General features: G+C 41.3%; 4 long non-coding RNA genes and 1 pseudogene across 5 annotated transcripts; 4 read left to right on the forward strand and 1 right to left on the reverse strand.

Moving 5' to 3' along the window:
* The first annotated feature begins 6,063 nt into the window (after positions 1–6,063).
* Positions 6,064–8,236, forward strand: LOC120438530. Its single transcript, XR_005611981.1, has 4 exons — positions 6,064–6,138; positions 7,392–7,459; positions 7,565–7,667; positions 7,746–8,236. It is a non-coding gene; the product is annotated as an uncharacterized LOC120438530 (long non-coding RNA).
* Positions 8,237–8,889: 653 nt separating this feature from the next.
* On the forward strand, positions 8,890–9,516 carry LOC120438529. Its single transcript, XR_005611980.1, has 3 exons — positions 8,890–8,905; positions 9,105–9,315; positions 9,484–9,516. It is a non-coding gene; the product is annotated as an uncharacterized LOC120438529 (long non-coding RNA).
* A 3,971-nt stretch (positions 9,517–13,487) lies between these two features.
* Positions 13,488–15,320, reverse strand: LOC120438526. The gene is made up of 4 exons (XR_005611977.1): positions 15,021–15,320; positions 14,138–14,186; positions 13,907–13,969; positions 13,488–13,520 (listed from the first exon to the last, which is right to left on the reverse strand). It is a non-coding gene; the product is annotated as an uncharacterized LOC120438526 (long non-coding RNA).
* A 16,982-nt stretch (positions 15,321–32,302) lies between these two features.
* On the forward strand, positions 32,303–35,138 carry LOC120438522. 2 transcript variants are annotated; one of them, XR_005611972.1, is made up of 5 exons: positions 32,303–32,408; positions 33,460–33,558; positions 33,752–33,869; positions 33,953–34,029; positions 34,295–35,138. It is a non-coding gene; the product is annotated as an uncharacterized LOC120438522 (long non-coding RNA). The 2 variants fall into 2 exon arrangements; XR_005611973.1 differs by lacking the exons at positions 32,303–32,408; positions 33,460–33,558 and adding an exon at positions 33,623–33,639.
* A 12,949-nt stretch (positions 35,139–48,087) lies between these two features.
* LOC116324650 lies at positions 48,088–57,644 on the forward strand (annotated as a pseudogene).
* The last annotated feature ends 14,445 nt before the right edge of the window (positions 57,645–72,089 follow it).

Consider the following 72,089-nt stretch of genomic DNA (forward strand, 5'->3'; position numbering starts at 1 on the left):
CTTTGTGTTTGTGATCATGAATAATAGAAGTGTGCCTGTTGAAGATCATGTTTGCTACATGATTATATGTCCTGTTATTGTTCTGTATTATATTCAGCTTTCAGCATCCTTTCCCAGCCCCTGTTACACCATCCATACAAAGCCAATCTGACTGTGAGCCAATGTGTTTGATAGTTTGTGTTGGATCAATAGATTTGACAGACTTGGTTCTCATCCAGAGGGAAACAGTCCAAATTCAGATCTAATGAAATGATGGAGGCTGTTTCCTACCACGGTGCTAATGTGTGACTAACAAGGCTCATGGTCTCCAGCAGACAAGCGCCTGGAATGAGGTGAGCTGAGTCTTGCTTTGGTGGGTCTGTGCCCACCAGGGGCGGATCTAGAAGGGTGGCATGGGGTGGCAAGTGCCACACTAAAATGACCCCTTGCCACCCCAAGTGCCACCCCAGTTTTGCATATGACAGTGTTGTTTATTAAAATAAGATAGCATTAACAGTTTGAGCGTAGTTACAGTCAACAGTGAATATAAATGCTAAAACTGAATATATTGCATAGTGTTCCCCCCTCCACCATTAACAAATGGTTCAGCCCATAGCAGGACGGCTTTTTTCTTGTTTTCAGTAGCAAGCGATGCTTATGATTGTGCCAGAGCACATTTTGAACAACACCATGGGAATTTCGGATTTTACACAGGTGGTTGGATGTTACACTCTGGAAATGGAAGGAAGGTGAGTGTTATTAACCCTCTGTGGTCCACGGACACGCTGCACCTACAAATCACATGACTGATGTAAGCTGACACACACTCTAAAAAGTAATTCAGAGGCTTAGTAAATATCACTATAAATATAAGTTAGATGAGCCTGATAAAATCTATGAATATCCTTTTAGTAATTATTTGAGTTTGATAAATTGAAATAAATGTCTAAAATGTTAACTTATGTGTTTGTGTTAAATTAAGGTATTTGTTTACATTTATCTCAGACAAAAAATTCAGTATATGATTCACAGAATACCTTCTTTGCATGTACTTAATATATTTGTTTAAAATTGAATCAAAATATTTGAGAAATAGGTACCTATACTCATCAGTATCCTGTACTAAAATCATTAATTATCCAAATCAATATTATTTATTGTCAGCAACTAAAACTGAAAAGTGTAAGTAAAACACGATAACGTAGAGTAATTGAGTAGCATGAGCCTTTTTCATTGTTTTGTTCATTTTGTTTTTCAAATACTCTGAGCTTTTGTGTTTGCTCTCCTGGTTTGCCATTCATCCTTCAAGTATGTAAGGCTTTGAGCTATAAGGGAAAAGGCTCTTGTCTATTTAGTGCTTGTTTATTTCGAGGTATTGCCATGTTTATGAAAATAAATTTTTCATTTGGAAAAAAGTTAACATGTGGTCATTTTTCATACATGTATTATGAAACATACATATTAGTTAACTACATATCAGTTTGTTTGTTTTTTTTAGACAAGACTACCAGTGAAATACACTAACATTCATATTTGAATGTTAGGGGGTGATCATGGCTCAAGAGTTGGCAGCTCGTCTTGTAATCGGAAGGTTGCCGGTTCGAGCCCAGGCTCCGACAGTCTTGGTTGTTGTGTCCTTGAGCAAGACACTTCACCCGTTGCCTACTGGTCATGGTCAGAGGGCCCAGTGGTGCCAGTGTCTGGCAGCCTCGCCTCTGTCAGTGCGCCCCAGGGCAGCTGCAGCTGTGGCTGCAATGGAGCTTGCCATCACCAGTGTGTGAATGGGTGGATGACTTTGGGGTCCATAAGGACTAAGTAAAGCACTATACAAATACAGGCCATTTACCATATTTAATATTAAGTACAATTTTGATTACGTTCAGTTTACAATATTAAGTAAATGGAACAAAATTTTGGATTAACTGACCATCTATATTTTAGTTACATTGACCAAGCATGTCAGTGTTATTTACCCCAATTTTTTCATGTTTGTGTAACGACTACAATTATTCATTTCAACTTAATATGTTTAAGCTTTAGTTATTCAGTTGATCAAGTATATTGAACAGCTTTGACTGGTTTCCAATCTACGCAATATTTTTAAGTGTAAAAGTGTTGCCTCAAAAATTTTAAGTAAATGTCAGTTTTAGTTTTTAGAGTGCAGCAACAAGCTGCAGCCACGCTGAGTCTCTGTTTCAGCCCACACTGAAAGTTCGGACTTCAAAGTTTTTACATTTTAATTACAGGCCAGTAAATCCAGAGTTATATGATATATATCAGCCACGCTTTTTTCTAAATACTGTCGTCACGTTTCTGTGTGTGTGTGTTTTAAGCGCGAAAACAGGAAAAAAAGGAAAAAATTCCTCCTCTGGACACCTGCTGTACCTGTGTGCCAGGTTTCAGCCAGATTTACTGTAATATTCCTCAGAAATTACAGGAAACTTGTGTTCAATTTCCCTGTCAAATTAATAAAGCTTCTCCGATTCTGATTCTTCTTTAGAATACGTATATTTTTGGCATAAATAAAATTACACTGAGGTGCAGAATAGCTTTCAAAAAGGTAATTTTGATAGTCTTTAAATACTCATTTTAATCTCAGATCCTTTAATCTGAGTGGCACAGTGGCATGGTGTTTAGCACTGTTGCCCCATAGCAAGAAAGTTCTGAGTTCAATTCCAGCATCAGGCTGGTGTCTTTCTGTCTGGAGTTTGCATGAGTTCTCTCTGGGTACTCTGGCTTCCTCCAGTAGTAGTTAAAAATGTGACTTTGTCTTATCTGTATAAAGCATTTGCATTCTATTTTTATCCTATTGTATATTTTATTCTATTTATTCTACTATATATAGTATTTTATTTTATTCTATTTTGTATATTTGTGTACAGTATTTTATTCTTATTGTATTCCAATTTTGCTCTATAACTTTTGCACTGTCCACTTCCTGCTGTGACAAAACAATTTTCCCACGTGTGGGACTAACAAAGGTTATCTTATCTTATCTCTTTGTCATTGTTTTCTGTTTTTACTGTTGGTTGATTTTACACTGTAATACGAAAATGCACAGCATTGCTGAGGATCAAATTCTTTTAGTTTTACTCATCTTTTTCAATATTTAGCTTTCTAGGAGACATTTTTTTTATTTATTTTCACAATGATGGGGACCAGTTGTCAATGTTTTTCAAAAGTCCTACGCACACTTTCCTGTACTCAACCAATGTGTTATCATCTTCAAAACTACTCCAACAAACCTGGACAATTTTTCCATAACACCAATTAACAAAATCACAAAACAGTTGCTCAAGAGTATTCAGCCATCAGTGAAGTATGAAGGTTATTATACCATAATGCAATTTTACAAAAAAAGACTTTTTAAATTATTTTGTAAAATTCATTTCAAATATCTTTAAATGAAATACATTTAATTATTTTTATGCGTCATAAATATTTTTTCAATGTGACACAAAGTAATTTTACAGTTTTCAGCCGTTGCCTGTAACATTTTTGTGTTGCTTAATTGAACATATAAAGTCAAAGGTCATCTGTAAACACTATTTATGTGTAACTAATAGGAATTATCCAAATTATCAAAATTGAACAGGCAAGTATGAGTTATGAACATTTCTAAACATTACTTTACTTTTCTGAAATGCGTCCGATGATATCCGGTGACCTTTTCATCCGGGACACTGATTAAGGGTGAAGGTGATAGTAGCCTAGAGCCCAATGAGTCAAGTACTTGCGGTGGCGGTGTGATGCGTGCACATGCTTCAACAACTGTAGCAACTACGGAATTACAATTTTACTCGACAGTGTTAAACAAACTACGTTTGTAAACTTGGAAAAGTTACGAGTTCCTGTGGTTCTGCAACAGACAATCATGAGTGACGCAAAACGACAGATAAGGTAAGCATGAAATTAGCTTAAGCCGCAAATCATTACGTTTGCCTTATTGACAAAAACTTTTATGAAGTTTTCCTTATGGCTTTTTGCTTCATATGTTATTTGCTTCCTATTACTTTTTTTACAGTTAAATTTGGTTTTAACGTGTTTTTGAGTTCTATGTATTTAAGTAGGGACACATTACGTAATAGATGTGTTATAACCAGAGATGGGCAGTAACGCGTTACTTGTAACGCGTTACTGTAATCCGATTACTTTTTTCAAGTAACGAGTAATGTAAGGGATTACCATTGCAAAAGCGGTAATTAGATTACCGTTACTTTCCCGTAGGGCGCTGCGTTACTGCGTTACTAAAACCGTGAGTTTTTGCGAGAATGTCTCATGACAGTGACGTAAGCGAGTGCGACGTTCGTGACAACAGCTGTGTGCAGATCATAATATATCGAAAAGGGACAGAGTGTAGCATGCAGCGTTTAAAGCATGGAAGTACTGACCTTATTTTGAGTTTGATTCCATAAAAGTGACAAAACATTAGTGTCCGTTGTGCGTGGAAGAAAACTTCTTTTACAGCGAAAAAAACCCCCTAAACTTCCAAGCAAGCAGCGAGTGCGCTACAATGTAATGGGAAATTCACAGAGAAACTCGCGGATTCTTCCACTGACCGCTGCGGCACACCTGCACCAGGGCACACCTCCGCCTACCCCAGTCCTGCTTTACAGGTGAAAATAGAGCAACTAGTCTTTGACTTTATTTATTTTCTGCTGTGTTTTACTTGCATCTATTTGAAAGAGTGAGTGTAAACACAAAAAAATATTTTATTTTATGTGGTGGAATGTGCAGAAAATAGGTTTAAATGTTAAACAAATTTCTTCCAGTCAGAGAATGTTGCATATAATTTAATTTTTGCTTGATGCATAAAGTTAAAAGATTAAAACTAATAAAACAAGTTTTAAAAAGAGACTTTTTCATTTGATTACATTTTGTATGATGGATTATGCAGAAAAAGTAGAATTGGGCTGAAAGATCTATCGCTTTATCACCTATTCAGGTTGTAAATCGTGTTTTTAAAAAGTAACTAAGTAACTAAGTAATTGATTACTTTTGAAAATAAGTAATCAGTAAAGTAACGGGATTACTTTTTTGGGGAAGTAATCAGTAATTAGTAACTGATTACTTTTTTCAAGTAACTTGACCAACACTGGTTATAACCACGTGATGCTCTCGGTAGCCCCTATAAACAAACAACCACTTTTAAACAAATTTGTTAGAAATAAATTTGATTTTAATACATAATTTAATAACTTTTCCTACGTAGGCTTATTTCCTTGAACCCGAAACACAAATTATAAGACTGTTGCTTTGTCCATATCTTTGACTATAATGGTGCGTTAACAATAATATGATTAGTCTGTTTCCATCCGAGACCATTTCGCTCACCCCAGTGGTTTTAAATATATCATTTCGAGTAATACAGGAAATATGTAAATATAACAAGTGCATGACAAAAACTGAAAATGTTATTGTTTGGCAAATACATTGAAGCCTTTGTTTTTTAATTTCTTATTTGTGTTACAGAACCTCCACATTTCCATCCTTTGGAAAGACAAGTTTTATCCTTCAACAATATTTTGAAGTCATATAGTGTAAAAAAATTAAAATATAATTTTATAGTTCTAGATCTCTCTATTTTATTTAATTGTTTTACTTGCATTTACAGACACGGAAAATTCGTCTGAAACATGAACATATAATAAAATACATTGAGACTTTCTCCGAACCACAAAACAGAAAGAAACACCGTGTTCACCGAGGAGACGCATCCTGGAGTAACGTGTGCAAAGACCTGGGAGGGCCAAATCATTGTACAAATCGTACAAAACTTAATCATGTTGCTCTGCACTACCAAAAGGTAAGCACTCTATGATATCTATGTTTAGAGTCTGAACACTACTCTGGACTTAGTATTTATCAAGGAGAGTGGCAAACATTTATTAAGCTCTGAATGAATTACAGAGCAAAAATTGAGTGAGCAACAGAAGTTTGTTTAGACCTGAAGAACAGTGGATGAATAATAAAAACTGTGCCTTGCACAGGCACACCTAAGTGTAACTAGGTGGAAGGATACTGTTTTACATTACAGATAGATGAAAATGTAATTACTACATGTGTATTAAACAGAGAAGCATGGAAGTCAGACACAAACCCAAAAATATCCATGTTGAAGGTGATAGTGGGACCTCTGGAGAGAACACATCTTCTTTGGTACGTAAAAACAAAATTACAGGATTTCTTTGATGTTACATATATTGTTATGAATTCAAAAGTTACATTTTTTTAATTGTATTAATGTTTAGATTACATGGTTAAACAATCATTTACACATGAATTTATGGTTTTCTATCAATTGTAGTGTAGTGGTAACTCCATAGTGTAGTGGTTAATAATAACACCTAACATGAGACATATTGCATTAATGGATGGAGGCACAAAAAACAGGAACCGTTGTTGTTTGAAGGGCAAACGCATATGGCTCTGGCCACCTACAGTACACCCATTCAAGTCTTTGAGCAGGGTACATTAAGATTGTTATTTTTTTATTTCAATTCTGCTGTTTCACTAAAGGAATTTCTATGTTTTGCTTTTTGGGTGTTACACTTTTTTCCTTCACATTTTCATGCAGATTTTAACGTTTACTCTAAAATGTAAGTTAAATCAACCACCAATACCTTTAGCACTGCCTAGCTTGTGCTTCAATATTGTATCAAACAAATATAAATGATTTATATTTGCTACTGGGTGGCTGTGGGTCAGGTTGTAGAGCAGATATACTCGTCGATTCCTGGCTCAGTCTGCATGCCAAATATCCTTTGGCAGGATACTAACCCCAAGTTGCCCTCTGATGCGCTCATCGGAGTGTGAATGTGTGTAAATGTTTATTAGTTTGCACTTGATTTTAGAAGTGCATGTATGAGGTGTTGTGAATGTGGTATGTTGTACAGAGCGCTTTGAGTACTCGGGAGAGTAGAAAAGCAATATATATAAATCAGTCCATTTATCATCTGTGTGTGTATCAATCAATCAATCTTTATTTATAAAGCACTTTTCATACAAAGATGTAGCACAAAGTGCTTCACATGGTTAAAAGCAGCCCACCCTGCCCTCCAGCTGACTCCCCACACTCTCATTAACATAAAGTAAATTACTTGTATTATGTCCACACTGCAGAAGACAATATTTTCATATAAAAGCCATATAAATATATATAAGGCTTCACAACATTGTGGTGTTCAACAAACATTGCTTTAAACTCTACTAAAGAACTTGCTGTGACACCGTGCAATACAGAGTAGTTGATTTCACATTTCTATTATCCAGTTTCCATTTTGCATAGGTTATATAAACATCTATTATATTTGTAATATAGAGTAAGCTCTATGCTAAACCTTTTAAACTAAAACATGTAGTTCCTGTTTTACCTTACTATACTCATGAGTTAATAATTATTTCACACTCAGGATGAAGGAAACACTGGAGATGTGTCCATCTGCAATGGAAGGAAATGAATCTCTATTTGCTCAAACAGGTTGGAATTATTTATTACATTACTTTGAACTACTTTTACTCGATGAAAACAATGTCTCTATTTAAAAATTATTTCTTTGTTTGACAAATAAACTGATATTCAAAGGATGTTGTGGAGGACAGTGATGACAATGGCATTGTCCTAAACATTTCTCCTGAATTGAAACAAACTGGTGTCTCCATCACAATCGTCTACATCCCTCGAAAAGGTCAAGTATTTTCCACATAACATTTCTGTCATGAAATTACATCACCTATTTTTAATAAATTCTTTTTATGCATTATAGGACTGGAGTAGAAATTCATCAAACAGAAGTGACAGTAGTAATGCTGAAGAGGAATTCTACAAATGCTCTTTGCCACAGCAGCCATGTTTGTTTTCATTGACCAGAAAGACTGGCAAGACCTAAAACCACACAGAAAGGGAGGCTTTTCAAAGGTATGCAGTGGACTAATGTTGTAGCCACTGGCATTAAGTCAGTACACCCATTTTGCAGTTTTGGATTTAAGAGGCAGACCATCAAGACCAGTCAGTCACAGTCTAAGACGGCTGTATTCTCATGTACGGCATACTGCCGTTTTAAGGACTGTCCAGTGAAAGTGGAGGTTAAAGATGAAAAAACCCTGAAGGCTGATGTGCTTTTCCAAGGAGGTGAGGAGTGCCACAACACAAAGGAAATAAAAACAAGACCTGTGCGTGGACAGTCCAGAGATGTAATAGCAGAAAAACTGGAAACCAAAATGCCAAGAAGTCTTTATCTGGATTCTCTAAATCAAATACCAGAGAAAGCTTTCCAAGCAGGGTGTCGGGATGAGGCTCCATCTAAAGATGTCTTGAAAAATATTGCCTTGTCCCACAGAAAAAAACAGAGACCTCATTTAAATGAGACGGCCAGTCTGCAAATGTTAATAGACAAACAGCAAGGACTTCCAAACGAAGTCCTTCAGAGAGTGCTCCTGCATCCAAAAGGTATAATGCTGTGGTACAAAAAAACACCAGCAGTGTTTTACCAGCGGTGCAAAGACGACATAGAATATTTTGATGCAACAGGAAGCATCTAAAGATGATGCTTCTGCTACTCCGTACTATGTGTATGAAGTTATAGTTAGAAATCCCTTCAAGGGATCATCACCTCTACCAACAGCAACTTCTGTAACATGTGACCATACCACTGCTTCTGTTACATATTTTCTACCAGCATTTCAAACAGAGCTTACACAAATGTATGGAAGCAGGGCAAACAAAAGGCCAGTAATGATCATATGTGATGGCTCACTGGTGCTTCAGTCCATTGCTGTAACATTCTGCAGAGCAAGTTTGGAAGACCTTTTGGAGCGATACTTCCAGGTTATCACAGGACAGTTAGACACGGATAACTTCAACATACCCATTCTCCACGGTGTTTGAGTCACATCATGAAGAAGCAAAGGATCTTTGCAAAAAGAGGTATTTGTGCCAGAGTCTGTGAGTACGATTGTTATTGTTCTGTTTTAAGTATTTCTTTGGTGTTAGTGTTCTTGTAGTTATTGTTGACTTGCTAATTCATCTCTATTATAATTATATTTTGTTAATGTTGTTTCTGCTAATGATTAGACTTTGTGTTTAGTATGCATGCTTATTGTTTATATGCTTTTTTCCACTATAGACTACAGAAACACTACAAATTTGGCACGTTTTTGGATTACTGGCCTGTTCTTCCAACTTGAAAGACATGGATGGCATCATTATAAGTGCAACAGTTGTTTTCATGCAGTGGACCAGAAGTGAACAAACACCTGCAGAACCTCAAACTGCTGATCGATCAGACGGGGAATGGGGATGCTGAAGAAACAGACATCCTTCCAGAGGATTATAAGGTCATTTTAAAATTCAGCTTGGATTTCAATGGGTAAGATATTAATTGTGTTCATGATATAGTGTGACACCAATAACATCGTTTGTAGTACATTTCTGTGTTTTTAAAACAGATTAAGACTTTCTTTAAGAATCAAAAACATTATATGATATTTAAATTTTTATTTCAGACGGCAATAGTTCACTCATCACTTAAACAGCACTTTGCGAAGTCATTGCCAGTGCCCACCTTGATGTGACTGGACCACCGAATGTGTACCATGCACCAGCATTCATTTCAAGTATTTCAAAGTACTTTCTACCACATGCTACCTTGTGGTCAGGAATGCTGCTTGGTATGTCTTGTTTTGGTCAATCAACACTTATATGTTGTTATTTATGTGCTTTATTGATTAAAAATTCTGTTTTTCTTTAGGAGACCTTGGACGGCATGGGAAAGGCTCAGCGTATGGCTTTCTCAGTAAACGGTACAATCATGTGTCGCAGTTGAAGAAGCAGGTAGAATAAGTTAATACAGTAAAAGAAACATTATGCTGAATTTGGCCAAAGTGTAAATGATGTAATTACCATTTTCAGAACTACACTGAAGACAATCGAACGCAAGGGATCATGGAAAAAAGTCACTGGGACCTGAAAAGGATTCGCTTTGAACGAAGGCGTCTCGCTAGCCTAGATGACTTTGTGCAGATATATCAGAGGAAACATGATGCTCTTCTCCGAGAATATGGCCATGTAGGCAAAAAAAGGACGAAGGTGAGGTTTGAAGAGGATAATTAACATTTTGGGACAGATTTGGTGCAGTTTTTACACAACGAAAGTCATTCGCACTGCTGTTGTTGAATTTATCCAATCTGTAATGTATATTCCCATTCACATTAGAAATTGTCTGTTTTTGTGCATGCTTTAGTCTAAAATGTCTTTGGTACTGTCGTTGTGACTTTGTGTTATTAAAGAACATTTTACTGCATTACATGTGGTTAGAATGACATTTCTGATGTGATAAATATAGGAGATTATTTGACTAACAACTGTAATTAAACAAAAGACAGGAAGCATTAAGCATTTTACGCTCCAATAAATTTGGGATTACAGTAAATGTCCTTGACGGTTTGCATGTTCGTAATCTTTTGTACATGAAGATCAGATCTAAAAAGTATTGTTAATTATTTCAAAAGTATACTTTTCAGTCTTACCGAGTGGAGACCGAGAAGTGGAAGAAAAACAGTAGAAAACGAAAAGGCTTCTATGTAACTGCTCTGATGGGAAAACGAGTCAAACAGGTATCATCATTTTTTCTTTCATCTATGTCACTAAAACATTTTCTATTTGAAAGGTTGTGTGTTGTAATCAAATTTAAATGTATACTTTGCTTTTTTTACAATTGTTCAATTAGGCATGTAAAAAATACTGTAATCTTACTGTAATTCTCTCCAGAATTCAAATCCAGAATTGAATTCAAAATCCTGCTCCTCACATACAAGGTCTTAAATAATCAGGCCCCATCTTATCTTAATGACCTTGTAGTACCATATCACCCTATTAGAGCACTTCACTCTCACACTGCAGACCTACTTGTTGTTCCTAGAGTATTTAAAAGTAGAATGGGAGGCAGAGCCTTCAGTTTTCAGGCCCCTCTTCTGTGGAACCAGCTTCCAGTTTGGATTCAGGAGACAGACACTATCTCTACTTTCAAGATTAGGCTTAAAACTTTCCTTTTTGCTAAAGCATATAGTTAGGGCTGGACCAGGTGACCCTGAATCCTCCCTTAGTTATGCTGCAATAGACGTAGGCTGCTGGGGATTCCCATGATGCATTGAGTTTTTCCCTTCCAGTCACCTTTCTCACTCACTATGTGTTAATAGACCTCTCTGCATCGAATCATATCTGTTATTAATCTCTGTCTCTCTTCCACAGCATGTCTTTATCCTGTTTTCCTTCTTTCACCCCAACCGGTCGCAGCAGATGGCCCCGCCCCTCCCTGAGCCTGGTTCTGCCGGAGGTTTCTTCCTGTTAAAAGGGAGTTTTTCCTTCCCACTGTCGCCAAAGTGCTTGCTCATAGGGGGTCATATGATTGTTGGGTTTTTCTCTGTATTTATTATTGTGCGATCTACTGTACAATATAAAGCGCCTTGAGGCGACTTTGTTGTGATTTGGCGCTATATAAATAAAATTGAATTGAATTGAATTGAATTCATGCTCCTGTGATTTAATTCATTTTATGCATGTTTATGAAAGTAAATAACGATGTTAACTATACATAACTGTACAGTAATTATAACTCATCTATGTGTTAAAACTGTGTTGTATACATCAGATAACCATGTTATGTGCCATAATACATTTTAGAATTAAAACATCATTAGTCTTTCACAGCTTTTAGGAAAACTTTGGTCATGAAAATCATGATATTGTACACTCCACACATGGCAACAGCTGCCCATAAAATACTTGATGTTAGTGAAATAATGAGCATTATTGTCAGTTATTGCTGTTGTAGAAGACCATTTATATCACTTAACATTTTGTTCTGTAAATGCAGTAACATATAAACACAGACTGTATATTGTCTAAACCTATGTATGTATTATAGATGGAGAATAATTTAAGTTCTGCTAAAGACAAACATGTTCATGTGTGTTCTGTAAGTATTCTGTGTTCTTCCATGTAAAGTTGTAATTTTATTATTTTTATAAGGATCATCAAGAAGAACCACCACACTCAGATGTGCCCACAGAGCAGACTGAAGCTGTCACTAAGCAGGTTTGATCATATATATATATATATATATATATATATATATATATATATATATATATATATATATATATATATGTAGTGTCAGGAGGAGAAATATTTTACTGCTATTATTTGCTGCTTTTATAATCATCATTACCATTTCATTATTAATAGTGATGTTGCATGCAGATGCATTCAGATGTTCAAATATATTGGTATTATATTAGTCTTTATTACAAGTCCAGTAAGAACCACTTCAAATTGTTGAGTTGAATCTATAATTGTAAAGGCTTTTGAATGTTTTTATATTCTTACATATAGTCTTCAGTGGGTGAGAGACTGAGTTGCAGGCTGACAGGAAACATTTCTGCAGGACATGCTTCTGCAGAAGTGAAACCGAAAGCAGAGTGAGTGCAAGTTAAGAGCAGGGTGTTTTATTATGCATTTATGGCGGATTAAGCTTTAAGTACACTGTAAAATCTAATTAGTTCCCAGAACTCAAAAAAATTATGGAAACTCGTTGCCTCAAAAAAATTGAGTAAAGCTTAGCTAAAAATGACTAAGTTAGGACAACGTATTTATTTTGAGTACTCTGTACAAGCTCATTTGTTCCCAGAACTCAAAAAAATTGGATCAAGTTTACGTAAGATGACCACGTTAGGACAACTTACTCATTTTGAGTACACTGTACTCAAAATGTACACAGCCGTGTTAGTTCCCAGAACTCAAAAAAATTATGGAAACTCGTTGCCTCAAAAAAACTAAGTAAAGCTTACTTAGGATGACTGTTAGGACAACTTATACATTGCAAGTCTGCAGTATTAAGAATAACTTGATATTTCTGACTTTCTGACAATACTAATTGTTTACCTACTGACAAACATTTCAAGTTCAACTAAATGAAAAAACAATTTGTGGTACCATGAATATCATTAAAATAATTAACAACACTTTTGTAATGATGTTAAAATGAGCACAACTTTTATTTTCAAACACAACAAAGTACAACAGCCAACATACTGGACACTGTTCTGCTGAATAAAAATGATATTGCCATCACTGTTATAATCTTACAACGAAACAAAGTCTTAGATGTAATTATTCTGAAAATAAGTTTAGGCCTACCACAAGTTTGTTTTGTACTTACATTACTTATATAATCAACATAAAATATTTATTGTTCTGTCACAAGTGCAGTCTCTAATTTAAACAACACATTCGTTTTCATTCCAACACAGGAGCTGGAATGTTGTAATATTTTAAGGATGGCTTGTTTCCAGTCCAGTCATTACTGCCTGAATGACTGTCATGGATCGAGGTGATCCAAATGTAAGTGCAGAAGAAAGTCTTTAACTTCCCTTAAGTACAGTTGCAGTGGATGTGGGTTGGAGATGCAATGAGCTTGAACCTGCAGGTGACCACCTTCACTGACCACACCATCTGTGACGGAGGACTCATCTCTCCTGGTGTCCTGCAAGCAAACAATCATATTTTGGAACATGAACTTAATTGCTTTCTTAAAACATTTTTTCTGCATTTGGTATAAAACAGACTCCAATTTAGACAATCTCAGGCTCCCTCCCGCCGGAGAGGTGACATTCAATGTCCCAATTGTCAGTCTGGATAGCTGTGACCAACACACAATATTGTCATGAAAGAATAACTTAAAAAGTGCTATGCAAACATGGGCAATAACTTTCATTCTAATGATGTGCAAAATGATTTGGGCACAAAACAGATTTTGCTGTTAGAAAACTTGCAGACTTCACTATATACAGTGTAGACCCTCTAAACTAAGTTTGGGGGATGTGATCTTTCAAGAAATGCAGACCAAACTGTTGTTGTTTGTTTACTTACACAGCATGTCTTGTAGAATTAACTGGAGTCGAAGCAACAGCATCGTGCAGTCACATCTCAAGTCTAATAACAGAAGACAGGAAAAGATCAGTAAAGAAACAACTTCCCCAAACCAAAGCACAAATAAAACAATAAGTAAAACAGGCTGATCTAAAGTATGATTAAAGTTCAGCCTGGTTAATATAAATGTCACTGACAGTTACTAATATATTGGAAAACCAAAACACTTACCACTGAGTTGATGTCTTTCTGTCCAACAACAGGAGTGCTGGTCCCGAGCCTCAAAGACAGTAAGAAGCAAGCAGAGGGAGAAAAAACAGAACATTTTCAGAAGCTGATTTGATCCTTAATGGCTGTGCAATCATTGTAACATAGAGTTTGCTTATGTTGTTAAATAAAGGCTAGATTTGACATTAGTAGATGCCACAGATGTTCTAAAGCTGCCACAAAGCATGAAAAAAGACGCGTCTCGAAAAGCGTCGGAGCATTTTGCAAATATGTCATGTCTTGATAAATCGAGCAGATATTTGAACTTTACACAGCTACATTCTCGCCTGAAAATATCTTAAAAGTTTATTTTGTGACCCAGAAAAAGTAATACGTTTTTCAGCGGTGCTCCTCCGCCATTGCGCGCTTACAAGTGCGCACAGGCTCCGACAACCGTGGCCGACAAATGCGATCCTCCTTTTCCCCAGACTACCCTTTCTGGGTCACAAAATAACCTTTAAGATATTTTCAGGCGAGAATGTAGCTGAGTAATGCTCAAATATCTACTTAATTTATCAAAATATCACATATTTGCAAAAAAGTGCTTCACGTTTCGGAGAGCTCCGTTATTCACCCCCACACCCACCCCACCCCTAACGGCTGCACCTCCCAAAGAATTTTGTCTGGGCTCTTATCTCACTTATTTATTTCAAACAATCAACAAAAAATTCACCGACATAGTTTTATGTAAGGTTTTTAAGGCTGTGGTGTTAATTTTTAAGTAACATGAGCACAGCGGCAGCAGCAACGCTTAGGCTAACACTAACTAGCTAGCAAGATTATAAACCTGGTGCTAAACTAAGAGAAGCCACAAAATCAGTTTGAATACGAGTAAACATTTACTCACCAAGTCAGTAAAGATCCACAGCAATGACAACAATAATATCTCCAGGTTTGCTCAATATATTCCATAACAAATGCTGGCGCCATGAACATGCGGACTGATCCGGGAGGGAGGAGGACGGTAGTCACGTGGCATTTTCAAAACACATCTTTCATCCTTCCGCCCTGAGAAGCAAAACTTCCAGCTTACTTAGTTTTTCTAAGTTAGGACAACTCAAATTAATCGAGTTTATCCGCATTTTTGCATAAAAAGTACTGGTAACTTATTTAAATTGAGTTCTAATAACAAATTGATAAAAATTGAGTTCAGCCTATTTAATATTTTTAATTAAACACAATATTACATTTTACAGTGTAGTTGTATTAGATTGAAACAGTTGTTTTATACATTTTACATATAAGTCAAGATCAGTACACACAGGATGGCCTTAGCCTGGTTGCCTAAGTTGAGGTCAACTAAGGTTCAGAGAGCACATGCAGCGTGCACGCACAGACAGAGGAGACATACACACACAGAGTTTCAGTTGTGCTGGCCTTCTGTCTAGTGAAAAGGTTACCAGGTGTAGCTGATGAAGTGAAGGGTGAAACAGAGGGCAGCAGAAGCTGACATATACATACACACCACAGTAGATTCACTTTAGTAGGTAAGAAGTCGGGGTGCGTACGTGTTAGTCTGTTCCAGGACTGATAATGATAATGTGAGATACCTGCTAACATGTATAGATGTATTCTCAAAATACGCGTGGGTTAGATGCCTCACAAACAAGACAGGGCCTGCTGTATCAGCAGCTTTTGAGGATATACTTAGTGAGGGTAGGATCCCTGTGAAACTACAAACAGATGAAGGCAAAGAGTTTTATAATGCAACCTTTAAACAGCTAATGAAGCGATATAATATCAAGCATTTCTCAACAGCTAGCGAGGTAAAATGCAGTATTGTCGAGAGATTCAATCGTAGCTTCAAGGGTAGAATGTGGAAGTACTTAACATCTGCCAACTCCCGGAGATATGTAGATGTCATACCAGATCTCACACTAGCATATAACAATGCTTATCACACATCTATCCAAATGGCTCCGGCAGAGGTGAATAAGGATAATGAGAAGTCGGTCTTTAACACGCTGTACAAAACGAGGCCTCAGAGGGAACTGCGCTTTAAATTTAATATTGGTGACACTGTACGAATATCAAAACTGAGAGGAAAGTTTCGAAAAGGATACGAGCAGACCTACACCGATGAGATTTTCACAGTCAAGGAGCGTATAGGGAGACAGCCCCCAGTGTACAGACTAGTGGATCTAGGCGGAGAGGTATTGAAAGGGACATTTTATGAGCCTGAGATGCAACGTGTAGTTGTCGATGAAAACAAAACATTTAAAATTGAAAACATATTGGCTAGAAAAAAAGTGGGTCGGAAAAAGCAGGTGCTAGTGAAATGGCTAGGGTGGCCCGACAGCTTTAATTCGTGGATTCCAGAAAAAGACATCGTTGAGGCGTGATTAACTCAGATGACGCAGCTCTACACACATTCATTCAACACTGAGCAGAGACTGAGAAAGCATGAATAAAAAGAACAACAATGCAGGCTTCGGCACATGTTTACCCGGGTAATAAGATATCTAATTTTAGAACAAAGCTAGCAAAACCTATTGTTTTGGATCAGCCGTATGAGGTCGCTGTTATAGAGATACAGTACCCACGCATATGGCTGTCTTTTCCACAATCAGATTCTCGAGTGGAAATTTACGACCCTGTCAAAGATGAAACCATAGCCGTAACCATAATAGAACTGTCTGTGGGTCATTATGCATCTGTGGAACAGATAATAAAAGAATTTAATTTTAAATGTCAGCAGCACCAAGCCACTGGAGACATTAAAATGCAATACAACGCAATTAGTAACCATGCCTGTGTTATGGGGCCTAGGGGGACCATACTCACATTTAGAGGGAGACTGGCGGAAATCCTAGGATTCAAAACAGGAGACCCGTTTGTACTTCATTATAAAAACACATCGCCCGCACCCGCAGACATATCACGGGGAAAATATAACATCTTTATTTATGCAGATATCGTTGATTACCAGCTTGTGGGTGACGCCCACGCGAGGCTATTAAGAGTTATAAATATTACAGACGATGACCGTCGGTTGCCTATTCTACAATTTGACAGCCCACACTACACACCTGTGTCAAAGACATTAATCGACGACATAGAAATTGATTTGAAAGACGATCGAAATCAACACATACCCTTTTTATACGGCAAGGTGTTTGTCAAGTTACACTTCCGACCAATAACCCAGCATTTTTGAAAAAAAAAAAAAGATGGCCGTCTACAACACTGATGACTCAAAATATGTGAAATACTACTTATCACAGGCTGGTGGAGAGCTCGGAGGGTATGTTGGGACCAGTACGCAATATGGGTCAGGGCTGGGTGGGTTGTTCCGCAGCTTGTTTAGATTTGCTGTACCGCTGTTTAAAAAAGGAGTTAGCATAGTCAAACCACACCTAAAAACAGCCGCCTCGGGCATAGTGTCTGATGTCATAACCAACATAACCAGACCCTCAACCACTAAACAGGACGGTAATGGCTTGTATGTGTATACGCCCAAGCCATCTATGACCCCACCCACAGGGCAACCGCTGTCTAAAAAGCGTAAAACCACGAAACCTAGCAGGAGAGCCACCAAACGGACACAGCCACGCAGAGTGAAAAGACCCAGATCCAGTCGTTCAAAAACTGCAGCGTTTGACATATTCTAAATGGCGCTGTTACACAGTCATTCTGGAGAATGTGTAAAAACAGAGCTGGACCTGTTTACTGTTCCCTACACACAGACTAGCATTGAGAAAAGTACATTTATCGAAATCCCGCCTGTATCTGCAATCACTGATGGAGGGCCGATCGAGTTTTACATCTCATCGTCCGGCGAAGACTACCTGGATCTAAATGACTCATATATCTACACACGTGTGAGAATCACAAATGCTGATGGTTCAAACCTGGCTAGGGACGCTAATGTAGGATTTATTAATTATCCTGGATGCACATTGTTCTCCCAAGTCGATGTTAATTTGGGAGACCGGCTCATTAGTCAATCATCCAATACATATCCATACAGAGGTGTGATAGAATGTCTTATCAATTATAATAAGGACACTTTAGACACACAGTTCAGCACAGGGTTATTCTGTAAGGATACAGCATCACACATGAATGACACATCCATAGAAGGAGAGAACCAAGGGCTAGTGACCAGAGGTGGCTACACAGCAAATAGTAGTATTGTTGAATTGATTGCACCAGTACATGCAGACCTGTTTTTTCAAGAAAAACTGTTACTTAATGGAATCGACCTGTCGCTGAAATTTGTGCGCTCTAAAGACGAATTTGCTCTCATGACAGCGGATGCCAATGCATACAGAGTTAAAATTGTCTCAGCCAGCCTCTTTGTCAAGAAAGTTAGTATATCACCGAGCGTCAGACTTGCACACAGCAAGGCATTGCACCATGCAAACGCAAAATACACGGTAGACAGAGTGTCTTTAAAGACCTTCTCCATACCTGCAGGGGCTAGAATATCAACAAATGACCATTTATTTATGGGTAGGATACCTAAATTTGTCATCATTGCATTCATTGACAATGAAGCATACACTGGCTCCTACCAGCGTAATCCATTTCATTTTGAAAACTGCGATATAGAATTTATGTCTTTATATGCTGATAGTCAGGCTTATCCTGCTAAACCATTCCAGCCAAATTTCCAGAGAAAACACTATACCAGAGAATTTTACCAGCTGATACAAACCACAGGAAGACATTTAAAGGACAGACCCTTGGCCATAACACGTGACGACTTTGGTAACGGCTATACTTTATTCTGTTTCAATCTGGAAGCTGACGAAGGACATTCAGGGAATGTGTCGTTAATTAAAACGGGGAACGTGAGATTGGAAACCCGTTTCAGAAATCCACTACCCCGCACAGTGAACCTCTTGTGCTATTCTGTATTTGATTCAGTCATTGAAATATCTAACATGAGACAGGTGCTCTTGGACTACTATTGAGACAAAAACATTCATGAACACTATAGAACTATCAGCCGTGATCGGCAGCATTATCAATAAAAACACACATTTCCTAGGCGTGTTAGCCTATGATCAGCTAACCACTGGACGGCTTCAAAGACTCCCTGCTATGGCTATTGTAAAAACCCACCCTTCTACAATGCCCGGGGAACATTGGCTTGCTGTTTATATATCGAGAGACAGATACGGTTATTTTTTTGATAGTTTTGGACACTCGTTAGACAGTTTTCCACCAGCGATAAAGATGTTTCTTCTAAAAAACTGTTCCACTATTTTATATTCAGGAAAACAAGTGCAGAACGACTTCTCCATCACATGCGGTCAACATTGTGTATTTTTTTTATATCATATACAAAATGGTGTATCTTATGCCCACCTGCTTAACATGTATGGGTCTGATTTAATTTGTAATGATGCTATGGTGTGTCGATTTGTCAACAACATACAGCCTGTTGCTGTATGCAGTGATTATGTGTGCGTGCAATGCGGATACTGACATGTGCTAATGAGAATAATAAAAACAATATGAGAGCATGATTTAATCGAGTCAATGGTATTTATTATCAAATCTCGGGTATATATATATATATATATTATAAATTCATAACATACTTTGTTTAAACAGTAATAAAAGAAATCAAAGATTAAACAGTAATAAAAGACATAAAAATGTAACAGTAATTTTAAAAAAAGAAAAACATATATTTAACAGTAATAAAAGAAAAAAACATATATCAACAGTAATAAAAGAAAATGAATCAAAACAAAACAATTTAGCAGCCATAAGTGAAAAAAAAACAAACATTACAGTAGAAAAACACCAAACAGCGAATATTTTTAGCAGAAAAAACAATTTCAGGTGTGATAAGAAAAAGCCTGAATTCAAAAATCCAACCACTCTATTGGACCCCCCTTTAATTTATTTTTTTTATTCTTTATTTTTTTTAGTGTACTATGTCGCAGCGGTCCGCCTGGGGTGTTCCTTTTTGGTGTGTGTTTTAAAAAATCAGAGTCTTCAGCCAGTGTGTGATCGGTTTTATACATGGCTATGGTCTTACGTATGCCCGTGTTAGATATGGCTGATAACGGTACGTTTAAATCTGAGACAGCTTTTAAAAACTCTGTCCAGCCGATAGGTCTTGTCCAGAGGAGAAATATTTTACTGCTATTATTTGCTGCTATTTCTATAATCACCATTACCATTTCATGATTGAGAGTGATGTTGCATGCAGATGCATTCAGATGTTCAAATAGATTGGTATTATATTAGTCTTTATTACAGGTCCAAGAAGAACCACTTTAAACTGTGGAGTTGAATCTATAATTTTAAATGTTTTTCAATGCTCCTATATAATAATCTTAAATGTTTCTGTGTAGACTGGAGGGACAGGAAATACACTCTGTGCCAAAATGAGACAGGAAACACTTCTGCAAGGCTTGCAGAAGTGAAACTGAAAGCAGAGTGAGTGCAAGTTAAGAGCGGGGTGTTTTTATGCATTTATGGCGGATTAAGCTTTGAGTAGTTGTGTTAGATTGAAACAGTTGTTTTATACATTTTACATGTAAGTCAAGATCAGTACACACAGGATGGCCTTAGCCTGGTTGCCTAGGTTGAGGTGAACCAAGGTTCAGAGAGCACATGCAAACTCTGCACGCACAGACAGACGAGACATACACACACAGAGTTTCATTTGTGCTGGCCTTCTGTCTAGTGGAAAGGTGAAGGGTGAAACAGAGGGCAGCAGAAGCTGACACATACATACACATATTACATAGACTCATTTAGTAGGTAAGAGTTTGGTCATGTTTTGCTTATGGCTGCGAAGTCGAGGCGTACGTGTTAGTCTGTTCCAGGAAGTACACCAGATGTCCCAGAGATAAGCGACAGCGAAGACAGCTGAGGGGAAGCACCTGCCTTCGACACGAAGATGATGTTCTGTTTAAAACTATGTCAAAGTTAACTGAACGTTTGTGGTTTAGGCTGACGTATGCTGTATTAAATCTGCCTAGCAACAGAAGAGGGGGCGGTACAATTCTCACCTCTATAAAGGCTTTGTTTTGACTTTTGTAAGACAGTTCAATACTGATTGGGTTGTTGAACTCACACATGTGTTCATTAAAATGCCGTCTAATTGCACCCGGCCGGATCTGTGCTTATTTTTGGATTTCCCCTCAATATTTTGAACCTTAACAGTCTCAAACCATCAGAAGGTGTGTGGGTGGTTGTGACGGCTTTAATTAGATCATAAATGTGTGAACCAGGGATGGTGTGTTTATTAACAACAATTTCGCCTTTGTCATTGTAAGAGATCAAGTCTGGTGAACGGCTCACCGCTGATAGAATAAGTTCTGCATTCCTCCTACTCCTTTTAGGTATGTGTGTTAAAACATTCTCCGCAACAAGATCCCTCACCCCTGTATCACCATGAACATGCGATGGGTCCGTCATCTGGGGTTCCACAACCCTGTTAAGTTGTTCAGGTAGTGATAAAGACAATACATTCTTTTCACGGGCACCTTGTCTCAGCAGGGTAAGGTATCTTTGGAGAATATCGCCTTTTTTTTTAGCCTTCTCATACACATCTATGTCAGAATCTTGTAACACTTGTAACATCTCCTTGTCCAACTCGTTCTGAGCCTGTTGTCTGATGCTGCCTGTGTGCTGCTGCTGCTGCTGTTGCTTTATTAAGTCCAACTGGTGTTGGGGTACCAAAAACATCTTTTGCACATGCTCCATTTTCACCTGTTTGCTATCAGACTGGTGATGAAAGGGATTGCAGCCCCTAATAACGGCAGTAAAAACCCTCCAGATTGATTGGTTGTCTTTCTCTTTTTCAAAGTTTTGATCTTTTTGTCTGCAATCAGTCTGATTAGAGATTTTTTCTTTTTTAGCTGTTTGTACTGCTGATTGGTCAGTGGAATGTTACCATGCAATACGTTAAAGGCTATCTCACACAACGCATTGATGAAATCCATGTTTGAATTACTAATAATAACTCTGCGTAGAGTAGGAGGAGCCCTGTATATCATCTCCAACAGAGACAGATTCCTCCGCATGCGTGATGACATCCTTTCACCTCTTCACAGTTTTTTGTTTTGGGATATAAACAACCGGACGGTCTGACAGTAAATTTGTTCTGAGTCTTAAATAGTCCGGGGTCTTAGCTTTATAGTCTATTAAAAGATACCCGTATGTTGTGGATGTGGCATCATTAAACGATTCTATAAAATATTTAGTATTACCAGGAAAGATTTGCCTACCTAAAAGCATAACCTGATATTTATCTCTCGGATTTTTAAACAATATTAGGTAGTTAGTGTTCAAGGAAATAGTTCTACTGGATTTTCCTTGAATAAACAAATTCTGAACTAGATATATACAACTCAAATTCCTATGATGCACATACTTTGTGAACACATTTTGTACTTCTAAATTGTTAGCGGCATCGTTCATTACATCGTCTATAATTAACAAATTGTTCTTTTCTGTAGGCAGAAGGGTGTCATCAGCAAGAGATTCGGGTATACCGTTAACAAAGTTTATGTCTCTTATCTTAAGAAGCTGGTCATATAGTGGCTGCCAGCATGAGTATATATACACAATGTTATCAATGTTGCATGATATAATCCTGGAAGAGTTTTCAATTATGGTTTTAACAAAAAAAGTCTTGCCGCAGTTACTGGGACCGCTAACCACCATGCTGAACGGGTGCTGCAACCGGGCGTCAAACCCCTGTTCTAATTTAAAATCCATAAGGCAGGGTTGTAAAGTCTGGGAGCACACGGCGCTTATTGTAAACAACTTTCGTTCTTCAAATGAAGTTTCTTTTTATCACGTCTGATGCTATCAGACACGGCAACTAAGTGTGCATGTGATGTCTGATTGGTCACAAACTTGTGGACTAAACCTTTCAAGGAGTCGTGGGTGACAACTTTCGAGTTTAATGCATTCAGTGTCACGCCTTTACATTTGACCTGGGTCTTGCCCAACGATGTGTGATACGCATAGCATTTAGGCCCGCCGGAAACAAATTCCGCTATGTAATCCTCTACACCACCCTCTCCACAATCTAATTCACTTGTGAGATCCCCCAGAAATGGTCCTAGAGGAGGCATCCAGTCGCCAGGGCGTGCCGTGAAAATGACACTGTCCGTGTCACAATACAGCACGCGCTGCTGCAAGTTGTCTAGCAAATCATACAGCATGAGTCTGGCGTGTGCAGTAGTCATGGCCCCGACAAAGACATTAACGTCCTTCACACGGGAAGCTCTACCATCAGCGTGGCGCCACTGCACCATTGCAACGTCGTCAGAGATGAAGCAAAACTGACGCACATCGTACTGGTCGCTAAACATTAGCTGGCTAAATCTGGAAGGGTCTGTGATGAACTCAGATGATGCCATGTTTGACCTCATGCTGAAACGCCCCCATAACGAGTTTAGCAACAGCTTGTTACAGTTACGAACAGCTTTATTTACACAAATCTTGGATGGGTCTAGCATTATTCCCTCCTCCTCATAATACTCGTCTATGTACTTCTGCTGTTCGTCAGGTGTCTTCACGTGTTCAGGATACCCCGAGGCCTCCTGTTTTAGTTTTAGAAAGGCTTTCACATAGTCTTTAAACAATGTGTTGGTCTTATTGGGGAAATGCCACACCTCATCAATAGAAAAAACCCTGTATCCTTTCTCAACAGCTTTTTCAAGCTCAAATGAGACCCAAGTGCCTTTCAACACCCGCTCACTGTCACTGTGCCCGCATGCAGTGTGCTGGTTCTGGTCTTCAGCACACATGCTGCAGAGTGGAAACATCAGTTTGCCGTGGCACCTGTAGGGTAGGACGGGGTGAAAAAGACCCTTAGGTGGGAGCACTGTGCATTTAACAAAGCCGAAATAATTTTCTAGCTTGTCAAAGTTGGTGTAAATGACTTGAGGGTGTCCTACAGGATAGTCTTTTTTAGACTGCACTGTGGGATAGAGACTGGTGAAGTCGTAGTAAAATATTTTTTCATCACCTGCAGTCTTGTGGTACAGCTTTAGAGCATTTGTGCGACTGCCAAAAAGGGCGTCTCGGGGATTCAGGCCTTCTGGCTTTCTGTATGTGTGCATGAAAGCCACAACTGTGGGGTCTGTCTGCTTCAAGGTAGCCCATTCACATTCCCACATCACTATTACGCTCAAACTGTGTTGTGATCTCAGTGCATCCACTTTGTCACAAAACATGCGATGCAGCAGTCCATAGGATGCTTTGCTAACAGGATTAACTTCACTCTCGGGGTAGCATTTAACACAGCCGTGGTGAAAACATCCTGCAAATTCATAAGCTGTATTACTTGTGGGGTCAAAACAGTCCACAAAATACGGCCCAACCCTCTGTTCGCCTCCTCTGAGAGCCTGTTTTACCACTGTGTTGGTGGTGTGGGACACGTATTGAAGCCATTCGATAGAGACCTTAGAAAACGTCTTATTCTGCTCAACGTATGCCCCGTCATACGTGAGAGCGAGCGTGTCTCTAGGCAGAAACAGCGTTTTATACACACCCATACTAAATGCAGCCAAGGTGGTATACGTGAATGGATCAACTTGTGTACAACCCACTAGAGTGTCACGATATATGGTACATGCTTTACGCAGGACATCAACATCGTTAACACAGTAACGCCTGAGTTCAGCCTGAAAATCAAAGGGATTCTGTGAGGCAACCTGGTACCATTCCATGAATCGCACCTTATCGCTTTCAGACATGTGCTCATAGCCGTAGAAGGAGGGGTCTGGGTACGGGCCCACATAATGCTCATTATCCCTCGTATTAAACCTGTGTGGGAAATGACCCTTCTGCAGGTCTTGAAAACCTAAAGCAGAGGGTATTTTGGCAAGGCCCATGGGCAAAAAGCTGAACGAATCAATCCACCGCTGGTCATAGTCCCGGTCATGCATCAAAATCACACGGCTGCCGTTCATTATGACACTAGGTGTTATGCTCTGTCTGACAAAGTACTCCAGGAGTATGTAATTATCAAAGCCAGATGCATTATGTGCTATGAAAGTGTACCCACGAAACCTTAATGAAACCTGTAATGCTGCACAAACGCCTCCACACACTTTAATGTATTAAATGTGAACTTATTGCCCTTCAGATCAGACGCACACACAAAGTTAGCCTCGTGTTTACCGTTGTGGTACCTCGTCTCAAAATCATATAAAATGTATTTATCGCTAGGCTTCTGTTTTTCAACAGGCTGTATGAAACACTGATGGTCGGAGTCTCCTGCTAATTTAGGTTCGCGGCAGTGCTCGCATCTAGGCTGCGCACATTTGTGTGGCGATTTCTTGGATTTTCTATATGTGGTGCCGCAGTGCATGCAATGTTTCATATTATCACAGGGAATCATGTTGTGTTTTAATTCAGGTAATTTGTGTTGTAGGTAACAGTGTTGTGATTTGCAGATGCGATTACAGTCACTGCATTTCACTGTGGGGCCCCTGTGATGTTGACAGAGTGTGTAACATGTGTTACATCTATGTTTACAGCTGTGCTGTAATGGTGTATTATATGTACTGTAGCAGAAATTACACACATAGGACGCCCCCCAAAAAGCGGGCGGGTTTAAAATCAGGTGGTAATGTTGATTATGGAGATACATCATCAACGTGTTTGTGTTTGGCTCTTCATGTGTGAAAAAACATTCCAGGCGTTTACGCCCTCCTGTGTGGTAACAGATTACAATCTTAATGTTGAACTGCTTCTCAAATTTACTGACATCAGAGAATGATACTTGCTGTGTGTCGCATAGACCTACTTCAGCATGCATCTGTTTAGCTGTAGCAAGTTTTTCATGCTCAGAGGATGATGAGTTTAATGAATGTGCTATGCATAGGGAGAAGCACAAATTGTTGTGTGTGTTGTTTGGTGTGTATAAATGTCTGCCTTTCTTTGAGAGAATCTCATCATAAGGTATGTGTGCCAGTCTTAAGCGAGCCCCGCCACTACTGTTCTGAGCTACCGTGACAATAAACTCTAATTCATCATCACCGATAGATTCATCATTACTTTGCATAACTTGTGCAATTTGATCGAGAAACAGCTCCGGATCATACCGATCATCAGCGTTTAAAACAGCCTGAACATCTGAAGCCAGTGAGGGGCCACGCAGGACCACGTTTAGAACGCTGCCCTGTTGAGATCCAGCTACAGCTCTGTCTATCACATTGCCTAAGCACTCGCGCACTCGCGCAGGCACTTGTTCTGGGTGATCGAGACTTATACCTCTAAAATCAATGCGCTCACGCAATTCGCGAGCATTAAAATTGGGTATCTCTCTAATGTCTGGCTGAGAGCGCCTGCCAGACCCTGACTGCACAACGGGCTCAATTACTGCAGTATCTGGTTGTGAGAAATTTGCAATGATTGAGGGGGTGTGTGGTGTTGCACCATCAGCAGCGACGCCCGGACACGCATGTGTAACAGAAGTAATAGTAGATGTGGTAACAGACTCAATAGCAGCAGCAGCAGCAACAGCAATACGGTTAGCATCACTAACAACAGAGGCCCAAGCAACAGCGGGTGTACAATCTGCATTATTAACAACAATAGCCCCAGCAGCAATAGCAGGCGTAGGAACAGTCTGACAAGGATGTGTATCAGATGAGGCTGATGCAGGAACACTATTAAGTCTAGCTTTAATATCGTCTAATTTGTTATCTGTTTCTTCAGCCCACTGCATAAAAGTCTCTAAGTCAAAACATCTAACAGGAGTGGAGGTTCCGTTATTATGTTTAAATAATTTATTTGGAGGGTCCATGATCTGGATTTTAAAAGTCAGGGACTTGAAATTTTGCTGCAGATGGTGTCTAATGTACTACACACTTTGTTTATGAATTTGGTAAACTGTTGCTTTTGTATCTGTGCCTCTTGGTGGTATTGTTTGAGGCTAGCTTCAATCAAACATAATTTATCAACTATTGAAGCTATATGACTCTGTTCAGCAGGCTGGGCGTCTGGAACCTTCATGTAAGCATCATACGCCGCAGATATTTGAGAGTAGGGCTGCCACAAAGGATTATTTTGATAGTCGACTAGTCACAGATTATTTTTGCGACTAGTCGACTAATCAGATCATGCATCCATTGGACGTAAAACGTACAGCTTATTGCACCAGCATGCATCTGCTCTTATATAACTATCATTATCTTACAGCTTTAAGTGTTTAAGGTATGTGCTAACTAAAAATAAAGACAAGATGATAGTTTATCAAATTTAATGAGATTTGCAGATTGTTTCGGTGAAGTTTAATAAACTCCTTGCTATCTAAAATATAACGGGACACCGGACACTCGAACATCTCACACTTCTGATAATCAGTTGTCTGCTTGACGTTTATTCAGCCGTGTATAAACTATAACTTTAATCTCAGCCAAACCGATTTACACAGAAACAAATAAAATACTAAATAAAATCTAAGTGACTTATGTTTAACCTGAGTAGTGAAAGACGGCGGTGGGTTTGAAAACGATTTGCTGGGAGTCCGGTGTTCTCACGGGCTCTAGTGAGCCTTGGCCCCGGCTCGCTATCGAGCTGGTGGGTAACAGACGTCTCCGAAAACGTCGGAGCGCTTTTGAAAATATGTGGTGTCTTGATAGACTGAGCAGATATTTGAAGTTTACACAGCTACATTCTCACCTGAAAATATGTTAAACGTTTATTTTGTGACCCAGAAAGAATAATAAGAGTAATATTAAAACTAACTAGCTGTCGCCATTGTTGAAAACTGAGCAGGGCTACGCTATGAATTCTGGGACAGACCTACTTCTTCTTCTTCGGGGTTTAACGGCAGCTGGCATCCTTGCGCATGCAGTGCTGCCATCTTCTGTTTCAGTCCGTTATTACACTCTTAAATCCTACTACTTATTCCTGCGTCTTTGGGATCTTACAAAGCTTCAAACGACTCGTCGACTATTAAATCAGTCGTCGACGATTTTGATAGTCGACCTAATCGTGACTAGTCGACTAATCGTGGCAGCCCTATTTGAGAGTCTGTTATGCAGTCTTTTTCAAAATCTATGTGTGAATCAACGCTATTTCTGGCACATTCTGGGGTGGTGGGTATATGAACTAGTTCGAAATCTGATATACTATACTCAAAAACATCAGAGAAATCGCGAGGCAGCCACTCACTTGGTGTTGTTGCAGGGCCGCTGATGAAGATCGGTTCTGACTCTCCACTGTTGCACGAAGCTCCGGGTTTTTGTTGTTCTGGAAGGTCGATACTCCTTAAACATTCCAAAAACGTTTGGGATCGTACGGTGTCCTGGTCATTATGTGGAGGGGTACTGTTTTGCAGTCTGTGAAGATAGACATGTGTTAAAACATTTATACATGTACCCATTTCAAACAGAATAAGCGTGTCTCCCTCTCTATCTCTTTTATCTAATTTATATATGCCTATGCTTACCTTGTAGTGTGCGTTATTCCGGACGGCCCTGGTTCTCCACACATACGGTTCTCTGTCATGGCTCTGCATGTGTAAAACGGTCGGTTTTAGAACATTTGTAATTGTTTAAACCCCTTTAAAAAAATTTTTTTAAAAAAAATCCCGTTGTATACACACCTGATGTAAGGTTGGGCTCTGTGGTCAGGGCGTCTGAATGTTTTCCTGCTCAGTTTGTTAATCCTGGAACAAATCAAAGAAAAACGTTGTTATTACATAATTTAAAACAATCGCAACTTTAAAACATACATACGTTTAAAAATCGCGTAATTCTGTACACACCTTGTGCCTGTTAGAGAACTAGTTCCAGCTGTAAAAGCGCCCGTTTCTAAAGAAAAGGGTCCTGTGCCGTTCTCCCGAACTCCTAAAAATTAAGCTTTTGTTTTAGGAAAAAAATGTTTAAATATCCTATAATATGTTAACATAACACCTTTAAAAATACAGTAATAGGTTTTGTTTTACTTACCGTTTACGATGTCCATGTTATGAAGAACGATGTTAGTTTTGATGATCTCAAAGAAAATGGTGTGCTCCGCAGCAATCTTGACGGGGTAAATGGCTAAGGGTTTCGGACTCTGAGCTTGTTTTATATAGGATGGGTGTTTCCAAAAAGAAAGGTATGTCTCCAATCAATTTAAATGAGACCCTTTAGGGCTTTTGTCTTCTCAAGGAATTACAAACGAGCCGATACTTCAGACAATAGGCGGGGTCCCCACCGGACTGCTACACCTGCGGGGCTTTTACCTTTTCCTAAGGAATTACAAAAAGAGCTGATACCGGCCACTTTAAACAATAGGTTGGGCCCTTGTTCACATGGTACTCTCAACAACTAAGTGATACACCTATCTTTTGTCTTCCTAAGGAATCCCAACAATTAAATGATACCCGCAGTGGGCTTTTGCAATCCTCAACAATTAACCGGCTGTTGAAAAGACGGAGCGGGTCTGTGCAACGTGTTTTAGAAGTATCACTGCAGCGTTTATTTTCTAAAGGGCTGAATGTTATTTGCGACCATCTGTTGTGTTAAAAACTACTCTGAAACCATGAAACCCCTTACGGAAGAAATTCCCGTTTGATCCGTTTTTAAAATAACATGCTTGCATCGCTGCATGCTGTGACATAAGAATCACAAAATGAGTGTGATTAAAACACGATTAGTTTGAAAAGAGCGATACTGGCTGCTTTGGGAGAAAAGGTGACATCGTGTGCAACGTGTTTTAGAAGTAGCCCAATAGCTTTTATTTTCTAAAGGGGCTGAATGTTATTTGTGGCCATTTACTGTGTTGCAAAAACTAGCTGGCTCTGTCTCCCTCTTAGTTCAACATTCCGAAATCCCGATTTTTAAATAAAATGATCGCATCAACCCGTGAAAGAAACCCCAGTACATGCATAAAAACTAGTTAGATTAAAACTAGTGGTTTGATTAAATGAAACGCTTGTGAACAGGCTGACATTGTCCATTCAGAAGAAATTCCCGTTTATGCCGTTTTTAAAATAAAATGGTTGCATCGCTGCATGACGAGAAATCAGAATCACAAATTAGTGTGATTAAAACACTATTACCAACACTTTTGACTAGATGTAAAAAAAAAGCATTCGGGCTTTGTTAAGGAGCACTGTGAAGCAAAACAGCTACCACCCCTACATGCCAAAAACAAAGAATTGCTCTTAAGGACACATATGTCTGCATAAATGAATGTTGAGACACGCCAAAGTGACAAAAAATAGTTTAATTAAAAAACCCTATGGTTTGTTTAAATTAAGTTAAAAACACATGAACTCATATAACCTCTCTGACACCCTGTGTGTTTCCACACATGAACTCGCATAACCCCAGGACCTGAACGCGCATGCGCACACGCACGAAACCGGTCAAACCGGTTGTCAAACTGGTTTGGTTGGCCGCCATCTTGGATTGCTGCCATCTTATTACTACTGCTGCGATTCCATCACAAATAAAAGGGAACAACTTTATAGTTCACCACAGCTGAAATCACTGGAACCTCATCGATGGTTAACAGGCGAGGTACCTGGAAAAGACTACAAAATAAATGAAGCTGTATTTTAATTACTGAGTTACAGTAATCCTTTCAAACCCCAAATTTAATTTCCTGCTGTTTGTTTTGCTTTATTGCTATTCATAGAGCAAAAACATCACTGATCCTAATGCTGTTCCCATATCAAACACACATTTTATCATCCACGTTAGACAGATGCAATGTTTTTATAGACACAGCTATTGTTCATACATGCTTTAGTCTTTAATGGATTTGTTACTGTGCTGATGCACTTGAATCTTAAAAGGTTTTATACTGTTGTCAGTCACAACTCCAGATCGCTAACTTTCATGCGTAATGACCAGCATTGCTTTAATTTTAAAAAAAAAAAAAATAGCCGTAAAAAATTAAAAAATATTTATCAAAGATATAAAAAAAAGTGAAATTGTCAAAGACGAACTTTCAGTCTTGAGTCACATTTTGTATCCAAATTTTCCATGAAAACACAACTGAAGGATTTAAGAATGTTCTGTGATGGTAACTGTGGAAGTTATTGGACTATATTGTTTTTTAAATCTGTTTTTATGAAAATGTGAAACGTTTATGAGCACAAAATGTGGCTTCAGTTTGCTGTTCTTGGCTGACAGGAGTCACCCAGAGTGTGGTCTTCGGTTGATAGAAACCTTCTGCCTCCAGATCTGCTTTGTTGTATTTTCATCATTTGTCTTCTGTGTACTTTGGTTTTATATAGTGGTTATTTGAGTTACTGTTATTATCCTGTTAGCTCAATATATTCTTTCCTTTTGTAACGTTTGACATCAACCAGCTATATTCTCATAGAGAAAATCACATAGAAAATCAGCCAATCAATGAAAATGAAAACAGTGTGTTTGAGTGCTTTAGAGAGTAAAATTCTTACATTGATAGCACTACATTATTAATTAATCATGGATTACATATTTTCAAAAATGTAACATAATTAGCAGTTTAAGTTGACCTCTCTTCATTATTCAGTGTTTTTTACAAGATTATAGAGCGTGCCCTGCATGATGTTGGCTGCAAGTTGGATTTGGGCAGTAAGGTATACATACTGAACCACTACACTGCCGGTGTCATCCTGACGGGAAAAGAGAAATGATGAGGAGGCACTCTTTGTCAAAGCTAATAAATACATATACATATTGCAATATAAATATATTTGTATTTTACATTGTATTAATGCTAAAACAAATACAATATTATGGAAAAATGAGGGTTTTGTTTTTCAAATTATGTCCTGTAAGTGCCATAAAATTTCATCCCTGGAAACATTTTTTACTTTCTGAGACATCTGGATTCATCAAACCCAGATTTGTGGTGTCTGTGATGTCCCACTATGAAGTCCTGCACCTCAAATACCAGTATACTGGAATACTAATGGTTTCCTATCAGTTTCCATTAAAAACTGAAATTTAAGGTGTTCGACTGTAGTAAATCGTGTGTGGACAAATAAGATAATAGCAAATGGAATCTGTAAATCAGCTTGACTTATTATAACAGGGATTGATGGGGATTGATGTAATAATATCTTTATAACTGCTTTTCCTGGGCTCATTTTAAAAATCAGCTGTAATAACTGATCAAACAAGTTATAGTCAAACCTCTCAAGCATGATAAAAGACATATTTTTATCTGTAATTACTGGCCAGAGAATTAATTATATGATCTTTTCGGTTACAGTACCTAAGTAAAGCAGACAGCTGTCTTTACCTTGTTGATCCAGCAACACAAGAGAGCTTGAAGAATCCAAAGTGGCAGCACAAAAATCCAGGTAAATTCTATTTTTCAAAAATTAAAGTGAATATATTATCATTTACTTTTATAGTGCTGCAGTGTTTTCCACATTTGTAGGCCAGGCCTTATCGGTGGGCTGGGATGGTAATGTGCCTCAGTAATTACATTTTAGCATGAAAAAGTACAAGTTGGTTGTTAGTTTATTATTTGACTTAATATTGTGTTAAATGACAGTATTAAGTAAACTGTATGTGTCCCAATGGCAGATCCAGGGTCAGTCATTGGCATTAAGAACTTGCTTTAGCAGTTTAGATCCAGCAGCTGATGTTTGTAATGTGTTGGTTGATTTTTGGTTTTTTCTTTCATTATATATGACTTTCCCTGTTTTCCATCCATCCATTTGCTTCCGCTTATCCTTTTCAGGGTCGCGGGGGGCGCTGGAGCCTATCCCAGCTGTCATAGGGCGAGAGGCGGGGTACACCCTGGACAGGTCGCCAGTCTGTCGCAGGGCCAACACACAGGGACAGACAATCATTCACACTCACATTCACTCGCACATTCACACCTAGTGACAATTTCGATTATCCAATTAACCTATCCCCACAAGCTGCATGTCTTTGGACGGTGGGAGGAAGCCGGAGTACCCGGAGGGAACCCACGCAAACTTTCCCTGTTTTTTCAGTTGAATTAAACTTTTTGATTCTGTGTGTTTTTTGGTGGTGCAGCCCTATTGGCTCTGGGACTGTGTAAATTATAGTGAACTGTGATTACTATAGACGCTTTAATACAGTACTCAGAGCCAGTGCTGTTGTAGTTTTTGTCTAAGTGATATCTCTCGACCGTCTTTGTTTCCCACAAATAAAGAATGTGGCATTAAATTAAGCCACATGTTATTCCAAAATGTTTTAGAGTATTTTTCAAATTCTGTGTGCTGACATTGAACATTCAAAATAAGGTAATGACCTGCCTGCCTGCCAGCGTGCCGAGCGGGTTCATTTTGTGTTCTAGTTCAGAACAGTTTTCTGTTTGCCGTCCAGCATTAAAGCTGTACTTAAGTTCACCTTTTGTTTCCGTGACTCTCATTTTAGGTCCTTTTCCTGCCTGCACACGGCCCTCACATGACAGTATGACCCTTGCACAGGGAGTTCTTCAACATGAGGCGTACTGCAGTCAACAAGACTGACTGGGTGGGTATCAAGGTAAAAGCAGGAGTTTTGAAACAGCCAGTACAGAAGGACACAAATAGCTGCGATGTGATTGTCATCTTGGTAAAGTAACAAAGACAAATAATGTTTGTGCTGATGGTGCATTATAAAATTGAGTCTGCTATAGAAAAGCAATATGACTAAATTATTTTTGAATATTTTGCTATTTCCATAGATGGCAAAGGCGTTCATGGAGTCCTTTCCCAAAATACCAGACATGACATTTGAAACAACAATTAAAGCAATGGTACAGCAGCGTGAAGCAACTGCTTTACATATACTGGGAGCCTCAGGTTTGTGAAGTGTTATAGCACAAAGAAATCACTTGTATTTAAATATTCATTGTCAATCACTAATTTTACTATATTTGTAATAGTGTTGGAGGCAGAAAACAATTGGGCCATGTGTTCAACTCCAAAACCACCTTTTCCAGGGCCTTCAATCACCAAATGGGTGAGACAGATTTGTAATTGGGGATATTATTTAACAAAATCTATTGTGTACAGTTGCTTTTGTTATTTGGTTTTTGTTTTGAGGAAGAGGGGAAATATAGCCTTAACTTGCATGTAATTTATTTTGGCTTGGTGTGTTAGTTATTTTGAATATTTGATAAGGAAAAAATATGCAATACATACTAATGGCAGATTAATAAAGATATTCATGTTAAATCACGTGATTAAAGAATTTATTTTATTTTTGGTTTGTTGAACATTCCCAGATCCAGTGTGACAGCTGTTCAAGGTGGTTTCACACACAGTGCCTGCAGATGAACACTGAGCTGTTTCAGAAGGCAGAGGCTGCAGAATGGGAGCGCGCTCTCTGTGAAAAAGAAATACTTTATTTATTTTGTAAAATGTATATAAGGTTGAATAATGTCATGTAAATTCTTATTTGTACTGATAGAAACTAAGGAACAGATGTAAATTGTTCTTATACATTTTGTATGTGTACATATGCAGGTTATGTATTTCAGAAATGTAAGTAGAGCTCGTTCGTTTAGATTTTGTTTTGCATTCTTTTTCATTTTAATACCTTTTGTAGAAAAAATGACACTAAATTTAGAAAATAATGTGATTCTGGCAGTTTGGGTTTGTGACCCTTTTTGCATTGGTTTTGGTATTTGTTGATTCAGATTACTATTGATCAATGTATGTAATTCTTGTTTTTGCTGTTATTAGTTAGTAGTTTTAATTTGGCGATACTTTGTTACGTTCTTCTAATTCTCCCTGACAGCTCATAGTTGCTCAGTCTTTACTGCTTTGTTTACATGGATCCTTTCGTGTCACCATCACGTTCCAATCGCCCTTGTTTGTTAGTGTGAGGTATACGTTCGTCATGTTTCCTGTTTGAAGAGTCTGTTTCCTTTCTCATGTTCAAGTCTTGGGTGTAGCCCTTCATATTTTATCTCATACTGCTGGTCGCCATCATGTTCAGGTCTGTAGTAGTGTTGTCATAGTCACAGTAATATTCATAGCAGTCGTAGTTTAGTCTCGCCCATTTCAGGATTAATTACAGTTATTGTATGTTCAAGTTTCTTCCATCAGCCACAATAAAGGGCTCTCTTTGAGTGCATCACAGTTTTGTTGTCCTCTGTGTCCTGCTTTTAAATTACATCATCTCACCCGCTGTATAGTAAGTAAAACATATTCCATAAACTCTTTGTTGTGGACGTCGGTCCGAGGTCAGCGGTCAGGACCGGTGGAGTGACCGCAGGCCTGGTTGTTCCTGCTGAATCCCGTCCTCGTGCTCAGAGTGTTTCCAGGACCGAGCCTTTGATATGTGAAAGCAGAAACTCGGCCTGCGTCCCCACACCACGCAACAAGCAGCAGCGTGGCACCCACACATTAAATACATTCATTCCCATCTTCAATAAGCATGAAGCAATAATCCTGAGGACAAAGAAACTCCGGAGGACTGATGAGTGCAAATATAAATGAATGCAAAAAGCATGAATTTTAAAGGTGGGCAAACTTTCTGCAGACTTTGGGAGAAGTAGGTTTGGTGATCAGGCAGGCGTGCAGTCCTAACAAAGCTGTCTGCATGGTGCTGCTGAGAGCGGAGGAACTCCTCGCTGAGTCCATATGAGTTTGTTTGAACTGTCGGCCGCTTCGCTCTCACCTTGACTCACGCTGTGAGCTGCAGATTGAGTTTTCACTCTCCGGCTCCTTTCTGCCTGGCGGATCAAGGCCCCCGACGTTCCTCCCATCGATCGCTTCCTCCCGCGTTCAGAGCGGCGGAAGAATTTATCCAAAACATATTAGTAGAGTTTCCAACCGTCCCGTAAAAAACGGAATCGTCTTGTATTCAGAGAAAATATTACGCGTTTCGTGTTGAGCTGAAAAGGAACAGTTTGTCCCGGACTTCAGCTACAATGGAAAAAGACACAAAGCTGGATTTATTCTGTGTCTTTGCTGCACAGCTGCCTCTTCTTCTCTCCCCCTCCCCCTCCTGTTTCTACTTCAATCATTAAACTGATCAATGATCAGCTGATCGGCTTTTCTCTCTTGTTTGTTTATCGCCCACTTTGCGCCAGAAAGAGGAAACCAGCGGATGTCGCGCTAAACAACAGCAGCACGTTTGATCAGCTGTTGTTAGAATGTATTTAATATTAATTTCTAGTATCAGCTGACGTTTGCTGGAGCCACAGCTGTAAAGCTGCTGGTCATGATGTCGGTTTGGATATGTGGTGAGAGGCGTTAACAGGGAGAGGGGGGCACAAAGAAACACTTTTCTTTCTCATTCTCATTTAAAATGTCTCGCTTTTAAAAAATAATTACCTGAATCTTACAACAAACGATTGATAGATTGATACATATTGTCAGGAGTTTTCCTGTATTGCAACTCAGGTCGCAATAAAAACGCCCAGACAGGTTTAACGTGTACACGGGTGAGACTCAGGGAGACTCGCACCCTGCAGTAAAAAGAAACAGTCTTTATTCAGAGAGCACATACAGGAAGAGAGAAAATAGAACTGCAGGCTTCCTGTGTAACTTCCCCATTTAGGAGTCTGCACAGAGTTGCAGAGTTTAAGCTGAATACTGAAAAGAGCAAACACATTTAGATAAAGAAACGTACTTTTAAGCATAACATAATAAAAATCCCAAAATCCTAAAAAAATCTCTTAACATTCCCTCCTGTTGTACATATGTATATGTACAGTTCATAGCTTATTGTATCAGTCTATGGCCACTTGTAAACATTTCAATACCATTCAAACATGGTATGACACATGAAGTGAAAAGACACAATAACAGTATTATAACACCAACAAAAACAAGTCCTTTAATCAGCAGGGACTTCCAAGAGCCGCTTAAAAGCCACGTAAGCCAGTCTTCTGTGTTTGCGGCATAGTCTCGTTGTTGTGCATCCCGAAGTTGTCTGAGTGTTTTCAGAGCATCAGTCATGTTCGGTGAGTGCACATTATCTGGAATGTATGTGCAACATGTGTTGCTAAAGAGAATTCTCCTTTCTCGGCGAGAATCATGTCCAATGCTACCCTGTGTTGCATTACTGCAATGCACAGAGCGTCAATCTCCTGATCCCATTCGTCGTTGAATTTACATGAAGCATTCAGAACCTTTTGTCTTTCAGTCCAAAGTTTCCTCTGGGACATCGGAACCCCATATGGAATCATGCTGCTTGAGGTCTGGGGTGCTTCGTCTTTTCCTTGTTGTTGACGTTGATGTTGACGTGGCGTCCATGGTTATCTTGAAAGTGTGGTCAGATATGAAAATGGGAGCGCACTGACCTGTCCAATTCCCAGGAAGGATATCCCAGGCAATCCCTTGCACCCAGAAGGTGCCATTTGAGATGTTGCTGCTCTTCACAGGCCCTCCAGGAGCGTGTGTCTGTACTGCTTTGCAGTTGGTGGTGGTGTTACCCATTGGCGTGGATCCGTTCTCTTGGCGGTAGCATAGGCTGTGGCTCAAATTCCCATTGTTTCCAAGAAAGACTGGGAATGATTTAGCCTTACTTCTGTGCTTCACTTTCAGGTCAACCCAGAACCATTCGTCACATGTGCCATTTCGTAGTCCTATCTGGGGAGGTTCCTCATGGTTGACCACGATTCCCTGGAATTGATACCCACGGCTGGCGTAGCTTGCGGCACACTTTGCCTGAATTATGTCCATTCTCTTCGCATACAAGGTGGCGTACTGTGTCGTTGGGGGCATATAGGAGCAAACATAGCAGTCTTTTCTGGGTGTGCTGTCATGTATATATCGATACCATGCGTTGTTCATCCATGGGTGAATGTGGTCTTGTGTCATGTCACGAAGATGTGAGTTGTCATGTGTCCATCTTGTCTGCAGGTGGGGTTGTTCATCTTTTTTTCTTTCGGGTGAGTGTTAATAAACTCACCAGGAGTGCAACATTAGCCACTAGGAGGACGAGTGTCTTCATGATGACCAGACACACCTGTGACCTGTGATGAGTAGACTACTGGCAAGAAGAAGAAGGCGGGGTATACCCGATCAGCCCTCCCTCCACCAATAGATCACCAGGAGTTAGGGGTGTCGGCGTCTAAACGTTTAGGTTGTCACTCACTTTTTTGCAGTGGCTTTGATGAATCCAGGACAGTCTTTCTGCTATTTTGCAGGCAGCAGGTGTGATAAGTAGCACTTGATAAGGACCTTCCCACCTTGGTGAACTCCAATTTTTCCTTTGGAGTACTTTGATCAGGATCCAATCACCTGGTTTTTACTAGGCCACATTTTACCACATTTTTACTAGGCCTATACGCTCAGGCCATGGTCTCCCTGTTTCTTCCATGCAGTTTCTCAGTCTCTGTTTTATTGTGCCGTTAGTTCTTTCCACGAGTCCGGCACTTTGCGGTCCACAGGTGTTTGATGCTAAATCCTAGTGCTTCAGAGACCTTACTGATTACTTATCACGTCTATGATCACTAGAGCGTATTCTGAGCCTTGGCATTCATTTAGCTCAATAAAACCCATGTGGATTGTATGAAAAGGATGAGGTGGTGTGCATTATGTGCATCATGTGCATTATGTTTTTGGCAAATCATGCATGTTCCGACACATTTCCGAAATTTTATCTACCACTCCTACCCCCCCTCCTGTTGACAATAATGCTGCTGATATGTGTAGGGACTTTGGTAGTATTGGTTTGCTATTACAGGTCATCAAATCATTTTCTGGCTGTGCTCCACCTTTTAACCACTTCTTTTGTTCTCTAGTTGGTGCGGCTTTGTCACGGTTTGCGGGTGCAAGCCGTGTGGGAATTAATTAGGACCAGGCAGCGGCAGCTCAAGTGCAAGTGGGAATTTATTAACAGTAAGGCAAATAAACAGAAATGACGAGTGACACTAACAGGTAAACCTAAACTGGGAAAAACTAACAAAGCAAACCAGAAAGCGAAGAGGCAGGGAGGTCCGAGGAAACACGCATGGAGAGGCGCAGGGAGATCGAGGGAAACAACACAGACCGTCACAATAAAACAGGAACTACACATACAAGGACACACATGGGCCGAACAGAGAAAACACTAAACAGAAGAAGAACAGAACAAAAATCACACTAAATAGAAAAACACAAAACGCTGGGTCAAACGGACCCAGGATCATGACAGTACCCCCCCCCTCAAAGGCTGGCCCCAGACAGCCCAACAAGAAAACAAAAACAGCCAGAAAAACAGAAAACCCGACCAGGGCGGGCGGTGGGGGCCCAGGACGGAGGGCTCGGGGCAAAACAAAACCAGTGCACAAGAGGGACAAAAACCACAACACGAGCCACCACCAAAAAAACAACAACAAAAAGACGCACACTGGAGCCCCAAAAACAGAGTCCAAAACAGAAGAGTTCAGGGGGCCGGCCAGGGGGCCGACCGCACAGAAGTCCCAACAGTTCCGGGGGCCGACCGTGCGGAAGGCCACGGTGGCGATGTGGACCCAGGTCAGGGGACCGGCCCGGGGGCCGACAACCCAGGAGCCCGGACAGTTCAGGGGGCCGACCGTGAGGACGGCAGCGGCGCCGACGTGGGCACAGTTCAGGGGGTCGGCCGTGAGGACGGCAGCGGCGCCGACGTGGGCACAGTTCAGGGGGTCGGCCGTGAGGACGGCAGCGGCGCCGACGTGGGCACAGTTCAGGGGGCCGGCCGTGCGGGAGGCAACGGCGGTGACTCAGGCGAAGGCGGTCCGGGGGCCGCCCACGACGGCGATGTCGCCTGGCCAGTGGCCTGGAAAGCGGCCAGTCAGCTGCAGACCCCGACGGGATAGGACCAGGCGACGCTGAAGACTCGGAGACTGGACCAGGCGACGCTGAAGAGTCGGAGGCTGGACCTGGCGAGGGTGAAGACTCGGAGGCTGCTGTTGGCGTGGCTGATGAGGCCCCAGGTGACGGCGTGGAAGCCGGAGACGATGAGGCCGCAGGTGACGGCGTGGAAGCCGGAGACGAAGAGGCCGCAGGTGACGGCGTGGAAGCCGGAGACAAAGAGGCCGCAGGTGACGGCGTGGAAGCCGGAGACGAAGAGGCCGCAGGTGACGGCGTGGAAGCCGGAGACGAAGAGGCCGCAGGTGACGGCGTGGAAGCCGGAGACGAAGAGGCCGCAGGTGACGGCGTGGAAGCCGGAGACGGAGGCGCTGCAGCTGGCGTGGATGGTGAAGCTGCAGCTGGCAGCGGCGTGGAAGCCGGAGACGGAGGCGCTGCAGCTGGCGTGGATGGTGAAGCTGCAGCTGGCAGCGGCGTGGAAGCTGGAGACGCTGCAGCTGGTGGCGGCGTGGAAGCCGGAGACGGAGGCGCTGCAGGCGGCGGCGGCGTGGAAGCCGGAGACGGAGGCGCTGCAGGCGGCGGCGTAGAAGCCGGAGGCGGTGGCGCTGCAGCTGGCGTGAATGAAGAGGCTGCAGCTGGCGTGGAAGCCGGAGACGGAGGCGCTGCAGCTGGCGGCGGCGTGGATGCCGGAGACGGAAGCGCTGCAGCTGGCGGCGGCGTGGAAGCCGGAGACGGAAGCGCTGCAGCTGGCGGCGGCGTGGAAGCTGGAGACGGAGGCGCTGCAGCTGGCGTGAATGAAGAGGCTGCAGCTGGCGTGAATGAAGAGGCTGCAGCTGGCGTGAATTAAGAGGCTGCAGCTGGCGTGGAAGCCGGAGACGGAGGCGCTGCAGCTGGCGGCGGCGTGGAAGCTGGAGGCGCTACAGCTGGCGGCGGCGTGGAAGCCGGAGGCGCTGCAGCTGGCGGCGGCGTGGAAGCCGGAGACGGAGGCGCTGCAGGCGGCGGCGTAGAAGCCGGAGACGGAGGCGCTGCAGCTGGTGTGAATGAAGAGGCTGCAGCTGGCGTGGAAGCCGGAGACGGAGGCGCTGCAGCTGGCGGCGGCGTGGATGCGGAGACGGAAGCGCTGCAGCTGGCGGCGGCGTGGAAGCCGAGAGCAGGCGCCGCAGCTGGCGGCGGCGTGGAAGCCGGAGACGGAGGCGCCGCAGCTGGCGGCGGCGTGGAAGCCGGAGGCGCTGCAGCTGGCGGCGTGGAAGCCGGAGACGGAGGCGCTGCAGGCGGCGGCGGCGTGGAAGCCGGAGACGGAGGCGCTGCAGGCGGCGGCGTAGAAGCCGGAGGCGGCGTAGAAGCCGGAGGCGGTGGCGCTGCAGCTGGCGTGAATGAAGAGGCTGCAGCTGGCGTGGAAGCCGGAGACGGAGGCGCTGCAGCTGGTGGCGGCGTGGATGCCGGAGACGGAAGCGCTGCAGCTGGCGGCGGCGTGGAAGCCGGAGACGGAAGCGCTGCAGCTGGCGGCGGCGTGGAAGCCGGAGACGGAGGCGCTGCAGGCTGGACGGATCCCTTGGACCCTCCAGCGACGACAGGAAGCAAAGGCCGGACGGATCCCTTGGACCCTCCAGCGGAGACACGAGGCAAAGGCCGGAGCGGTCCTTCGGACCCTCCAGCGGAGACACGAGGCAAAGAGTCCACTAGCCGACATAAAGGCAGCTGGCAATGCACTGAGCACTGGCTTTGCCCAGGCAATGCTAACACGGAGGAGTTCTCTGAGGGCTGCTTAATCTTCAGGGGTCCAGTAATAGCTGGGGGGTGAAACCTAACTTCTGGGGAGGCCCTGGAGTGCATTACTTCGCCTGAAGCAGCTAAAGCACAAGAATCTCCCTGGGAGGAACTTAGACTTTCTCCCTGCATGAAGTGAGTGTGTGAGACTGGTGACGGAATGAGCGACGGAGCTACGGGGGACACTGGAGCTACGGGGGACACTGGGGCCTGAACTACAGGCGGCACAGGGGCCTGAGCTACAGGCGGCACAGGGGCCTGAGCTACAGGCGGCACAGGGGCCTGAGCTACAGGCGGGACAGGGGCCTGAGCTGCGGGTGAAACTGGGAGCACTGGGGCCTGAGCTGCGGGTGAAACTGGGAGCACTGGGGCCTGAGCTGCGGGTGAAACTGGGAGCACTGGGGCCTGAGCTGCGGGTGAAACTGGGAGCACTGGAGACTGAGCAGCTAAGTGATCTACTGGAGACTGAGCAGCTAAGTGAGCTACTGGAGACTGAACAGCTAAGTTCAGTCTCCAGTACATCCGGACTAAGTGGGCAGCTAAGTGAGCCACTGGAGGCTGGGCAGCTACTGGAGGCTGGGGAGGAGTGGCGGAGCGAGGCTGGGATGAGGAGGTGGGAAGTTTGTGTAGCTCCGAACGTGGAAGTCCCAAAAACAAAGCAAAGGATTGTAGCGGAGTAAGCCCAGTGTCCTCCACCACATAATCCTTCCTTCGCCGCTGCTTGCTCCTCCTGCAGGGCCTGGCTTCTGAAAGCGGCGGTGGAGTGACACCAGGAAACTGAGCTGAGAGCGGCCGCTGAGCAGGCGAAGAGCTGCTCTCATAATCATCCGCCGCACAGAAGACAGCCCCAGAACAAACAGTCACACAGTCCGAAAAAGAGCCCTCACTCACCACAACCGGCGAATTAAAAGTCCGGATGTCCGGCTGTGGGGTGGCGCGCCGGTGGCGCGATCGACATTTCCTCCCAGCCGACGGCTCCGACGGGCCAGGCAAGACCACATTCGGCGAGTCGGGTGGCGAGGCAGGAGTGGCAGAGAGCAGGTGAGGTGTGCGCTGAAGGAAGGCCTGAATGGTCGGAGAGAGCGAGCCAAACAGCCACGGAAGACCGGAGAAGAGCCGCTGTAGGCGTGTCTCCACAGCGCGACGAAGCTCCTCCGGGGGATGTTCCAACGACCGGCTGAGAAGGTTCTCAACGGAGAAAATGATGTCATCCCTTAGCTCCTCCGAAGGGTCGCAAGCTGCTGGGTCCATGTTGGCTGGTTCGTGCTGTCACGGTTTGCGGGTGCAAGCCGTGTGGGAATTAATTAGGACCAGGCAGCGGCAGCTCAAGTGCAAGTGGGAATTTATTAACAGTAAGGCAAATAAACAGAAATGACGAGTGACACTAACAGGTAAACCTAAACTGGGAAAAACTAACAAAGCAAACCAGAAACGAAGAGGCAGGGAGGTCCGAGGAAACACGCATGGAGAGACGCAGGGAGATCGAGGGGAAACAACACAGACCGTCACAATAAAACAGGAACTACACATACAAGGACACACACGGGCCGAACAGAGAAAACACTAAACAGAAGAAGAACAGAACAAAAATCACACTAAATAGAAAAACACAAAACACTGGGTCAAACGGACCCAGGATCATGACAGGCTTTCTGTTCGTTTATAAGCACATCAAGTGGTATTTGCATTGAGGAGTCAGACATTAATGTGTCTATAGTTTGTTGTGCTGCTGCTTTTGCTTCTAAAATTGTGTCTACTGTGGTTACCGCATAACCTACACAGTTCCGCCCAAGGCTACTTTTGGACGCTGAACCGTCTACAAAGATGTTAACGACACCAGCCTGTGGGGTGCTGTGAAGGTCAGCGCGTGATACAGCATACAGCAATTCTGATGTGTGACAGTGTAAGCTCATAGCTCACAGCTCTAAAACTAGGCATCAGCAAATCATATGCCCAAACCATTATGTGTCACTGTTATCCACAAGTATGATCACAAATTTGTTTTCCAAACTCACTAAGCAAACAAACAAAAATAAAACAAATTGCCTATGGCCTAAGGCTTTGCGTTCATATTAATTGCGTGTAAGCTGCTTTCTTCATTGCAAGTGTTTATTGCCATAAGGTTTAATTCATGCATCATATCACTGAGTTCTAAGTTCAAATGATCTCTTCTGACCCTTTCCAAAAATAATTTCACATTGTGGAGAATAGAAATATTTTCCTGCTATTATTTGCTGCTATTTTTATAATCATCAGTAACATTTCAGTATTAATAGTGATGTTGCATTTAGATGCATTCAGATGTTCAAATATATTGGTATCATATTAGTCTTTATTACAGGTCCAAGAAGAACCACTTTAAACTATAATTTTAAATGTTTTAATGCTTCTATGATCTCAGTGTTTCTGTGTAGAGGGCAGAGACAGGAAGTTATAGGCTTTTGAAGTTGCAGGCTTTTGCAGAAGTGTAACGGGTGAGATGTGAGAGCATTTAAGGGCGAGACACACATACAGACACAAATAGTGAGAGGTCATGACATGTACACAGTACACAGCACGCACGCGCCCCCGCATGTGCACACACACACAGATAGACTCATTTAGGTAAGAGTTTATAACTGCAAAGTTGTGCCTGTATGAGTGACATTTTGTGCAGAGCGTGGACCTGATGTTCCAGGAAGATAAGCCTGGGCAGGATGGAGACAGGAAGCACCTGGCGTTGACCCGAAGAAGATGTTCTGTTTTAGACTATGTTAAGAGTCATTGTGGTTTTGGAGTGACGTATGCTGTATTAAATCTGCCTACCAACAGAAAAGGGGGCTGTACTATCTTAACCCTATAAAACTGTTGTCTGAATATGGTAAAGACAGTTCAATACTGATTGGGTTGTTGAACTCACACATGTGTTCATTAAAATACTGTCTAATTGCACACTGGACCGGATCTGTGGTTATTTATGGATTCCTCTCTCAACAATGAACCTTAACATTTGGGGGCTCGTTCCGGTGAGAGAGAGGGAATGGTGTAGACGGAGAGATCCGGGGTCCGTGGTAATTGGACGGGCAGACGGTAATCAGTGGTGAAAGTGAGCAGGCATTCCCCGGGGCATTTAAAGGTAAGACACTGCCTGTTGAAATATATTTCCAAAAGGTGTCACATTGGGCATGTCAAATTAAAAGCCTGGTCACTGTAATTACTGGTGAATGTCTGTTTTGAGTTTGATGGGAATTTCATGAGCATGCTGGTTGAAGTAATGATAAGTGATAAGTAAAAGTACTGGGTTCAAGTCCCAAAGAAAAGGAAAAGAGTTAAAGTGAGTTCAAGTCTCACGTAGAAAGTAGGGAAATTGGTCATTTCTGTGGGTTCAAGTCCCGCTGGACATTGGATTTATCTTGTGATGGTCATTTTGTGGGTTCAAGTCCCCTATGTCCACAAAGGTAGATCTGCCTCAATCTTAATCCTGTTTTGGGCTTAGATTGTTGTTTCAAATTATTCTAAATTTTTCTAGAACGACAGCGGCGTCTGTTAAGAAGCGCATTTTCTCCTTGGTAACGCTTGCACTAGGGCGGGACGCTGACCCTAGGCCTACCAGTAAGTAGGGATAGTACGGTACGACAAACCGGGGAGAACTTGGGAACCTCCGAAATTGCTAGGGGTTCAAGTCCTCTATTTGCGCTTTTTTGGCTACCTGTAAATTGTTAGGTTTAGAAAATCTGGACAGAGCAGTTCGAGTCTGGTCTGGTGAATTGGTCGCAAAAAACCTGTGGTTTGCCCGTTCGAGTCGGTTATGGTAAATTATCGAAATTATATAGGTTTTAAAAGGCCTAAAATCTGTGCAGTTGTAATTAAAGACGTCTGTAATATAAAATATGAGATCTATGAGTAAGATCAGTCTCTGTGTCAGCAATGCACAGCCGGATGTGCACTGAGTGTGTGTGTAAATGCAAATGAGGAGCGGTGACGCGCATGCAGAGGGTTGCTTTCAGTTTCGAGACTATTGAGCTTTATCTGATATTGCTGAATGCCTGTAAGTAAGATGCTGGTTTTGCTCATTAGAATTGTATAAATACAGTTTGAATATACTAGTGTGGATGTATAGTAAGTGACTGAATTTTGATAGATGTATATATCTTGAGTAATAAATGGTGGTGTGGTTTATTTTTCAGTTATGTGTGTGTGGGGAGAAGCTGTGAGGACGATGAGAGGTTTCAGTTTTCTTTTTCTTTTTTCTTTTGACTTGCTCTTTCTGATCATGGAAGGCATGTCCAAGATACTCGTATGAAAGCGTATTTCGAGTGATTTTAACCGTGTGAATGCTGTCAGTATTTGATTTGAGTGACTCTGCATGATTTGTCTGAGTGAGTGTAAAATGGAAGTTTGAGAGAGAAAAGGCAGTGCGTGTGAGACGATTTATGGCGTCTGAAAGAGGTTAGAGCATTTAAAAGGGGTGTATGAAATAAAGGAGTGTGAAATTGGGTCCAAAAATGTTTATTATGTACTTAAATGATATTTGCAGAGTATCGGAGATTTTAAAGTTTGTAATATTTGCTGATGACACAAATATACTGTGTTCAGGGGTGGAATTGCCACAGGTTTTGGAGATGATCACACAGGAATTAACAATATTAAAGAAGTGGTTTGATATAAATAAATTATCATTGAATCTAGATAAAACCAAATTTATGTTGTTTGGAAAACAAAAGAAAAACATCAAAATAGAAATATGTGTTGACAATGTATATTTAGAAAGAGTAAATGAAATAAAATTTCTTGGTGTGATCATTGACCACAAGCTCTGCTGGAAGCCACACATTACTTATGTTCGGGGAAAATGGCACGGGGCATTGCCGTCCTGGGGAAAGCAAAGCATATGTTGGATCAGAAAGCACTGCACATATTATACTGTGCTTTACTACTGCCATATATGAGCTACTGTGTAGAGGTTTGGGGAAACACATACAAAGGTAATACACAAACAATAACTATAATACAGAAAAGGGCCATTAGATTAATAAATAATGTGGGGTACAGGGACCATACAAATGCACTCTTTGTCAAAATGCAAGCTATTAAATTCAAAGACTTGGTGGAGTTTAAAACAGCGCAAATAATGTATAAAGTAAGAAATAAATTGCTTCCAAAAGAAATCTGTAAATTGTTCATAGAAAGAGAAGGTGGGTATAACTTAAGAGGAAATGGAATTTAAAAATACAAAGTGCTAGAACAACTTTAAGAACTATGTCTCTCTCAATTGCAGGAGTTAAATTATGGAACAGTCTAACAGAAGAAATAAAAGAAAGTAAAAACGTAAGCCAGTTTAAAGTAAAATATAAAAACAAATTTTAAATAAGTATAAGAATGAAGAAAACGGGTTAACCCAGGACGGTAATGTTGCTGGTAATGGTATTGTGGTTCTTGGTTGTTGTTTTTTTTTGGGTTTGTTTGTTTTTCCATAACTTATGAATATGCAAATATACACATTCTGTATTTTTCATATAAAAGAAACTATACTGTGGTGGGGCTTGCTAATTTCTTTTTTTTGATTTATGTATGTTTTGTTTTGTTTTGCTGTACTTTTGTTTCATATGTTGTTTGTTTAATTTAAGACTAAAAGAAAATTAAAAGAATGAGAGGTAAAACTTGAGGGGGTAGGGACAAATAAGTAATTACTTCTGCCTACTCCTTTTCAAACAAATAATGAAATGATATTTGGAAATGATTGTGAAGGCACATGTTTGAAATAAAAATGAACTGAACTGAACTGAACTGAAATATATTTCTTTTGTGATGTAAAATAGGATGTTTAAAGTTTGCAAGTGCTTTTAATTCAAGAAACGCATGAGTGAGGGTATGAGAAATTGAGTTTATTTTTTCTGATGGAAAACACATAAGTGTATACGCTACAAACTGATCTAAAGAAGGGTGAAGGGTGATGTGTGTGGAGAAGTGTTAGTTGTTCTGATGTGTGAAAGAGCTCTATTTAAATGTGTGTGAGTGAAATGAAGGTGTATTGTTTTTTAGATCAAGATTTAGTAGAATTAAAGAGGGTTTTTAGACTATAAATACAAAGAGAGACAGACTCTGCAGAGAACAGGAAATAGTGAACAGGAACTTTGCATGCCCATAAAAGGAACTGAGTGTGTACAGAAAGAACACAGAGAGATAGATGAGGCACATGAAGCAAATGAAGCCTTTAAGAAAAAATGAATATGATACTAATTGTATGCTTTAGTGTGTCAATACAGGTGGACGTCTCTCAACTTTGGAACCTTGAGTGCAGCACCAGAACAATAGATTAATAGAATTGGGAGAAAATAAGCCAGGCTTTGGCTCGAAATTGTGCAGCTTGATCTCTCACTTTGTCTTTGACCCTGAGAAGAAGCTTAAAGGCCAGTCAATCGCCTGATGAAGACCGACAGAACATCGTGGACTTGAAGAATTAACTGAAGCTAAAAGCAGTGCAAGCGAAAGCAGTAACACTGACGACCACTGATGAGTCCAGCAGTGTGAAAGATGCAAGATGCATGCTGGTGAAGAACAGGGTGAGGTGTCTGCTTGAAGGCACTGACTCTCATATTTGCCATGCTTGGAGCAATCTTGGAAGAGAAGATTGAAAGGATGAATGGAGAAGAAAACAGAGCAAATGAAAATAAGACTGAAGGCACTGAATGTGATATTTTGCCATGCTGGGACTTAACCTAAAAGAAAGACTGTAAAGAAACAGAGAAGAAGACAACAGCTGAGTTGAGACTGTGTTTGCTGGAGCTTTGAAGCACGAACAGGACACTGTGAATGAAAAAGGGACCGGTGAGAGATGAAGCTGGACGAGTTTAATTGCGAGAATACAGGATATGTTTGGACTGAAAATTGAAACCTGAACTCATGACTGTTTAGGGATGTCCACCAATGCATAACAAAGAGGTAAACATTAGAAAAGGTAAGAATAATGAAAGAAAATAATTGTCATTACCTTAATGAATAGAAAACACATACAAATGGTTACTTTGAGATTATTTTTGAAATGAATCGGAAGTGAGACAGTTTGAATCTAAACCTCAGTAAAAAATGCATGAAGTAAAATTGATTAAAATTTAAGATGCAATGAAGAAACAGCTTACACGTAGAGTACATGGACATGAATACATAGAAATGCAACAAAGAACTCAATGAATTAATTCAATGAGGAAGCAGCTTACACTCAATTAACATGAAATGCAAGGAAGAACACGCTTACATGCATGGCATAATTGGTGTTTCTGATCAGAGATAGAGAAATGGGTCATTTAACCACTTGTGATAATAATGAAAATGTCTTAGTTTTGTTATTTTCAGGAGTAAAGCAGACTTGGACCAACTCTCCAGATCCAGCAGTCGGAAGAAAGTTAGAGGTTAACATCAATGGATAAGTTAAGGCAAGTTTCTGGTTGAATTGTTCACAGCATGATGTGTCCAGGAACCTGAAAAGCAAGCCCTAACACCTGGCTGAAGACCAGGAGTGCTTTTATTCAAGGTGGGAAATCAAAAATGTGGGTTAGTAATTCGGGGAAAAGAAAACTGACTGCTTAACTGGAGAATTGGTAAGTGTCTGGGAGACTGTGAAGCCATATATGCAAAATAACACATACACATACACACAAACAGAAGATGCATTAACCTTACAAAGACAAGCTCCTGAAGCTTAATGCATAGAGACATTGATTAAAACCTGGCTAAGAACACAAGCATATGCAATGAAGATCAGCTTGCTACTTGTATGAGTGATAGAATGGTGTGAATGTTTAATAAAATAGACTTAAAGCTTGAAGTTGAAGTTGACTCAAAGGAGCTATGGGAATTAACAGAAGAAAAGGGACTAAAGCAGTTTTAAAAAAAAAAGTGACTTAGGAGTGCTCTCGTACTGAGTGATTAAAGCAAGTGATTATTATAGAAAGAAAATGAAAATAATTCAATAATGTGATAAGGTGTAAACGTGTAATTTTCTTGTCAAGTTGGCTGTTGAGCTGTGAGTCTATGAGCAGAGACACTTCCTGTGTGTGTGTGTGTCGGAGGCTTTCAGTTCAAGAGAGAGCGGTGGTGTGGAGGATCATTTGGCAAAATATATAATGGTAAAGTATCAGGATATTTGATTACGGTGGTCAGGTCTGCTCAGAGGGCAGATTTGGACAGGAAATTTATAATTTAAGGATGATACGTTGTTGAAATTGGTTTTATCTTGTGCTGAATGAACACATGGCAAAGTGAGGAAGGAGACATTGTGCAAACGGTCTTTGATCTTTGACGAGGTTTTCGATTGTGTTGAAAGGGTGAACTTTGAGATTGTTTCTGATTTTGGAGGCTGTTGTTTTATTTCCAGAGAGGGTGTTTGATTAAGACATGGATATGTCTGAGAGGGGACTAAAAATTTTTGTAGTAGTGCACTCGGGAAAACCTGTCAGGTGATTTTGTTTTGTACTTTGATGAGCTAATAATCAGCTCTCTTTTTTCATTTTTGTTCTAAGCAGGCCTGGAAGAGAGTGAACGGACGGCGCTGACAAAATTACCAAGTACGAAAATCAGGTGGGCATTACAGAATTATAATTGATTACAATCAGAGACTGATTGGCGGCAAGTCTCCGTCTAAAAATGGATTGTATCGATTCAATCCAGTCAAAAGTATAGCGAACTATTTTCCTAAAAAGGAAAACGAAATAAAACAAATGATTGAGCTCATTTTGCTGATGTGGAGCATCTGATGACGTGCGTGGAAGGCTGCAGTATCAGTGATGGGACCAAGAGGGGAAATAAATAAAAGGTTGACAAACAGGAGGAGTGGAAGACTTAAATCTGGGGATGCTGATTTTGGGATGCTGATGTTTGCTTTGAGAAAATCTCTTTTTACTGGGGTTAGATTAGGGGATTACATTATATTGTTGGGAGAATGCTAAATGCTAAAAGGGAAACATTGTTTGATGAAATTCAAGTTACCATTAACTGGGGTAACCCATGATTAATAACTGTTCTGTTTAAGTTTATTTTGTCATGACACAGACTGGATCATAAAGGGAGAGTATGAAATGTAAAGCACAGGTTTTGTTTTCAGGAAATTCCAAGGATCCAGAATTCGATGGAGCAGGAGTTTGAGAAGATTTGTCAGGATGATTAAATTGATTTTATTCCTTAAACACAGGTTTTCAGGGCTGGAGCAAAATACCGGAGAGGAAGATGGCTGAAGTGTTCTGAGAAATGATATGATATGACTAACCTTTTTTCCCTTGTTAATTTGTTAAGCTTGGGTGAAGCATGTTGAGTTTTTTGCCACATGAGATGTGTCAAAAAGAGAGGGATTTAAGATTTAATTTGTTTAATTTGAAATGGGTTTTAGTATGATTTTATGACGATTGGGGTTGTTTGATAATTTAGAGATGGTAAAATTCGTTAAATTCTTTAAAGAGAGGATCAAAATGAACTGAATTAGGTTTAGAAGATAAATTGCTGGTGTTAATAAGAAGTTGTGCACCAAACTTAAAGGGAAACTGTGGGAATAAAGGATATGCTTTGGGGAAAATAGTGAACATTTTATGAGTAGAAAATGTGTGATTTCTTTTTGATTTTTAGAATAAAGTTGTTATATTGTAGGCTTTAGAAACAGATAGTAAATAGATTTATTTCTAGGGTAGAGGAGAGCTTTTTATGAGGATGTTAAAAGTCTCGCTGACTTGAATGAATAATATTGGAGATTATATATGTAGAAATGATTTTTCATACACATTGCATTTTTGTGCGTTTAACGGAGTTGTGGCTCAGAGAGTCGTCTCTTGAGGGTCACAAACTTTTGGTTAACATTATGATTAGCCAATCTACTGTGAGAAGGACCCGAGTTATTGAAGGATTGCACACGCTTACAGACGTATAGAGTTCATCAACACACAGGACAGTATTGATTTGAGGCCTAGGGCCTGAAATTCCTTTAGCTTTTAACTGAATTTGAGTTGGCCCGGTAACAAGTGACAGACAAGAGGAACTGAATAGGAGTTTGTTTGTGACTAAACTGTGTGATAGGTAAAATATTGAGATAACATATGCAGCTCTAAATTAGTCCTCTTATATAAAATGCAGTTACAGAATAACAAATGCCTGTTGAAGTGACCAAGTTTTTGTTTAAAACAGAAGCAAAGGGAGAAAGCTTATATATTTTGGTTGAGTCTGATAAAGTATAAATTAGAATGAGTCATTACATTAAGGGCAGCAAAAGGAAATAAAATGATATATTAAAACAGGTTAAACACAGGAAATGTGAGTTCTAAAATACAGTTAGAGTTCAGCTTTTAGCTATGATGTAATTTATTTAGGAGCTATTGATAATGTGCTTACACTTAGTGAGTAAAATGGTTGTTTTTTATCCTTTAGTAGAATAAGCAGGTATAATGATTTTCTTGATATATTTTCTTGTGAGAGGTGACTTTAGGTGAGAGGCACGTGCAGCAGCGACAGTTTTGTGCATAGGATGCTGATAATCAGATAAGGAACCAACAGGAAGCATAAGCAGAGACGTGCTTCCTTTGATCCTCTTAAAGGCAGTGCTTTTAGGAGTTTTACAAATGCTGACGGTTGAATGAGATATAAAAATAAAAGTCTAAAACCAAATACAAAATTAGGTTCATGTTTTGAGTAATATTAGCTTGAATCAGGTTTGAATGAAGAGAACAAGAGAGGGTCAGAGTGGGAGAAGTGATCCTAAAGTTTATGACGTCAGGGGTGGACAAAAGCAGCTGAAGGGGCCAAGGAGTGACCCAACATAATGTATTGCGACCTCTGGTGGTCCAGAGGTCGAGGGTGGGAGTGTGGAGAATAGAAATATTTTCCTGCTATTATTTGCTGCTATTTTTATAATCATCAGTAACATTTCAGTATTAATAGTGATGTTGCATTTAGATGCATTCAGATGTTCAAATATATTGGTATCATATTAGTCTTTATTACAGGTCCAAGAAGAACCACTTTAAACTATAATTTTAAATGTTTTAATGCTTCTATGATCTCAGTGTTTCTGTGTAGAGGGCAGAGACAGGAAGTTATAGGCTTTTGAAGTTGCAGGCTTTTGCAGAAGTGTAACGGGTGAGATGTGAGAGCATTTAAGGGCGAGACACACATACAGACACAAATAGTGAGAGGTCATGACATGTACACAGTACACAGCACGCACGCGCCCCGCAAGAGTTTATAACTGCAAAGTTGTGCCTGTATGAGTGACATTTTGTGCAGAGCGTGGACCTGATGTTCCAGGAAGATAAGCCTGGGCAGGATGGAGACAGGAAGCACCTGGCGTTGACCCGAAGAAGATGTTCTGTTTTAGACTATGTTAAGAGTCATTGTGGTTTTGGAGTGACGTGTGCTTTGTTTAAATCTGCCTACCAACAGAAAAGGGGGCTGTACTATCTTAACCCTATAAAACTGTTGTCTGAATATGGTAAAGACAGTTCAATACTGATTGGGTTGTTGAACTCACACATGTGTTTATTAAAATACTGTCTAATTGCACACTGGACCGGATCTGTGGTTATTTATGGATTCCTCTCTCAACAATGAACCTTAACAACATATAACAATTTGAGTATGTGTTGCCTATTCATTCTATTCATAGAGTCTATTCATAGAGTTCTGTTTCCCTCTGTGGGCTGTCTTGACACACCACAGGCACACATATTTCCTGTTTCTGCAGACTAATCGAACTCTTTTGTTTCTCTTTGTATTCATAGTCTATAAACCCTCTTTAATTCTACTAAATCTTGATCTAGAACCAACACCTTTATGTCACGCTCACACTTCTAAATAGAGCCCCTTCAGACATCAGGAATCATCACACACACTCAAACTTCCACTCGTTCACTCACTCCACTATGAACCTTTGTAGTGTTATACTTACTTATGTTTTATTAATTTTGTACAAATCACACCCAATCACTCAAAACCTACTACTCACAGCATTTACACAGTTAGAATCACTCAAAATATGCTTTCATACGAATATTTCAGACATGCTTTTCAAGATATATAGAGGTCACTCACTGTACATCCACAGTAATGAATTCAAACTCTATTTATACAATTGTAGTGAGCAAAACCAGCATCTCCATGCGCGTCACCGCTCCTCATTAGCTTGGTAGTGTCCACATATTTATTTAATTCAGCTTCTCAATCTTGTAGCTTTAGCTGTTGTATACAGGGTTTGGCTCATTAGTTGTTAGTATAGGTTTGCTCTTCATCTTAACAAAGTCTCATCTAAGATGACAGGTTTACAAGCAGGTCAAGTGTCTCTATGCACCTGATTAGTGTAGTTAATTCCTTATTTTCTTCATCTCATATATCATTGTACTGAGTTTGAGCAAACCTTAAGCTTGAATCAGACTACTTTTAACAATCTTCCACCTCACATCATAACTGACTGAGGTGCCTCTTCCTATTAATAGTATGTCATTATTAATGTTATCATTGTGTTGTTTTTCCTTTTTTATAACAGCAATAGTATATTACAATACACTACTTTACTACTAATATACAATAGTATATTAGTTTATATTTTATTATGTATCCATCACGGGTCTGTGTGAATCTGCAGCTTCACACCTTCCCAAGCTGGAGACATTTTCCTTGGCTGAACAATGACACAGCCTTAATACACCTTATGCATCTCTCTTTTTTATTTGATATATTTTGTGTGAAATACCTGGTTTCATGCATTCTATTCATTCAGCTTGGTTGTCTTTGTTTTATTGTTAATACCAATTTACAGGTTGTTAACCTTCCTATTATCTCCTATTATCATGCTTATCACTAGATAAGCTCTGCTTTAATTTAAGTTAACCTTAATTTAACCTTTTGTTTATTCCACTTCATTCCACTTTCCATGCTTTAAAATATTACAACTCTTGTGTATGCTTTGATTTCTTTTTAGCTTCCTTTTCAGTATTTATTTCTGCTTGGAGGGTTTCTTATAATTTAGTCAATGCGGAGGGGCTACATTTTCCCTCCCACGTGGGACATTTAGGTTTTCTTTGGATTTCTCCATCTATATGCACTAATTTGTCCAGCTCCTGGACATTTTTCTCTAACCACTGCTCGTCAGCAGTGAGTTTTGAAGCTTCGTTACCCATTTTAATCCTCTTAATTTTAATACTTTACAACTACACAACTGCGGCACCTTCTCTGGCACGAGAATCGAGAGAGGTAGTTGACACGGCCTTCTACTTTCAAGCTATTCTTGAAAGCGGTGTCATCTTTACGTGATGAAACATGACCTGTTTCTCTCTTTTCACCAGTACTTGGGTAGCCAACAGCAAACAAAATAGTGGAATAGTTCAGCCTCCTTATTGTGCTGTAAAATCAACTTATTCCACCAACAAAAATAAAACAACAACAATACCTTTTCAACGCGCACTACGTCTTACAGACCAGGTTTATCTAAAAATGCTTCCAGCCCTTTTTCAGGCGAGCGTTTACTTTTAGGAATGCTACCAACCCCTCTGGGCGAGCCTAGACGTTTTACGCGAGGTGTCTGAGTGTTAATATTCACCTGGTTGCTGCCGGTCTCTCAGGTCTGCCTCATCGACCCCCACCGCCGTGGACCACTTATAAGAACGCCGGCCAGAACCCGAATTCACGCCTCTGGACTTTATCCTGTACCTGGACAGGAGCTGTCGACAGACTTCAGCGCGGGCTTCTCACGACGGCAGGACTCGGTGAGGCTTTCCTGTGGGGTCACACAAAAGTGCTGTGTCTCATCCGGCTCGAAGGACCAAGAAATGTCAGGAGTTTTCCTGTATTGCAACCCAGGTCGGAATAAAAAGGCTCAGACAGGTTTAACATGTACACGGGTGAGACTCAGGGAGACTCGCGCCCTGCAGTAAAAAGAAACAGTCTTTATTCAGAGAGCACATACAGGAAGAGAGAAAATAGAACTGCAGGCTTCCTGTGTAACTTCCCCATTTAGGAGTCTGCACAGAGTTGCAGAGTTTAAGCTGAATACTGAAAAGAGCAAACACATTTAGATAATGAAACGTACTTTTAAGCATAACATAATAAAAATCCCAAAATCCTAAAAAATCTCTTATCACATATATACCATCAAGACAGTGAACATCACTGTCACAACAGCGTTTGTTTTCATTCAAAGGCTTCATGATGTTTCCTATAATGGTGGGCTGGTCCAGCTCTGTATGCAGCTCATCTGCAGTCTGCTGTTACCTACATCTTCCTATTCAGAAGGCAGAATTTCAGAGTTCTGAGTACAACCAAAGCACCACGACTGCAGTTTTTGTGTTGGATGTAAAAAGCGCACATGACGCTGTGACGTAGGCTAGAATCATGGCGGCGGTCGACGACGGTCCAGGCGTGGGATTTCTCTCGTGGAAATGTGCACATTATCTTTTCCTTTCTGTTGGTAGGTGGCTCAGTGCACTGTGGCAAGTAAGCAAGCTAGAAGACTCTGGCTGGGTATCCAGTTACAGAAGCAACACATTAACAAGAGAAGTCTGAGTAAAACCAAAGTTACTTTCCCTAGTAACTAGTTACTTTGAAAGTAACGAGTAACTTGAAGTAACTGAGGTACTTTTGATAGAAGTAACTAGTAATGTAACTAAGTTACTAATTTAAAGTAACTTACCCAACACTGGTGCTCAGTGTCTGATCTCAGGCTGGTTCTGCTTGGGAAGACTGGAGAAGGAAAGAGTTCCAGTGGAAACAGCATCCTGGGAAGAGATGCCTTCAGAGAAACCTCCAGTCACTCATCAGGTAAGAGACACACAGAGTTTTTAATGGGGAGCAGCAGTAGGAATTCCTTACCTGTTACTTATTTTAGCGAGGACTCTGTAGGTGTGTAAAACGGGACACCATTTCTGTGCAGTTCATATCTGATCTAAATTAAGATGAGGTGATATATGTTTTCTCCTCTTCAGTGGCTGCAGACAGGAAAGCACTGCAGAGGGTCATCAACACAGCCCAGAAGATCACTGGCTGCTCTCTGCCCAGCCTGGAGGTCATTGCAAACTCTCGGTACCTCAGCAGAGCTGGCAATATCATCAAGGACCATTCTCACCCCAGCAATCAACTGTTTGAACTATTACCGTCAGGCAGACGGTACAGGTCACATAAAACCAGAACAAACAGATTCAGGGATAGCTTCTTTCCCAGAGCTATCACCATTGCAAATAAGCACAAAAACAATTGAACCTGCTTAGCCATACCATACTGTCACTGTCATTATATTATGCTGCTATTCATACTGTCATACTGTCATTATATTAATGCTGCTATCCTGTAAATATCATACTTACTTTTGTTTGAGTACTTATGTTTGTTTTATTGTACCTTTTATATCTTACTATTTTTTATTTATTATATTTATTATTGCATTTTGCACCAAGGGAGTGGCACTCCAATTTCGTTGTACCCTGTACAATGACAATAAAGGCTATTCTATTCTATTCTATTCTATTCTATTCTATTCTGAATGCTCCAAGCAGCAGGAAACGGTGTTTAAGAAGATGGTCTCTGTGGTCGACACTCCCGGCCTCTTTGACACGTTCCTGCCTGAAGACGTTGTGAAGAGGAGATCTCCAAATGCATCAACATGTCGGCCCGGGGCCCCACGCCATCCTGCTGGTCATCAAGGTTGGGACGCTTCACAGCAGAGGAAAGAGACGCTGTGAAGAAGGTGGAGGAGATCTTTGGAGAGGGTGCCTGGAGGTACACCATCATCCTCTTCACTCACGGAGATGTAGTTGAGTCAGACTTGGATGAGACATTGGAGGAGGCAGGAGCTGAGCTGCAGGAGGTCCTGCAGAAGGCTGGAAACAGATACCACGTCTTCAACAACCTCAAAACCAACGACCGCCGCCAAGTCCTGAATCTGCTGGAGAAGGTGGATAAGATGGTGGCCGACAACGGAGGAGAGTTTTACTCCAACTACACCTACCTGGAAGTTGAAGAAATGCTAAAGAGGAGAGAGTCGGAGCTCAGAGAGTTCTTCAAGAAGAAGCTGAAGGAGGAAGTGAAAGCAAGAAGAAGCTGATGGAGGCTCAGGAGGAGAAACAGCAGGTGGAGGAACGGATGAGGTCTGAGCTGGAGGAGTTGAGGCGGTATTACCACATGTTAGAGAGCGGAGTCGGTCAGGTCGTGGAGCAGGTGGCCAAAGACGCCTCCTTAGATGAAATCCTCACCAATTTCCACCACACCCTGAAACTGAACGGAGCTGTTTCTGACTCTTGTACAGAGCTGGCACCATCAGTTATGTAGCTCTGTTCTTCACATGGACCAACATATGGAACAGACTCTTTACATCTACATGCATGTATTTATTACTACGTTTCTGCAGCAATTTATGTGATTTTACCAGGATCATTTTCTGTAAGCTCGGTGTACTTTATGTTTCTAAAGTTTCACACTGAAAGTTCTCACAGAGTGATGGACTTTCTTTCTGATCACAGTCAAAGAGCTAAAGTGCTCCACCTGAAGCAGTTCAGATTCTGAGCAAACTAAAGAATTAGAAGCTCCATCAACTTTTAGAAGTCATGGATTTTCTCTACTGCAGCTGAAGGCGGATGTTTTCCCAGTGAATTGGTGAGATCTTCAGCATTCATGAGCTGGAAATTTGTCCTGGAACGGCTGATGTGTTTGCAGCACCTGAATGAAACACAGGTTAACTGCAGTTCTGAATGTTGTTTCAAACTCTGATTCTGCCTTTAAATTAACTACAAAAACATGTGTTTAGTCCAAAGATCAGCAGTTATGCTAATGTGCCTTAGTAGCTACCATCAATTACACAAAATCAGTAATAACAAAGTTTATAGAGGTTTAAAGAACCAGCCAGACATTATGACAGGATGCTGTTTACCCTGTTCACAAACTTTAGGTGGTTAACATTTTTATCCTTATGTTGGACGTGGAAAAAGTTCAGATCTGGTCAGGCTGAACTACAACACTATTCTCTGTAATCTTCATCGAGCAGGCTGTTCAAAAACAAGAGTCATGAAGTGTTTAATAGTCCTCAGATTTGTGATTGCTGGTTATTAAACAGTTTCCTGAAAAAAAGGCAACAATGTTATTGATTATTGATTGAATAGTCTCTTAAAATTATGTCCTTGCACAGGTCAGGGGTGTGTGACGCTGAAGTTCAGATTTTTCCAACTTGAGCGGTAGACGCGATACGCGCGTGTGCACAAAATGCAACACAAAAAGTGACGCGTGTGGTTTTATTCGCGAGTCAAACGCGCCAGACGCGCTGCTGTGACACGCATTTCTCGCGTTTTCGCATTTTCACAACGCAAATCTGCTTCCGAATTTTCGTGGGACTCGCAATCGCGGGTCATCACCCTTCAACATCTACTTTACATGTATACCTGACGCTCAGGCCACCTTTATCGTGTTCGGTGTGAACACACCGTAAGTGCGGTGCAGGGTGTGATTTCAGAAAACAGTGGGCTTGTTGGCAGTCTCCCAGGATTGTTGTTTGCGCCTCTTTACCTTCTGTTTTTGTTCCTTTGTAAGGTAAAGACTCTACAATAGTACAAAGAAAACAGAGACAAAGTTGCGTCTCTGGCTATGATTCCTCTCCAGTGTGTTGCTCGTGGTGTCCTGAGATAATGTTTTGATGGGACCGCTCCGTGGTGCAGATCGGTGTCCCAGTGAGTGAGAATTTCCTCCCCAGCTTTTAAAGTGAGCCCAGTCTGTGGTTATGGAGTCATGGATTTACACACTTGGTGCTGTCTCAGAGTTCAGTGCTCTCCAGATGTGTTGGGGTGTTCCAGGTCATGTTTTAGAGCATGTGCTGACCAACATCTTCAACCTCTTCCTGAAGCAGTTGGTGTTCCCCACATCCTTCATCATCATTCCCGTCCCCAAGAAATCAGAGGTCTCAATGTTCTGGCTGAGCAGGAGAGGACACTGCAGTGACCATGACAACCAACTCATGCATCCCACTGTTGCCAGGAAGAAGGAACATATGAGGACAAACAGCAGAGCCAAAGGAAAGAGATCATCTCTCACTCATGGCTCTACTCCACTTTCACACCACCAGGGGGTGCTGTAAGCAGCCTGTTCTACAGGGGCTTGGTCTACAGGGGAAAGTAGCTGTGGCCAAAGCCCTGGCTCCACACATCAGGATCCAAAACCAAGACTGAACAGTCACCATCACCTGTAGAATGTCACAGCCTGGTGTCAACACAGGTAATGGAGACATTTCATTGGCCACACCCACATCAACAGGCGCAATAACAAGACTAATGGTTGGGAAAAGACAAGTGGTGCTGACAGTGGACTCATCTCTGTGCTTGTCCTGCTAGACCTCAGTGCAGTAGAAAGAAAGTGGTGGATCTATGTTTCTGAGTGTGGGGCCATCAAGAGGCCACAGTATTCATAGAGGGGCCAAGTATTACTCCAACAGCACGTACAACGCTCCTTCTAACTGCTGTTTCCTTCTTATTTCTTTGTATACATGCAGCTCACACTCGACTGTGACTCCTGACCGTGTTTATGGGCCAAATGTTTTGTTCTTTACATCGTCTTTCTTCTATATAATTGTTAAACATTTAATAAATATGTCTACAAAAAAGATTTTAAAAAATCAGACATTTCACACAGACACCCAAATGATTTCTGACCTGATGAAGGAGGCTGAAGGTGCTCTTGACCAGCTTCTGCTGCTCTCTCCCTGCTCACTGTCAGCAGCTGGCAGGCTCAGGTCCTGCCTGAGACTCTTCATGTCATCTATCAGTGCCAAAGAATATGGGAAATAGCAACATGCACATTACAAAACAAGTACATGAATCAGCATTACATTCATTAGTGAAGTGCTGACGTTCTTTCCTAAACTTTGGGCCTTAATTAACATTACTGTTAACTAATGTTTGCTTTGCTTCTTAACCAGTGAAGCATCGAGGGGCTTTCTGAGGTTCCTGCTCGTAAATGCCCAAAATGAGTCGAGTATTTCTCTGCGACTACAAACTCTGTTTTCATCAGAGGTGTAAATATTACAGCACTGTGTCAGAGTCACTGAGGCTGGAACACAGAAAAAGGAAGTAGATGTATTTATTTTTAGATTTTATTGCCTGGAACACTTTAAAAATACGCTTTGGGTCACAATTAACTCCAGAAAACCAGGAATCCACATATGAACATTATCTGTGCAAAGATTTATGCTTCTGAAGGTAAACAGTGAAAACTTACAGCACTAAATGCACAGATAGCCAGGCGTTTCACATTTTGGTTCCATCTGCCAGTTTTAATTTCTTATTGAAGAGCAGAAATGATTTAATTTTATTTACATGCTTAAAAATGTTTGCTTTTGAATATTATTTGAAGAATTACCCACTCAGGCACTGTGGGCCTGTTTCCCTTTGCATAACCGAGTGTTGGAAACGTGCCTTTTCTCTTTAAACTCTGAGGGGCTGTAACTTTGGCTTCTATTGGCAGATTTGCATGATTGACCCTCTTTTTAAAATAATTTTAGCCAAGAGAATCAAGTTAACATCACTGTTTTTACGTCAGGTCCACCAATCAGAAGTTGCAGAGCAAAAAATACACGTAACCATAAATTTACAACACTCACCCTGGTCCAATCAAATGTCTGTAGCCGGGCAAAATTTGTGATTTTCGACGTGAAACGGCTCTGAGGCATTGTGGGAGATCGAGTGAGGAAGGGAAAGTTCTGGAGTCCCGACTGGATGTTCACACGTTGGAAGGAGCGAATTTACGTTATATTTTATTGAACGCTGTGCATATTTGTGGTCTGCTGTTTCAGCTGGTTCGATGAATTTTGGTCGGAGCGTGATGAAACTCGCAGTTTTGGAATCTGTGAGATCTCAGCTTTTAAACAATGTTTTGCTGCTGCAGTTTTGCACTAACGAGGGTGCGTTGTGTTTGTTGTGAAATGACGTAACGGCTCCTAACTGTTTGGTGTTCTTGCTGTATTTGGTGGTTGCAGAAATGGTTTAAAGGAGCTTTTAGCTGAGATTCAGTTTTTTTTAGGTACCACACACGCCGGGACTGATATTACAAAGCTCGTGTTACAGTCGATTAAACGGGATCTCTGCACCGATACTGGGAGCACTGGGGCTCATTTAATGTTTGTCAGACTTCAGCTACATGACAGCTGTGGGTAAATACAGATTTATGACATACCAACAAACTTCTCAAAATGTCGACTCTAACCAGTTGTAGAAAAGCTTTCATTGCAGGAGGTTCAAATCTTCTTCTTCTGTAAGATTTCACACTGGAAATTCCTATTTTTCTCATTAGCACCACTAGTGTTGGGACTTGGATTTGAATCTGATGAGCACTCCCGCAAAGGACAGATGAGTGACAGCACAGGGGCACTTCAGGGGGCCAATCAAATTTCAGCTGGGACCAGTGCCCCTGTGGCGCCACCCCTGGAACCACTCCTGGCACCATCATACCCCCACAATGGTCATTGAACTCATCTGGTCAGCACACAGATGCAGTCGTTTCTAACTGTGGTTAAGGCGGGAGAAGGCGCTGCACTCTTCTCCTAAATTAGACCATTCAGACAGGATCACGTCACACGAGCTGATAAGGAGAAGCCAAAACTGGAAGCCACGACTTTGTTGAGGGTGTTTTTGCAAAGGTCTTTCTACAAATTCAAGTTTTCAAACTGCTTCAACATCTCACTCTGTGTATTCGTGTGTCTCTGAGCTTGGTGCAGGATCATCATTAAAATGGTGGGAAAATGAGCATGATTGCAACGACCACGGCACAATGGATCAAGTTACAAACATTAAGCGATACTGACCAACGCACCACAACGACTGTGTCGCACGACACAGGATGTGATGTCACAACTGGTGCGAGACTTGCTGGCCTGCTCCTATGAGGGTTGTTTTCCGGGATGGCTTGTTCCTCTTAGTTGCTTGTGGTCGGGTTCCCCAGGTGTCGGGTGGTTCTTGGGGTCCAGGGTCCCGTCTTTGGCTTTCTCTGAAGTGGCCGGCCTCTGCAGTGATTGGCTGGCCGCTGCACTGGACCGCTAGTACTCCTTCCCCTGGCTGTGGGAGCTCCATCTGTGGCAGCAGGTGGAGACCCATTGTGTACATCTGCTTCACCCTCGACTTTTCCCCCACCACCCTTCCTTTCTATCCCTTTTCTTTCTTCTATTCCTCTGCTTTCTTCTATCTGTCACTGATCTGGCCTTCACCCTGTCCACGCTATAACATCCACACAGGGGGCTAACGGCATTCTGGCCAGACTGGAGCTCTTAGTGGTAAATCCTGTGGTTTATGCATTTATATGACACATTTAGACCAGAAACACTGGATCTTTCTTAGGCGCAAATAATGATTTTAACTGTCTAAAACTGAACGTCAAAGCTCTTCAGAGGTGACAACAACAAACAGATCCTGATCTGTTCCACTGCACAGGTGGACTCCAGTCCAGACCTGGTCTACAGATCTGGTCCAGAGTCATGTTGCTATCGGGGCTGTGTGACAGTATATGCTGCTCTTCTTCACTGCAGTCATCACATCACATGGTTCTGTAATCAGCACAAACACAACCTGAACATCATCCACTGGATTTAGAAGATTCACAGCAGTCATTTTTATTATGAACTATGTGATTTTGTATCTGTTGTCACTGTTTTCAACTCAAAACGTGATCGTTTATTTTCTAGTTTTTTGTTTTTGTTTGTTTGTTTGTTTGCCTGTCCCATTTGGTTCTTTAGCCGTCAGAATTGTTGTCTGAAGACCAACAAGGAGACCCAATGGATTTACTTTGCCAAATAGATCATCATTGGTCCATTTGATCGACCTTTGTTGTTATTATTTATTTTATTTTCAGTTGTTACAGACGGGACAGACAGAAGCAGGCATGGAGGCTGGATCTCCTCCATGCCTGCTTCATGCCCTGGGGGGCGGGGCTATGGCTCTCTACACCCTCTAGCAGAGCATTACATGGGGAAACCTTTTGAATACAAGCTGATCCACACAGGTGTGCACACGGGTGTTCACTGTTCATAGACATAAACTACACCTCTATTGTTATGCTGAGTGAACGGACTCTATGGCAGAATACACAGAAGCGCAGAAAATGCAGGGAGTGCTCTTTATTTACTGTGTCAAACTTATTTACACGGGATGAGATAATACTGATGAATAAACAGAGGGAAACCAGGGGAGGAGGCTGACACGCATTCGGAGGGAAAGGGGTTACCCGCGCACGCAGGGTGGATCTATGAGAAAAAGAAAAAAGAAACGTTAGGGGGAGATGCCAAACCACTGGTAAGAAACAGCAATAAACATGGGGAGAGTTGGAGAGCTCACTTGTCACACTGGCTGTACAGGCTCGGGCGAGGATTCTCGGGATGAGGGAGAAACGCTGTGACTGATCTCCGTAGTGATCCCGGAAATGTGGCTTCAAAAACAGCTGACAGGTAAGCGGGTGATGGATCCGGCTGAGGATACAGGACAACAGGTAAGCAAACAAAATCCAAGACATAGGTTGGCCGTAATGCACACCGCGGAGAATTAACAAACACGTTACCACTCGAGGAGGTGGCAATACTCCGACACCAGTAACGCTTCATCAAATGACGTCTGATGCACCGCCGGTGTGTCAGCATCCCGTGACACACCACCCCGCCTACCTGTGCTGAAAACAGAAGCAGACCCTGTGACACCACACCAGAGAAACCCCACCAACTCCTAACATCTATTGGCTGCTATTTCCAAGCACATTGTGCGCTGTCGGTCCTGCTTGCTACACAACAACATTCAATATTTAGTATTTACTGCTGTTTACACTTAATTAACCTGATGGTGTTGTGTTTAGTATGTTGCTCTGTTTTTTGCTTGTTTTCTCTTCTTTTTCTCTCAACAGGTGATCCAGGAGATGTTTTTTCTCTTCTTTCTCTTTTTAAGTTTCCTCTCTCACTGTCCCTCTTCCCTTCTGTTTTTCTTTTCCTTCATCTTTCTTTCTCCCCTTCCTCTCCCTCACTCATTTCTGTCCCGTCTATTTTCTAGTTTTGACCCTTTCACGCATGAATTATGACAACCTCAATCAGGATTTGTTTCTTAAGTGTTTTTATTCATCTTTAGGCATGAAAAAAGATTTTTGAACTTCATTTAAACGTGTACTTTTCAAAGAGTTTTTTTTACATGTCCAGTTAGGTGGACCACAGGTTTTGACTGGGTATGGAGGGACACATCAGTGTCCAGTGTAGTGGTTTATGTGCAAGTATACCATCAACACTGACACAAATACTTTGAATAGCTGTGACTGTAGTGACCACTGTGTGTGAAAGGGTTAAGTGATCAGGTTTAAGAGATCAGTGATAAATCTGTGCTGTTGGATCAATAATGAAACTGCTGTTAGAAATAACTCTGATTCTGGTGTTTATATTCTGATCAAATAGATGATAAATAGTTTCAGTGCGTAACTCACAGAAAGAAGCAGAACAGTTCACATCAGGCTGAAACCTCTGCAGTGTCTTCTTGGCTTCGTCTCTAAATTTTAAAGTTCTGTAGTATTTTATAAGAAACTCCTTTAAATTGTCCTCCATGCAGCCAAGTTTGGTTCCAGTTAATTCCTCCATATAAAGAAGAAGAAATGACTTTGTTTATAAAGGATCTTCCTGTTATTCCACGTTTGTTGGAGAGAAGTTATGCTTATAAGTTTCCATGTGTAACAGTCGCAATAGTGTGGTGTCTCTTTAAGACAACTTCATGTTTAGTGATGTCACAAGCATGCGCCCTGCCCTCTGTTGTATGAACGCTGCTGGCTTCATGTATGATGAGACAGCAGCCGTTCAGCCTTGTTGGTGAGGAGTGTTTATTAAAGGACGAGCACTGTGGGATTCCCAGTACCAGTGTGGTCGGGAGCTTTGGACTGTCCTGCTGTCTGCCGCCTCCTCTCAACCACTCAATACACATGTCAGAAAAGCTTGCTCATGAAAACTGTTTCCTCTTCCTACTTTTCACAATAAAAGTCCCGCACAGCTGTACTCTGGTTACTTGATATGTGACTATTGTGGTTATATCAGTTTGGTATCAGATTTCTTTTTTCCTAACACATTAAGGATAATATACTCTCTTTCCTCTTTTCCCAACTGTGGTATAAAGCACAGCTTAGCCTTAGCAAATGTTCAAAGAAAAGTCGTCACTTCCTGATTTCTGTTTCACTGATAAATATTGTCACACTGGGGTTTTTGCAAATGATGTCAGTGACCACTGTGTGGCAGCTGGAGTCAGACAACTGAAGCTCCCACAACCAAGACCACAAACAGCTTTCAAAGGAGATTTGAAGCTTTTCTGTCAGCAAGCTTCATGATTTATGGGACTATAACTGGAACAGAATCTACCTGATCACCAATGGTGAGCTGGCATGGAATTATTTTTATGACACTTTTATCAAAATGATAAATAAGCATGCCCCCATGCTCAGATTTAGAGTGAAATGCAGAAACAATCCTTGGTTTTCTCCTCAGCTATGCAGTCTCCTTAAAAACAGGGATGCTGCTCAGGCCAGAGAAACTAAATCTGGAGCAGATTGGCTGATTTGTGGCAGCTCGGAAATCGTTCAGCCTCCTTCATTAAAAAGGCCAAATCAGAATCCTGTCCTTCAAAAACTACTAAACATCTGAATGATCCTAAAAAATTCTGCAAAAGATAAAATCTTCTCATGGTGACATAACCACCAATGAGTTGCAGCCTTTGCTGTAAAGGAGTTCAGGAGTTCACAGATGAAATGTACCTACAAAGAAAGTAGAATTTATTCAAACCAAGCAGTTCAGCAGGGAGTGGATGTGCTGCTGGGTTGTTGGAGGTACAACACACAAGAAGGCCGATGCAGGTGGATGCAGAGAGAGGCCAGGGCCACGTTCAAACCTGAACACGCTGCACAGTGTTTTGTTCCATTTGTTAGGGATGAATGAAATGCTTCCTTGAAAGGATGTGTGCAGTCACCAGTGGGCGTGGAAGCATGTGCGCCCTCATTTGGTGGGTATTGGTGACTGTCAAGCCTTTGAGTGGCCGAGCAGCTGAATAGGGGAATAATGTTGACGCGCCCGCTGTTCAAAACGTAAGTCAAAGTTCCAGATTAAAAACTTCTTTATTTGTTATCAAATCCTTAAAATCCAGAAAAACAGTGATCAAAATCAACATTCTAAGCTTGAGCGGTCAGCAAACGTCGACTTCTCCCATCACCCACTCATTCACAAAAATCCCCTCGGGACGTGAACAGGTGATATAGCGATCACTATTACTGTTACCGACACCACGTGACCCAAAGCTACGCCCATCCACAACAGTGGGTGTGCAAGAAAAGTCATCCTGTCACACAGCAATGCCTACATCAATCACACCACTCTGCTTAAATAAGAATAATAATGTTTAGTGAAGCAGGTGAAGCAAAGGGCTGCTTTTAATAGGCTGGGAGACCCAGGTGTGCTGCTTTAGCTGTGAGCCTCTTATGCTAGCCTCCATCTATAAGCTGGGATCATAGCAGCACTGCAGTCCTTACTAGATCAAGTATTGTTATTTATGCAGGTGACAAACGTTTAAATTCACACAGTCACAGAATTGAGGCTCGTTTGAAAAGCAGGTGTTTAATGCAGCTGCTCAGAGTTCACACACAGTAGAAGAATCAGACTTGAGTCACATTTCAAACCACTGGAAAAATACTTAGCAAGTAATAATGAAAACACCACAGACTTAGTCCTGTTTAGTCCTGTGTTTGATATTAATGTGCTGTTCAGAGAGGATCTTGTGTCCTCTTTTACAAAGCCGCCCCTTTGTTTCATGATGTTTGTGTATAAATGAATGTAGGTGTGTTTCTAAGTGTGAAGGAGCCCTGGGAGAAAAGACTGAAGCTTGTGCCAAAGAACAAAAGCAAAGAAAGATCAGCATTAATAAAGACGAGCACAGAAGGAGCCCAAGCACGTGTTTCTTTTTCAGGTTTCTCTAAAAGTGTGTGTTCATTTGTTCCATCTGTCTTCTTCACAATAAACAACAGCTGACAGACACACATGCACTCTGTGTCACCTCACAGGGCTGATGAAAGTGGACACAGTAAAGGGAGAGCTGGACCTGCTCTACACATCCTGGACTCTGTTAACAGACTTTATTCTGCAGCATCAACAGATGACGTATAAAAATATATGAAAATATAGAAACGTTTAACATTGTGACTGTTCACATGAGTGAAGCTGTTACTTTGCTGCCAGGTGGAAAAAGATCCCTAAAGCTGAGTCTTATTAAACATCTGCTGCAGAGAGAGTTTCATGGCCCTGCTTCATCCTGTGCTTGCTGACCACCTCGTCCTGAAACCTCTTCATCATCCTCACAGTTGTGTGAAGAAAGAGGGAAGCAGGTGGAGATGGAAACCATCTGTGCTCCTGTGTTCAATTGTGTGTGTGCGTCTATGGTCATATCTAATGTGTACCTACAGACAAATACAAACACAAACACCTGGCATTGCACAAGAGTCTCTACTGGAGCAACCTGCAGATGTCAGAGATGTGATTAGAGGGTAAAGTGGACCAGTGAGAGCATCTATGTTGTTGTTGTCTGCTGGGGGACAGCAGCAGCTCCAGAGATGCATCAGGATCAACTAATCTGCAAGGCTGCAAGTGTCACTGCAGCAGTTTGAGTCAGTGAGAGACTCAAACTCTTTATTCTGTGAGCTGAACACAGCTGTCAGGCAAACATCTGTGATGGGACGTTTCTTTATTTCATGATCACTTTGTCACTTAGTTCTATGCATGTAGGACAGCATCACATGTGAGTCTTATGCAGCTTCACATCTTTGTTCCACACACACACAGTGGGGCAGTGTAAGTTCATGTGGGTAAAACCTTTTATTGAGTCTGTTTGTCATCGACCTGATCGACCTGTAGCACCTACCAGAGGGAAGGGGTGGGGGTGGAGTGAGTGTCCAGGGGGTCCTTGAGGACGACATTGCCAGTATATAAATGTCTGTGAGGGAGGTTAGTGTCGGGCCCAGGGCCGCTCTGCTGCCCTCCCCACCCGCTGCAGTTTCCTCTTGTCCTGTCACGGCGAGTGAGGAGAGCCGTGTGAAAAAAGGAAAAAGAGGATCCAAGCGCAGGCAGTCGTGAAGGTGTGAAGGTGATTTATTGACACAAAAATATCGAGAGGCAAACGACAAAACGGAGAACTAAACTATACTGGGACAGCTAAACTACAGAGCATGAACAAGAACACGAACCTGAACATAAAGCAAGGTGGACGACGGTACAAGATGGTGACAGCAGGGAAACACACGGATGAGACATGGTGGATACACAGACGGACCAGCAACTACAATACAGAGGACACGACTTAAATACACACAGAGAAACACAGGGAGATTACACACAGGTGGGGAACACAGCTGGGAATAATCAACAAGACGAGACAGGGGTAAAACTGAACACACTCACATGAGACGCAGACCTTCACAATAAAACAGGAATAAGAAACCATCACATTAAGACGCAGACTCGACACTGAGAGAGACAGAAAATGACACATGGAACTTGAACCAAACATGCAATAAATATGAGAACACAAAACCTGCAAACTAATCCCTAAACAATAATAACCCAAACATAGATTCATAATCATCATCATCATCGTCATCATAATCAGCACAACAAGAGGATAAGAAAACAATCCATCATTCAAAAATAAACCAAAACATAATAAACTCAAAATACTGGGTCCGACGGACCCAGAACCGTGACATGTCCTCCACAGCAGCTGAACCACAGTGTGCAGCAGAAGGATCTCCATGGTAGAAGTTCATGAGCAGTTTGTGATTAGCATTCTTACGTAGATCTCAAATGAAAAACCAATGATTGATGCAAAACTCATTTGTTGCTTTGGGTTTGTTACTTTCAGTTTAGTCAAAGGAGTTTGCGAAGAAAAGCGTCTGGACTTCTTTAAGTTGCTTGAAGACGTTTCACCTCTCATCCGAGAAGCTTCTTCAGTTCTAAGGTCAAATGGCCGAGAGTCCCAGGTTTAAACCCAGTGGGAGTATCCCCCCGAAAGAGGGACAAAGGACCCCCTGGTGATCCTCTAATCACATGAGCCAAGGTGTGAAAGCGGGTGTGGGACCTAATCAGCCAGGGTTTCGGGTGAGTTCATTGTGAAACCTGGCCCCACCTTGTCATGTGAATTCCTGAGGTCAGATGGCCCAGGATGTGAGTGGGCATTAAGGCGTCTGGGGAGGGAACTCAAAACTGGATTATAGATGGCAGACAGTTGGTGTCGTAAACCACCGCCTCTGTTCAAAGATGGTCGCTCACAGTGGACATAGATGGCCTCTTTCACTCCTCTTTCAAACCATCTGTCCTTCAAACCATCTGTCTGACACAAGACACAAGAAGTGGAATCCTTCACTGCGCACATTAACGCTGTGGATAAAAACATCAAGTTCACCAGGGAAGACCCAAAGGATAACTGTTTGCCTTTCCTGGACTAGTAGAGTTGCCAACGGCTCCTTAAAAATGGAATGGTCCCTCATTCAGAGAAAATATTACAGGTTTTGTATTGAGCTGAGAAGAGACGCAGTTTGTCCCGGACTTAAGCTACAATGAAAAAGACACAAAGCTGGAGTTATTGTGTCTTTGCTGCACAGCTGCCTCTTCTTCTCTCATTCTCTCCCCCTCCCTCTCCTGTTTCTACTTCAATCGTGAAACTGATCAATGATCAGCTGATCGGCTTTTCTCTCTTGTTTGTTTATCGCCCACTTTGCGCCAGAAAGAGGAAACCAGCGGATGTCGCGTTAAACAATAGCAGCAGTTTAAGCTTGATCAGCTGTTGTTAGAATTTATTTAATATTAATTTCTAGTATCAGCTGATGTTTGCTGGAGCCACAGCTGTAAAGCTGCTGGTCATGATATCGGTTTGGTTATCTGGTGAGAGGGAAACATGCAGATGAAACCAGGAGATGTCCTTACTGAATCATCAGAGCTGAACAGGTGATGGAGAAACAGGTTTACCTTTTAGGTGACATGAATGAGTTGAAGGGAAGTTATGAGCTGTTTCTGAGAGACAAATAACACCAGGATCCTTTTCTACGTAGCTGACAGCTGGTAACTGTGCAGGGGCGGGTCTAGCAAAGTGTTGCCAGGGGGCCAGGTAGGGCATTAACAGGGAAAGGGGGGGGACAAGGAAATACTTTTCTTTCTTATTCTCATTTAAAATATCTCGCTTTTATTAAATAATTATCTGAATCTTGCGAACAAAGTTTTTATCTGACGTAAAATGTATAGAGATCATACATATACCAACAAGACAGTGTACATCACTGTCACAACAGCGTTTGTTTTCATTCAAAGGCTTTATGGCTTTAATACCTGGTGGGCCGGTCTGTAGTCAAAATGCCCGATTTTTTGTCCCAGTCCAGCCCTGCAGGTTAATACTGGCAGTGTCACCATGCCAGCTGACTGTATTTCATCATCAGCCAGTGTTGTTCTTTATACATCAATATTACCAAAGTTTATCATAAGGCAGCATAGAAAGTATTTACTTGCTTTCAGGTTTCATTCAAATGTTAGTCTTTTCATTTGTTTCCCCACTTTTTTCCTGTTTCAAAATCAAACACCAGCTTGTGAGAAGATTATCTTCTTTTTTTAACAGGCAGATAAAGTTTTGCATTGGCTAATTTGCCAATTGTATGTTAAAAATGTTTGTATTTTAATATTCAAAAATGTTTTTGCCCAAAACATATGTGCACTACATGTCAGTAAAAATACTATGCAAATATTGCTGTCCTTGAATGCTGAATAAACACTGACAAAGCACTGATAGTATCTCTTGTACTTCACCAACGCAGTATCTAAAAACTTTGCACCGTAGTGGTTAAAACCTCATTCTAATAAGAGTCAAAAGCAAATTCAGTTATTAGGTTTACAGGGTTATTGAATGATGGTTAACTGTTGGTAGATTTTTTTTTTAACATTATCTGTCAATTACATCTGCCACCCTTCTCCAAATCTGTGCCCCTACCTGGCCCCCCCAACAAAAATTTTCTAGACACGCCACTGACATACACAAAGGCTTTTGTACAAAGTGTTAAACAAACTGCAGCAAGTGTGTTCAAGACTTTTTCCCGTCTTATTTCTCTTTATTACACATAATCTATGGAAACGTGTGGTTTGATTACTTTGCATGTGTGGATTTGATGGGTTGTTGCCACATCTGGTGAGATTTTCATGTCAACAGCACCTTCTGAAATATGTTTCTTTAGAAAATTGGTGACACTGGTGAAATTCGTCCAATAGCCGCTCTATTTAAACCCCATAACCACACTGGGTAGCAACCTCACCACTACATGGCACAGAGATTTCCACAGTCTGCACCTGTGTGGAACAGGAACATGACACAGAAATGTATTACACAGATCTGGTCTGGTTAAATATTACAGTTTATCTTTCAGGTTCATTTCTTGGATGATTTTGTAAGAAACAAACTGCTTGAATGCGACTAAATGAGTTGGAGGAACGATTTGAAGGTAAATTATTATTACTTGGTGGCTTTTTTG

This window comes from Oreochromis aureus, linkage group 3, assembly GCF_013358895.1.
Source record: "Oreochromis aureus strain Israel breed Guangdong linkage group 3, ZZ_aureus, whole genome shotgun sequence".
Lineage (NCBI taxonomy): Eukaryota > Metazoa > Chordata > Actinopteri > Cichliformes > Cichlidae > Oreochromis > Oreochromis aureus.